Source organism: Armigeres subalbatus, chromosome 3, assembly GCF_024139115.2.
Source record: "Armigeres subalbatus isolate Guangzhou_Male chromosome 3, GZ_Asu_2, whole genome shotgun sequence".
NCBI classification, from domain to species: Eukaryota; Metazoa; Arthropoda; class Insecta; order Diptera; family Culicidae; genus Armigeres; species Armigeres subalbatus.
Window position 1 is genome coordinate 134203732 of NC_085141.1, and position 71125 is coordinate 134274856.

The 71125-nt window shown below is 43.5% G+C and overlaps 5 protein-coding genes across 7 annotated transcripts; 1 reads left to right on the forward strand and 4 right to left on the reverse strand.

The window, feature by feature from the left end:
- Positions 1-576: 576 nt before the first annotated feature.
- On the reverse strand, positions 577-2372 carry LOC134219908 (uncharacterized). 2 transcript variants are annotated; one of them, XM_062698806.1, is made up of 5 exons: positions 1976-2371; positions 1829-1899; positions 1304-1457; positions 903-1036; positions 577-849 (listed from the first exon to the last, which is right to left on the reverse strand). In XM_062698806.1, the coding sequence occupies exons 1-4, from the start codon at positions 2109-2111 to the stop codon at positions 942-944; spliced, it is 456 nt and encodes a 151-aa protein (XP_062554790.1). In that variant the 5' UTR covers positions 2112-2371; the 3' UTR covers positions 577-849; positions 903-941. The 2 variants fall into 2 exon arrangements, with proteins under 2 accessions (XP_062554790.1, XP_062554789.1); XM_062698805.1 differs by having other exon boundaries at positions 577-1036; positions 1976-2372.
- A 16678-nt stretch (positions 2373-19050) lies between these two features.
- Positions 19051-20217, reverse strand: LOC134219525 (uncharacterized). Its single transcript, XM_062698268.1, has 2 exons — positions 19562-20217; positions 19051-19496 (listed from the first exon to the last, which is right to left on the reverse strand). The coding sequence occupies exons 1-2, from the start codon at positions 20195-20197 to the stop codon at positions 19317-19319; spliced, it is 816 nt and encodes a 271-aa protein (XP_062554252.1). The 5' UTR covers positions 20198-20217; the 3' UTR covers positions 19051-19316.
- Positions 20218-27263: 7046 nt separating this feature from the next.
- LOC134227370 (uncharacterized) lies at positions 27264-28566 on the forward strand. 2 transcript variants are annotated; one of them, XM_062708785.1, is made up of 3 exons: positions 27264-28095; positions 28157-28356; positions 28426-28566. In XM_062708785.1, the coding sequence occupies exons 1-2, from the start codon at positions 27448-27450 to the stop codon at positions 28334-28336; spliced, it is 828 nt and encodes a 275-aa protein (XP_062564769.1). In that variant the 5' UTR covers positions 27264-27447; the 3' UTR covers positions 28337-28356; positions 28426-28566. The 2 variants fall into 2 exon arrangements, with proteins under 2 accessions (XP_062564769.1, XP_062564768.1); XM_062708784.1 differs by lacking the exon at positions 28426-28566 and having other exon boundaries at positions 28157-28424.
- A 13731-nt stretch (positions 28567-42297) lies between these two features.
- Positions 42298-43413, reverse strand: LOC134220698 (uncharacterized). The gene is made up of 2 exons (XM_062699802.1): positions 42610-43413; positions 42298-42549 (listed from the first exon to the last, which is right to left on the reverse strand). The coding sequence occupies exons 1-2, from the start codon at positions 43255-43257 to the stop codon at positions 42391-42393; spliced, it is 807 nt and encodes a 268-aa protein (XP_062555786.1). The 5' UTR covers positions 43258-43413; the 3' UTR covers positions 42298-42390.
- A 9698-nt stretch (positions 43414-53111) lies between these two features.
- On the reverse strand, positions 53112-54051 carry LOC134221252 (uncharacterized). Its single transcript, XM_062700445.1, has 2 exons — positions 53395-54051; positions 53112-53327 (listed from the first exon to the last, which is right to left on the reverse strand). Exons 1-2 carry the CDS (start codon positions 54037-54039, stop codon positions 53136-53138), a joined length of 837 nt encoding a protein of 278 aa, XP_062556429.1. The 5' UTR covers positions 54040-54051; the 3' UTR covers positions 53112-53135.
- Positions 54052-71125: the final 17074 nt, after the last annotated feature.

Below are 71125 nucleotides of genomic sequence, written 5' to 3' on the forward strand. Positions count from 1 at the left end.
GATTCATGGGGCCCTATGTTCTTTTTCACTATCAAAGCAGTGTCCTTTCATAAGTATCTTCGACTACTTCTTATCCACATCGTACCAATTTCGGACTCAATGGAATGCGCGAATTGTTCGATCTGATTCGGAGAAACAACACTGCTTGTGGCAAGGCAGGTAGCTGCCTCAAGCAGTTCCAGTCTGCAAGATTGCTATCCGCACCTTTGGGGCTATAGAGGTACGAAAAAAAAAACCGAACCCAAATTTCATTCATTATTCGCGCGACCAGATTTGATCAGAAGTCAGCGGACACTAACGTGATGGAAGCTCCGGTTTCCTACCACTCGGAATTACTGCCGATTACAGTTGAGATAATGCCGAAACCATTAACGAACACAAATGGTCCGATTCATATCTGGGCAGGAGCGGACAATTGAACTGACGGGACGGCCGTCGCTTTGTTTGCACAGCCTGATTGAAAGCGTGTTAATGGTTTCGGATTTCCCGCGCGAGAATGATTAATAAATTGGTTACCGCTTTGGTACATCGGATCTCTGGTCGGATTGAAGAAGACAAAGCTTTCAGATTGTTACATGTTACTTTTTAGGGTATCGAATTCAAGCGTTCCTTTATTGAATTGGCAAAAACGGTTGAGCTGTTCCGTTGCGCGTACTACATCACTCAATCTACTGCAGTAATATACTGTTTACAAATCCTAAATTGACAGGAAAGCATTCTTTAAACTGTTTGCGCGTAAAAGGGATGAGAAACTCTTGTCGTATAAATGTGTTCATATATAAATATATATGTGTATATTGTCTGGACGAAAAAGGTTAATCTCAAGGAGCTTACTACCCTCGAGATCCACTGGATCCTCGCAGCTCACTGCAAACGCGCTGCTGCTTCATATTGACTCAAACCTGGCTTTCCGGTTCGTATCGATTTCCGTCATTTTTTATTCAGACAACATCGAAATAATACAGTGGCTCTTGCTTCTCACGGCGAATTTTCCTGCAGGCTCCAGCCACTACCAGGGCTTCCAAGGTGAAGATTACTAAAAATAATTGAATTATTATAAACATACGTTTTAAGATTATTGACTTTTATATTACCTTTACCATATGGAAAAATATAGCAAAGACATGTGTTTTTTTAAAGATGATTATTTATTTAAAAAAATCAATTTCCTATTGGTGGGAGTCGAACCAATGTCACCCAGTACAATAAACGGCTGTTCTACCACTATGCCACTGTTCTAAATATTCATCTTTTCAAAACAAATATGCTTGTTTACTTTCGTAATATGTGCATTTATACTCACAAGTCAGTAATATAACCAGCTTCATTTCCGTGGCCGTCTTTTCCATGTTGTTCTGGTTGTACTCCGTAGCTGAAAGGACGGCTTTTCTAACGATAGCCGAAACTTTCAAGGTAATGGTGCAGGTCTGGTATATTTGCAACAGTTTTTCCATTCGCTGGAATTATAGAAAACATTTTAAAATTTACTAAATGAGAAATTTTTTGAAGTTGATTAAATAAAATCTTGTTAGTCCTGCTCATAATCCGGAGATTCCTCTCGGAATCCAGTAATTTCACTCGGAATCCAAGAATTTTATTCAGAACCCGGGGATTTTATTCAACATCTTGGGATATCTGGGATTTTATTTGGGGTATTTCATAATTATTCAAGTTCAAATACTGTAATTTCATTCCTGAGCCATAAATTCACTTATTTATACAAATGTTCCGAATTTGCTGGAAGGCCCTCGGGAATATTCATCACATAATCAGATATATTTGAATTAATTTCCTTATCCATATGATTAAAGGGAGCTAAGAAACTTACTTTAAACACTCCGATGATTAGCGTCAGCGATAGGAAGTTGTACAACACCAACATCACAACGACTGGTTCGACTGGAAGGACATCGAGTGATTCATTATTTAATTCGTCAACCTCAAACTTCCTCCCCCATAAAAAAAAGTCACTCACCATCATAACAAGTAATATCACGATTCAGCTCACGGGAACATTGCAGCAGTGCCGATGCCACTTCAAATGAAACGAAAATCTCCGCAAAAGCGATAAAATAGCTCCAGGTGTAATAATTGCACACAGCACAACGCATCCTGTATCTTTGGTTTATGTCTGGCACACTTATCTAGTAATGATGGACGTACTCCTCGTATCTAAGGCTAACGCATACGAAATATTCTTGAATGCTGGTTGAGATTGCTTTTTCTTGAATGTCGAAGGCAAATCATTCAGACTGGTTTCCTTTGAGTTTCCCGACTATACATACGTTGCACTGCAGCCGCACAAAGATTTTCAGCCATTCCAACTACGGACTCCCAATGCTGATGGTGAAGGTGAAAACATGCCAATTTGACAACATTTCGCGGCTGCGCATAATTCACCTTCAATCAACCGACCGGTCGGTCGCCGCAGTCCTTGCAGCAGATCCTGATTTCGTCGCTGTGGTTCCGTCCGCGACGAGTAGAGTGCTCTGCCTACTCGCGGTTTATCTCCACGCAAGGCGGCGTACCTCGTGTAATCGTTCGGAATCAGACGGAAGTGGTAATTTATGGCGTCGTAGATGTCTTTTTGGAGATAGCGCGTAAACCCACCTCCGTTGCAGTGCGACGAAGATGCGGTCGACCACTGATCTGCGACCAGGCGTTATGGATGTTTGTTGGTAATTGGAATTTATACCGTCGGGATCAGGTTCCACGGATGGGCTACCGATTGTGCTGCCGCGACAAAATCGCCATGGAAGCATATCGGTACAAGGCCAACCGAAGGACATCATAATTTGAAGTGTCGGCTATCGATAAGATCTGTCTCGAATGCAAAATGGATGGTGAACATTAGTAAGGATTTATGTTCTTGTTTCGTTTATAAGGGCATTTTTTTAAATGTTATCCCTTTTCATATTTGTTTCCCAAGCTCCGCATTTTACAATTGTTAAGGGGTTAGGCCCTCCTTAGTCGTGCGGTAAAACGCGCGGCTACAAAGCAAGACCATGCTGAAGGTGGCTGGGGAACGGCGATTTCCGGTGCCGTTCTAGGCAATTTTCGGATTGGAAACTGTCTCGACTTCCCTGGGCATAAAAGTATCATCGTGTTAGCCTCATGATATACGAATGTGAAAATGGTAACCTGGCTTAGAAACCTTGCAGTTAATAACTGTGGAAGTGCTTAATGAACATTAAGCCGCGAGGCGGCTCTGTCCCAGTGTATACGACATACGAATGGATGTAATGCCAATAAGAAGAAGAAGAAGAAGGGGTTAGGCCACGGTATGGGATTCGATTAATCGATTTTTGGTATTAAATGCTTAGCTTAGACTGACTGTACATATCAATGGTTGCTATTCCGTGAATGATCAGAACAGATGTAAATTGCACTACGATTAAAGTGAATAAAGGTCGGGATTTTTCACCTATTCTCGAAGTACACGTTTCAGCAGCTCACAAATATAGATCAATAACAGCGCCGGCCAAGTCCTTATTTATTTATTTATTATAAGTATATCAACAGGCATCCTACAGCCTAATTTATGTTAAATAAGGTTACAATAACTAATACTAAAGCGGTTTAACATGTTACAAAAATAAACAGAATCGTAGAACTATGCACGAGAAGCAAACAAACTGGAAAACCGACGTCTTAGGTTTAGGCGACTAACACTAAAGTCGAACGCAGAAGCGACTCTATTAAATATCCTTTGCAGTCCAGTAATCGCACTTTTTTTTCTTCCTAAACAATGGAGGGGGAATCTGCTCAACAGACATCCTAGGTGGACTAGTAAGTGCGGGGTTAGGGATCACCGAGGGAGGCAGGACTACATCCCCGACCCGCTAAACCGTTTCCATTGCCGCCAAGCCCATAGCCCCTTCGGTACAACCAGAAAGTAATGCTTCAAAGGGGGGCCAGTGCACAACGCACCCTCGATGTTAGCTGCGTGTCCTTGCAGCACCGAACATCGTAACTCGCTTTTTTAGAAGAACACCATGGTATCGTGCCAGCGCGTTGCCGCCTTTCCAGGTGGCCTTACCACGCCCTATGTCCTCGGAAGGTGGGAAGGGTCGACTTCGCGCCTGCTTCCCTCTGCACGACTGGTATCAAGAATGATGATGTCGCGTGCACCCCAAATTGACCTTTCTGCGATAGGGCCTATTCGCCAGCACACAGAGGGACTTGCCGACGCGAGGCCTACGCCTGCCCCAGCCTTGACGAGGACCCCTTTCCGTCCTCGGGCTCGGAACCCGCCCGGTTGACCGACGCCGCGAAAGCGACGATACCATGTTGTTCTTCGCGCGGCCACTTGTTTGATAAAAGGACCGAGTTCGACCACAAAGCATGACCACCGGTATGACCCATGAAGCCGACTCCGATCCCTTCGACCACCTCTTATTTGCGCCTGAACTAGCCATCCTTGAGTCCACGCGCCACCTTCTGTGTAGCTCCGAGACGATTTGGGCGATAGCCGATAAAACGGCGTCCAGCCAACTTCATCTTTACACATCCTCCGAACTAGGTTGTCCGGGGTAGTGTCCAGACCACATGTGGCAAGCATGTGGTCACGCATTGCGCGAAAACGTGAGCACACGAACAACACGTGTTCCGCCGTTCCTCTAAACCTGCGCACACCAAACACTCGGGCGAGGCCGAGCAAGCCAGCTGCGTTACCTGCATTTTGATTTTGCAGCACGCTTAAACGCCGGGCGCATCGAACCCCCCATGGGGTGCTTGCTGTTCACAGCTTTGCTGTAACAAATCAAACAATTGGGAGGGTTCGTGCAGCATTGTGCCTTATGTCCCTCCAATCCGCAGCATCGGCAGAGATTGCTTCTGTCAGGGCCTTTGCAGTCCCATTGCTTGTGTCCCGGTTCCAGGCACTTGAAGCAAACTTCGGGTTGCTCGTATATGCCCACAGGGCATACCGACCATCCCACCTTGAAGCTCCCTAACTTAACTACCTTGGAGGCGTCCGCTACAGATAGTCGAATCAATGCTATCTGCGTCCCTGCCGGACCTTTCTGTAGCCGAACGGCTGCGGTGGGCGTCTCCACTTCACACTGTCGCCGCAGTGCCGTGACGAGCTCTTCGACTTCAGTGATCTCGTCCAGGTCTTTAACCCTTAGATTCACCTCCGTCGTGAGTGCCCTCACCTTGACCGTCTCGCCTAGGACCTCCTCCGCCAACTTCTTGTAGGCGGCGCCCTTTTGCGAGACGCCCCGCTTCAGCTCGAGTATCATCTCGCCCATCCGGGTACGTCTTATTCGACGTACGTCGGCGCCGAGTTCACCGAGCTTGACGTCACTCCTCATCGCCTTCAAAACATCCGAGTACTTAGCCTCGTCCGCCGTGATGGCTAGGGCATCGCCTCTGGAGCGATTGGCGCCTACCCTAGACTTCTTGCTACCCTCATTCGCTTGGGCCTTCTTGTCGGCCCTTGACTTCTTCGGTTTCCTCTTGTTCTTGACCAGGGTCCAGGAGGCGACATCCCCCTCTATTTCCCTGGTCTGGTGCGGCTGAAAACTTTCAGCCTGCCGTAACCCCTTACCACCGTCTTTCATGAGTGGACGGACCTTTCCAGGTCCTTCCTCCCCCGGTTTTGGAGGTACCTGACCGGGGTTCAGCTTCCCAGCCCCACTACCCTTGTTCGGGGTAGTAACCCTCCGCGTTTTGGAGCGGCCCCCAGGGAGCTCATCCCCTGGAGACTGTATCCCCCGCAAATACTTGAACTTAATCTGAGTAGACTTTGGCACCACCGTCTTCGCTGGCACGCCCTCGGTCGATTCGACCTTGCCCGAGTCCGCGAATCCTTGGGCCTCAGTCTGGGTAGACCTCGACTCCACCGAATTCACGGGTTTACACTTGGCCGTCCCGACCGCCCTCTCCAGCTTGGCGTCCAGCATCGACTTTCGAAGTTTCTGCAAGCTCCTCTTGAGGTCCTTGCTGATATTATGCTTCGATGACGCAAAGTCGATGATGGCGTCCAGCTGTTCCGTCGCCACCTCGAAGGCCGAAAGCCCATCGCGTTTGCGGTTCATCGCCTCCACAAGCCATGGGCCGTCAATAACCCCTACCGGCGTTTTTCTAGCCGAGAGGAAGGTTGAGTGGCCCACGCTGGCGCTGCGCACTGAGCTGCCGACTATTGCCTCTGGCCTCCTAGGCGGAGACCTGAACAACCCACCTCTTGCGAAGGGGTTGTCGCCTCCACTACTACCACTAATTGAAGAATTGACTTGGTTTTCCATTTTGGTCCCACGAGTTGCTCGGGAAAAGAGGTCCACCACGCCAGAGCCCAGCATGACGCGGTAAGGGACAATTACTGTGGAGGGTGCCCAGGTACCCCACAGGCTCCGTTAAAGGCCTAGCTTATTATTTCACCCCCCTGTCCATGCATCCCCTCGGCACGGGTCGCTTGACGCCTTGGGATTAGGGGTTAGGGACGATGGTCCCGGTCTAACTCGCAGTGGCCATGGGGAGGGGTCGCCCTTGGACAAAGTCCCTGCTGCCCCCAGTAATCGCACTGTACATGCTGTAATTGGTACGTTGCAACGGTAAACGAAGCAAGGAGTTATTTCTCAAAGACCGAGGGGCAACGGTGATGTTCACTTGCCCAAGAAGCGATGGGCAATCTAAGCGTCCTTGAAGAGCGTCAGCAATAAGCAAAGCCCTCGCCGTATTCCACTTTTAAGCAATAGATGTCAGTAATTTTTTTTTGTGATTCTGAAAATGCATCCGAGAGATCGAGAAGCATTGTCCACAACATACGATACATGCTGCTTAAATGCGAGTTGGGAATCCATGATTACTCCCAAATTCTTGATATGGTCAATGCGTTCGATTTCTGCATTCAGTAAACGATAATTAAAGCAAATCGGAATTTTTTTCCGTGAAAAAGAAATTACTGAACATGTCTTTAGGTGTACCATCATACGGATGAGCCTGCACCAATCAGCGAACAGACAATGAGACAAAACATTTTCAGGTCGTCTGCAAATGAGAGCCGTGGAGCCTATAGAGCTAGATGCATGTCGTTGAAGTACAGTAGAAACAGGAACGGACCCAAGTGGCTACCTTGAGGTATACCTGATGTTGAAATAAAACTGGGTGCCTGGCAATCTCATACACTTGGTCGGAGCAGTGTTCACAGCGTTCTCAACTTTCACGGCTGATAATACCTCATTTGAGAACACGCTCGAGAACTTTTCGGAGAAAAGCGAACAGCTGTCCTGGGTCGTAGATGCCGTGTTGTCGTTGAGCGTCATGGACGAAGGTAATCCAGATTCCTTACGTTGCTCGTTGACATATTGCCAGAAGCGTTTAGGATGTGTTGGATATTAAAAACAACCATTACGAACGACATAGAAGATAATACGACTCGATACAATCGGCAACGACCTAGGCGACGAATAAAGGATCACGATTGGAAGCTTGGAACATGGCACTGCAAGTCGCTAGGCTTCGCAGGTTGCGACAGGATAATCTACGATGAATTACATCCCCGCAACTTCGACGTCGTAGCGTTGCAGGAAATCTGCTGGACAGGACAGAAAGTGTGGAATAGCGGGCATCGAGCGGCTACCGTTTACCAAAGCTGTGTCACCACCAACGAGCTGGGAACCGGCTTCATAGTGCTGGGAAAAATGTGCCAACGCGTGATTGGGTGGCAGCCAATCAACGCAAGGATCATCAACGTTCACTACCCACACGAAGGGAGACCAACGACGAGAAAGAAGCGTTCTATGCACAGCTGGAGCATACATACGATGGATGCACACTGCGGGACGTCAAAATCGTCATCGGTGACATGAACGCTCAGGTAGGAAGTGAGCAAATGTGTAGACCGGTCATCGGGCCGGATAGTCTGCATACCGTATCGAACGACAACGGTCAACGATCACCTAATCAAGTAACGGAAAACCAAATCGACCACGTTCTAATCGACGGTAAATTCTTCTCCGACACGCAGTTACCGCAGTGTGAATATCGAATCCGATCACTATTTCATTGCAGTATGTCTGCACTCAAAACTCTCGGCGATATACAACACGCGTCGGAGCCGTCCGCCGCGGCTATTTAAACATTGGGCGGCTACAAGACGGTAGACTAGCCCAAGAATACGCGCAGCAGCTTGAAGTGGCACTCCCAACGGAAGAGTAGCTAGGCGCAGCGTCCCCTGAAGATGGCTGGAGAGATATTCGATCCGCCATTGGAAGCACCGCAACCGCTGCACTAGGCACGGTAGCTCCGGATCAGAGGAACGACTGGTATGACGGCGAATGTGAGCAGTTAGTTGAGGAGAAGAATGCAGCATGGGCGAGATTGCTGCAACACCGCACGAGGGCGAACGAGGCACGGTACAAACGGGCGCGGAACAGACAAAACTCGATTTTTTGGAGGAAAAAGCGCCAGCAGTAAGATCGAGACCGTGAAGAGACGGAGGAACTGTACCGCGCTAATAACACACGAAAGTTCTATGAGAAGTTGAACCGTTCATGTGAGGGCCACGTGCCACAGCCCGATATGTGTAATGACATAAACGGGAACCTTCTTACAAACGAGCGTGAGGTGATCCAAAGGTGGCAGCAGCACTACGAAGAGCACCTGAATGGCGATATGGCAGACAACGGTGGCGGTATGGTAATGAACCTAGGAGCACGCGCGCAGGACATGCGACTTCCGGTTCCGAATCTCCAGGGAATCCAGGAGGAGATCGGCCGGCTGAAAAACAACAAAGCCCCTGGAGTTGACCATCTACCAGGAGAGCTGTTTAAACACGGTGGTGAGGCACTGGCTAGAGCGCTGCACTGGGTGATTACCAAGGTTTGGGAGGATGAGGTTCTGCCGCAGGAGTGGATGGAAGGTGTCGTGTGTCCCATCTACAAAAAGGGCGATAAGCTGGATTGTAGCAACTACCGCGCAATCACATTGCTAAGCGCCGCCTACAAGGTACTCTCCCAAATTTTATGCCGCCGACTAACACCAATTGCAAGAGAGTTCGTGGGGCAGTACCAGGCGGGATTTATTGGTGAACGCTCTACCACAGACCAGGTGTTCGCCATACGTCAGGTATTGCAGAAATGCAGCGAACACAACGTGCCCACACATCATCTATTTATCGACTTCGAAGCCGCATATGATACAATCGATCGGGACCAGCTATGGCAGCTAATGCACGAAAACGGATTTCCGGATAAACTGATACGGTTGATCAAGGCGACGATGGATCGGGTGATGTGCGTAGTTCGAGTTTCAGGGGCATTCTCGAGTCCCTTCGAAACGCGTAGAGGGTTACGGCAAGATAATGGTCTTTCGTGTCTGCTATTCAACATCGCTTTTGAGGGAGTAATACGAAGGGCAGGGATTGACACGAGTGATACGATTTTCACGAAGTCCGTACAGTTATTTGGTTTCGCCGACGACATTGATATCATGGCACGGAACTTTGAGAGGATGGAGGAAGCCTACATCAGACTGAAAAGCGAAGCTAAACGGATTGGACTAGTCATCAACACGTCGAAGACGAAGTACATGATAGGAAGAGGCTCAAGAAAGGTCAATGTAAGCCATTCACCACGAGTTTGTATCGGTGTGACGCATTGGAGGTGGTTGAAAATTTGTGTACTTGGCCTAACTGGGGACCTCCAATAACGATACCAGCAGAGAGATATGGAGACGCATCGTGGCAGGAAATCGTACGTACTTTGGACTCCGCAAGGCGCTCCGATCAAATAGAGTTCGCCGCCGTACAAAACACTTATTAGACCGGTAGTTCTCTACGGACACGAGACCTGGACGATGCTCGTGGAGAACCAACGCGCACTGGGAGTTTTCGAAAGGAAAGTGTTGCGTACCATCTATGGTGGGGTGCAGATGGCGGACGGTACGTGGAGGAGGCGAATGAACCACGAGTTGCATCAGCTGTTGGGAGAACCATCCATCGTTCACACCGCGAAAATCGGAAGACTGCGGCGGGCCGGGCACGTAGCCAGAATGTCGAACAGCAATCCGGTGAAAATGGTTTTCGACAACGATCCGACGGGAACATGAAGGAGAGGTGCACAGCGGGCAAGGTGTATCGGTCAGGTGGAGGACGATTTGCGGACCCTCCGCAGACTTCGTGGTTGGCGAAGTGCAGCCATGGACCGAGCTGAAAGGAGAAGACTTTTATGTGCAGCACAGGCCACTCCGGCCTTAGTCTGTCGATGAAAAATAAAATAAAAAAGGCTAGTTTGTACAATTCCATTTTATCCCACTATTTGATTGTACCTTTGACAGATACGTATTTCGACCTCAACAGTAAGATCGTCTTCAGTGTCTCGTATTTGACTCAACTTGAGTCATGTCGTCATCGTCGAGACAAGTTCGAGACGCTGAAGACAGCTTTACTGTTGAGATCGAAATACGTATCTGTCAAAGGTACAACCGCATGGGTGGAATTAAATGGAATTGTATAAACTAGTTTTATGACTTCTTGACTTGTTTTCTCGCGACAAGAAGCAATATGCGTGTGGAAGCTTCGATATTGGCTCTGATTATCAAACTACAAGTGTGACATTGCTCAAATTTGTCGTATCAAGTGTCAACAATTATTGACGATGGCCCACAACCGGTGATATTCCCCTAGTGAATGTGAAAATTGTGAAGCGATTAATGCTAATTAAGAAGTGTGAAGAGAGATATTTTCGGCCAAATGCCCCTTTCATTTCGACTAAACGGCATTTACGGCCAAATTATCAGTTCAGCAAAATGACCAGTTCGGCAGAACTACACTTTTGGCCGTATGCCTCTTTCGGCCAATCTGGTTTTAGCATAATAACCGATTCGAAAAATTTCAATTGGCATTAAGCCAAATGGCTTTCTACCGAATGACATGTGGCCAAACGACCATCACCATGAAATTCAATGAGATTAATTCCGCATGAGATATAATTATCTTCCTGGAAGTATGCTTTGTTCAATATAGGTCAAAAAAGTATACGCTTCCTACTTCAAAGGATGCATTTGTTCGGCATAATGCAAAATCCATTGGTTTATCGTGTTGGTTAGACTGCCACCTTAGTTACAGTGTTGCGTTGATCAGCAACCCTTAGGTTCGCGGTCATTTGTCATTGGTCAATCCGTGGAACTGTGAGATGGGAATTTGTGGGGACCAGAGCTCTATTGGACGCTACTTCCTTGATATCATTGAAACCCAACAAATCTTATTCATGAATAATCTTGTTCATTCAGCAATTGTGCACTATTACGAAAGTTTTGGATCACACGATCTACCAATGTTTTAAACGTACATACAAAATAGAACTGTTCGGTAAAAAAAAAACAAATCTGAAACAACCCATTGGCGAAACATGTATTATTAATGTGAGATTTAAAATCATTATCACCACGCAATTACAATTACATCGGATCTGGCAATGATCCGAATCGGTGCGTTATAATTTGCGCCTTGTCTCCTTCCCATACCTGTTTTTACATCAAATATTAATTTCATAAACTTGAGTGGTTTTCATCAACGGTGGTAGATCTTGCATTCCATAAAGCACTGCATTCTTTCTGCGGCATCAGAAGAATGTTTCACCGCGTATTGCTCTCGGTAGTTGTGGTTGTATATATCACTTCCTGCTGCTGTTTCAAATTCTCCAACTATATGGAATGGGAATTAGCGCCAGAAACATTCATCGATCAAACAAGCAATTTCATTGCGTCAATCTTGACGCCAATATGCAATTCCCATGACATATATCAGTTGAATCTAGTTCAGCTGTTCTTCGATCCGTACAGCAACGGGGTGATGAATCGAGTATTGCACTACATTTCCAACTCTTCATGCAGCAACAAAATTGTTATGAACTATGAGAGCTCCAAAATGGGATCCTCAAGTGGAACGCAATACTACGTCGTTTTTTGTAATGTTTTGCGGGAGGTAAGCCAACAACTGTTCTCATAATAAAACAATGCGAGCACTTTTTATCGTTGCAGAACTCCGAAAAACTTCTCAAATTCACTATGGAACGTCAGCTGAAACATGGAGATGCACGGTACATTTTCGTGACATTTTTGAACAATGGCGTACCCTACCAGTCCAAGTACTTCATTCGAGACAATGATAGATTCCGGCTGCATTATCTGTTCATGATAAAGTACGATGGTTACGGGTGGACTGCCGCATCTTTCTTTGACCCATTCACACGGCGAGAACGTCCTTTCAGGCACGGACAAGACATAGAGCAAACGTTCAAAGATCAACTGAGAAATGTTCATGGATACCACTTTGTATTGCAATATGAAAGACCGACGTATGGACGACCAGAAGTGTACTCTCAGTACAAATATTTTGTGCAAACCATGGCTGTAGTGCGAGGTGGAAACGCCAGTTTGATGTCAGCTGTGACAACGGGATACTTTCCCGATTTTTTACTTTTCGAAGATCTCTATTTCGATCCCGCTCAATTCAAATACGTCAAACTGCTTCCCATGAATCAGTTTCGATATTTGTGCGCAGTGACTCCTGCTCTGAATAAGGAGGTTCCATGGCTACGGGTATTCATCGATCCGTTCAATTGGACCGTTTGGACCGCAATTGTGGTAATCGTTGAATTATTGGTATTGTTTATCTACCACTTTGGCTACCGAAGAATCATTCGGAGAGGCATTCTGAACATTCACTTTGAGGTTTATCAGACATTCATTAACGGGCCACCGAAAAGGCAACGCACTCAGTTGGAAGAGTTTGTAATAGGAATCTTCGTGCTGCTGTGTATGGTTTTAATGGCAGTTTACGAATCTTCGTTGGTATCATCGATGTCAATGAAGCGATTCTATAAAGAAATCGATACGGTCGAAGGTGTGAATGAATCAAATTATCCGGTCGTGATAATCAAGCATGTTGCCGTACAGTTCAATCTACATTTTAAGAATTTGAGATATTTTGAGGATGATAAACGTTTCAAGGACCTTACCGCGTACAAATTACACGACTATCAGCATGTGATTCCCTGTGACGAGATTGATATGTTTCTCGATTTAGATACGGAGGGACGGTTGCATCCGGTGGCGGAGCATTTCGCTTGCAAGACGGACAATTTCGCTGTGGCAACGTTCTCACCATATGGAGAGATGCTCAACTTCTATTGGAACGTATTTGTGGAGGGAGATTTGCTGAGATATTGGCGGCTTATTGAGTTCGTTCCCAAATATTTTGAAAGAACTAGTGTTCACATAGTCAGACCTCTAGGATTGCGTGATATGAACATTGCGTGGTTTGTTATTATTCTGGGTTCTTTGCTTAGTTTGATATCTTACCTGGCAGAACTGGGTTACAGATTTTGCCTTCGTAAACCTATAATGAAATTCTGTTTGTAGTTCTGTGAAGCTGAACTTGCTTGAAAGACGCACATGCAAATTGAAATATAATTAGTTGTTAAACAGAGCTGAGATTTTATCATTTATTTTTTAGTATCAGGAGGCTCGAACGCTATTCTAGTAAACTGTATTTATATTTCGTACGATGTGCGTGTAGGATTAAGTTATCGCTTGGAACACTAGTTCGTTCAGAAGATTCGTACAGGACGGAAGAGTAATTTCTGCTTCAGTTGACTATTGAATCGGGAACATTAGCTCTGCTTAAGGTGATAAGTGGGTTCTATTTATAATCATGAGGTATCTATTTATAACTATTTTCGTTTTTAACTTCCGTTGAGCTAGGAAAATGACTCCTTCATCTCATTGAACAGGTTTATATTTGTTATGCCATGTGTAAGTAGAAATTGGCTACCTGCTTGTATAAGTCAACTAATCGGATATGTCTTCTTCTCTGTTCAAACTAAGGCTGGAGTAGCCAGAGGAGTACATAAAAATGTACATAGGACGTCAATCATCGTTATCCTGGTATAGAGGTGAGCGCCGGCGCCGGCAATTTCTGGCATCACTGCACATACAAGTAGGTGACCGAAAATTTGTTCCTTTTTTTTCTAGAGAAGCGGTTCTCAACCTGGGGTACATTATCCCCTGGGGGTACATTCACCGGGCACAGGAGGTACCTCGGACAAAAATACGTTATAGCGGATGAATAAATTTTTTAATCAAAACCTGGAAGGCTCCTTCCAAGTGATCCGAAAGCCTTATTCTAAGAGGTTCGGAAACTTTCTTCTAAGAGGCCCGGAAGCCTTCTCTTAAGATTTTTTTTAACTTTCTTTTTTCTTTTCTCCCTCTTTTAAACCCTCGGAAAGTTTTTTTTTTCAAAAGCCTCGAAAGGCTCCTTCGACAGGGTTCAAAGCCTCCTTTTAAGAGACTGGAAGGCCTGAAAGCCTGAAAGCCAGAGGCTCGGAAGCCTCCTTTCAAGAGGCTCGGAAGCCTCCTTTCAAGAGGCTCGGAAGCCTCCTTTCAAGAGGCTCGGAAGCCTCCTTTCAAGAGGCTCGGAAGCCTCCTTTCAAGAGGCTCGGAAGCCTCCTTTCAAGAGGCTCGGAAGCCTCCTTTCAAGAGGCTCGCAGGCCTCCTCTCATGAGGCTCGGACGCCTCCTTTCGAGAGGCTCGGAGGCCTCCTTTCAAGAGGCTCGGAAGCCTCCTTTCAAGAGGCTCAGAAGCCTCCTTTCAAGAGGCTCAGAAGCCTCCTTTCAAGAGGCTCAGAAGCCTCCTTTCAAGAGGCTCAGAAGCCTCCTTTCAAGAGGCTCAGAAGCCTCCTTTCAAGAGGCTCAGAAGCCTACTTTCAAGAGGCTCAGAAGCCTCCTTTCAAGAGGCTCAGAAGCCTCCTTTCAAGAGGCTCAGAAGCCTCCTTTCAAGAGGCTCGGAAGCCTCCTTTCAAGAGGCTCGAAAGCCTCCTTTCAAGAGGCTCAGAGCCTCCTTTCAAGAGGCTCAGAAGCCTCCTTTCAAGAGGCTCAGAGCCTCCTTTCAAGAGGCTCGGAAGCCTCCTTTCAAGAGGCTCAGAGCCTCCTTTCAAGAGGCCTGGAAGCCTCCTTTCAAGAGGCTCAGAGCCTCCTTTCAAGAGGCTCGGAAGCCTCCTTTCAAGAGGCTCAGAAGCCTCCTTTCAAGAGGCTCAGAGCCTCCTTTCAAGAGGCTCAGAGCCTCCTTTCAAGAGGCCTCGAAGCCTCCTTTCAAGAGGCTCAGAAGCCTCCTTTCAAGAGGCTCAGAAGCCTCCTTTCAAGAGGCTCAAGCCTCCTTTCAAGAGGCTCAAAGCCTCCTTTCAAGAGGCTCAGAAGCCTCCTTTCAAGAGGCTCAGAAGCCTCCTTTCAAGAGGCTCAGGAAGCCTCCTTTCAAGAGGCTCAGGAAGCCTCCTTTCAAGAGGCTCAGAAGCCTCCTTTCAAGAGGCTCGGAAGCCTCCTTTCAAGAGGCTCCGAAGGCTCCTTTCAAGAGGCTTGAAGCCTCCTTTAAGAGGCTCAGAAGCCTCCTTTCAAGAGGCTCAAAAGCCTCCTTTCAAGAGGCTCGGAAACCTCCTTTCAAGAGGCTCAGAAGCCTCCTTTCAAGAGGCTCAGAAGCCTCCTTTCAAGAGGCTCAGAAGCCTCCTTTCAAGAGGCTCGGAAGCCTCCTTTCAAGAGGCTCGGAAGCCTCCTTTCAAGAGGCTCGGAAGCCTCCTTTCAAGAGGCTCGGAAGCCTCCTTTCAAGAGGCTCGGAAGCCTCCTTTCAAGAGGCTCGGAAGCCTCCTTTCCAGAGGCTCGGAAGCCTCCTTTCCAGAGGCTCGGAAGCCTCCTTTCCAGAGGCTCGGAAGCCTCCTTTCCAGAGGCTCGGAAGCCTCCTTTCCAGAGGCTCGGAAGCCTCCTTTCCAGAGGCTCGGAAGCCTCCTTTCAAGAGGCTCGGAAGCCTCCTTTCAAGAGGCTCGGAAGCCTCCTTTCAAGAGGCTCGGAAGCCTCCTTTCAAGAGGCTCGGAAGCCTCCTTTCAAGAGGCTCAGAAGCCTCCTTTCAAGAGGCTCAGAAGCCTCCTTTCAAGAGGCTCGGAAGCCTCCTTTCAAGAGGCTCAGAAGCCTCCTTTCAAGAGGCTCAGAAGCCTCCTTTCAAGAGGCTCAGAAGCCTCCTTTCAAGAGGCTCAGAAGCCTCCTTTCAAGAGGCTCGGAAGCCTCCTTTCAAGAGGCTCGGAAGCCTCCTTTCAAGAGGCTCGGAAGCCTCCTTTCAAGAGGCTCGGAAGCCTCCTTTCAAGAGGCTCGGAAGCCTCCTTTCAAGAGGCTCGGAAGCCTCCTTGCAAGAGGCTCGGAAGCCTCCTTTTAAGAGGTTCGGAAGCCTCCTATCAAGAGGATAAGAATGATGAAAAGCGTTTGAAGTGAAATTTTATGAAATTATTCATACGCAAATTACTTTACTCTTACATATAAATGTTAGTTTCAGTAACAATCACTTTCGTGTAACACTGAAACCAATTATATTGTCGATTGATAGTGTTGCGAGCTTTATTTAGTTCTAGGTACGCAATCCTCATTTATGGTTAGACTGTCATCTCATGATACCCCTTGGTGGTTATGCAGTTCTAATTAAGAATACTGTAATATGTATAAAATATATAATATTTATATTATGTAAGTATGAAGTAAGTAAGTATGAGAGTGCCAACGCCTTCTGGGTGCAACTTACTCTAATTCTGATCGATTATGGAGTAGCAACAATTCCCATGTACATGTAACTCTGTAGTTCCGTAATTGTTTTGGGAATACTGTGATTTTTATATAATGTTGTAATTATGTTCCATGATGCTTCTATAACTAACAAACAAGCTTCAGAACCTATGAATCACTCTGTTGGTCTTTTAGACCTCCAATATCTGAACTCAATAATGTTATAATTTGTACATACTGGCGTCATGATGTCCCATGGGGTATCTCCATCTAACATACAGGCTCAGAAACCTGTGAATCACTCTGTTTGCCTAGTAGACCTTCAATATCTGAACTCAAGAATGGTTTGGAGTACCGTAGATATGCTGGGAATGTTGTAATTTTCATATACCGGTGTACTGATATCTCATGGGGTTTTTGCAACTAACAAATAAGCTCAGTAGCCTTTGAATCACTTTGTTGGTGGTTTAGTCCCCCAAGATTTGAATTCAAGAATGGTTTGGAGTACCGTAGATACTCTGGGGATATTGTATTTTGAATATACTGGTGTAAAGATGTCCCATGGGGTTGCTCCAACTAACACATAAGCTCAGCACCCTATGAATCACTCTGGTTGTGTTGTAGACCTTCAATATCTGAACTCAAGAATGGTTTGGAGTACCGTAGTTTTTCCCAGAATTGTTGATTTTTTTATATACTGATGTAATGATATCCCATGGGGTTTCTACAACTAACACACAAGCTCAGGAACCTATCTATCACTCTGTTGGTCTTGTAGACCTCCAAGATCTGAACTCGGGCATCCCCATATGAATTTGGCACTCATTATTTAAAAATGACAATGAATTTTAATACACTATTATTTTTCTTCTCTTTCGAATATCTGATGATGTATCTGATTTTTGTTATTATGTGGATAATGGATAATTGCCATGGTGTACATAACATGATATTTCCTGCATTAGATTCCGCCGACTAATGACAATAGTACAGTTGTATTGAATTCGTTCTTAATTTCGTCTAATTTAAACATAGGTAGATATTTCAACTGAGGAGCATCGGGCAAAACGGGCATATGACGGAGGTTGCACATTACTTGATCTTCTTTATTGGATTCAGAGACATTATTACAAAATACAACGCAGTTAAATTCAATCTTCTTATTTTTCATACCTGGATGTTTTGTCTAATTATTTCCCCATTTATGTGGGCAGAATCGGTCTAAATGAACAACTGCTGCACAATAAATATTAGGGTGGTTCAAAAAATCGATTTTGCTCCACAGTGCTCATCTGATTCTTTATCATGTTCTGAGTGTCCTCTGAAAATTTGAGCTCATTTGGATTAAAACTGATTTAGCACAAGCCGTTTCAAGTTTGCATGCAAATTAGTATGGGGAAATTTATTTTTTCATTATAATGTTAATAACGCTTCCCCATAAAGCGCAGGTTAAAAGAAAACCTACAAAGCTAAAAGGAATACTCAACAGCTTTCACCCAACGAAAACCGCATGTTGATTAATTGCCCCAATAATTAGTAATCGATTTAAATACAGGTTGCGAATCTTTAGTCATGATCGTTAAGCTTCTTTCAGGGCATCACTGAAATGTGCAGTGCAACATAGTAACCTGAATTTGTGTGTGCTATCTTTCGCGCAACGAGCAGCAATGTTGCCTGTTGAGGAGTTATGCAATTAGCTCCAGAAAATCACGGTATAGATTAAATTCGATTACTAATTATTGGAACGATTAATTAAGATGCGGTTTTCACTGAGTGAAAGCTTTTAAGTATTCCTTTTAGCTATGTAGGTTTTCTTTTCACCTGCGCTTAATGGGGAAGCGTTATTAACAGTATAATGGAAAAATAAATTTCTCCATACTAATTTGCATGCAAACTTAAAACGGTTTGTGCTAAATCAGTTTTAATCCAAATGAGCTCAAATTTTCAGAGGACAATCAGAACATGATAAAGAATCAGATGAGCACTGTGGAGCAAAATCGATTTTTTGAACCACCCTAATAAATATATCTATAAGAAGTTTGCGTAGACATTATTTGATTATGATAGTAGATTTGAATTCACTCTGTTTCCCCTCTGTTCGTAATATCAGATGATTAATCTATTTTTTGACATTATATGGTGAGAATCGGGCAAAATAAACAACACTGAAGTTCGAAAATGAGGATATATCTTCCATTCGGTAAAACAGACATAATATTATTATGCAAATTTGCTCGACATGATTAAAATAAGTGTGATTATTTTATGATTTCCAATATTTCCCATGAAATTAAGGGAGAGAAAGGTGAAATGGACCACTTGCCGAAGACTGACCAACACGAAACTATCACCATTCGATTCTACGCATTTTTTACGTTCGGAAACACTATTTTGCAGAGCTTTTGTGTAGCAGCCTTTAATTAAGTTGCCATTTGGGATCCCTTTTTCCCACTGTGACTGGGTGGAACCTCGTCTGACCGAAAGCTATTTGGTAGAAATGGACATACGGATCAAAATATCCAAAGAATTTATCGGTTTAATCAAATTTTTGAACGGGGAAAAGACATTTGAATTTGTTTTTGGAAATGACCAAATCGGCTAAACGACTTCTTCGGATAGTCAAAGAGTGTCAGTGGCACGTCGGTGCTTTTACTTTTACTTATTTAGTAGAGCTTTGAAGCCTATACATTTTTCTCATGTTGTCTTTGTTTGTGCGGAATGTCTTTTAGTTTATTTTCCACTGAAGAACTTCTCACTCTTACAGCCCTTATTTCATTGCTAGCAGGAAAGGATTCTATGGACCAGTTCTTTCACAGTTTGTTTTATGTCTTCTGTAATCAAAGACACGCATTCCTGGACGGCTAATTTTCCCGGCTTCATTGCAGTCAGCGGTATGACGTATAAAACTGAAATGGCATTGACCACGTTGTTCAACAGATCTGGCAGCTCGTCCATAAACTGATGCGTAGAAAGTTATGTTAGAAAAATAACAGCAAAAATACCTACAATTGATTCCAACCTACCTTCGAGACACAACTGGTCGAACCCGGTGAGCATGATCCCAAAAGACTGATTAAAGTTGTGACGGTGTTCTTACCATGGTCGAACAGCGACAAAGTGGTGTTTGTTACTGTCTCAAAATAAGGAACAGCCAAAAGGACGCAGTACTGTAGCCGCCCGATTGCAGTCCGCGGTTGCACCAGTTGCGAAGCGTAGGAGCTGCATTTTTGCTGTTTATCATAGATAGTCGTCATGGCGCTTAGAATGCTCTGTACAATCGCTTGGGCCGGAATCATGACGTTACTGGTGACGCTCCGTTTGTAGCCATCAGCAGTGTCGGAAACATATGTTTTGAATCTGTTTGCTTTATGTATCGAGCTCATCATTCTCTGCATCTGATCTGCAGAGAATTTCAAATTCGGATATTGTGACCACGTAGCAAGCAATGATTGCCGAACGAAGCTATCTATAGAGTCCATTCCATGTTCAACGCGATTCTGCTGCTGGATGATGGAATTATTCATTTGCTTGGCCGCATCGTTTAGCTGCGCCAGTCCGTGCTGGATTGCGGCGTAGTTTGCTTGCGTCCACGCGTACCAGTCGACTGCCAGAGTGGGTGAAATGAATGCTGTTGTAACAAGTGATAAGATGGGAATCATAGTTATTAAGGTACCTAATCCCTCGCAAACTAGATATGGATGATTGACATTCTGAAGCTTATATAAACTTATATCGTTTGTTTGAATTTACACATCGCTGAAGAATAAATTATTAGATAACTATTTTGAATATTTACTGCAGTTGAATGGCGAAGTGATGGGCAAGAATGAGCAGCTTAGTATTGGTATTGTGGCTTAAGACTTCTTCAACTATGCGCTAATTTTTAATTATTGGATTTCCTTAAACTTTTCCAATGGCGGTAAATCAATCATCTCTCGTCATCTGGACTTCTGTCCGTCCATCCTATTCTTGGCTAACGGGACACAAATATCGAGATTACAGTGTTTGCAAAATAAGATAATACGCTTGATTTTGAGATGCAATAGGTTCACTTCCTTAACATTTTTATTAGACGCTTTGCAGTGGCACTTGACTATGGTGCTTATTTTTAACGTAATAAATGTTTGCTGCTGGTAACATTAGATATATTACAAGAAACGCGGTTAATGCAAGGTGCATCACAAAAACTATTGTTCAAAGATGGCTGCCCGATCTCCAGACCTCAACCCCTTTAAAAATATGTTTGGTTCTTGTATAGAAAGTTCGGGAACACACGATACAGAACTTAAACCAACTGAAGAAGGTTCTCGTGGAGGATGACAATATATCCCCGGAAACAACCCAAAAACTAGCAAAAATCAATGCAAAAGGCATCTCTAGAGCGTAATTGTTGCAAAAAATTAGCCAACGAAGGGTTAATATAAATTTTTGGACACTCGAAACAATGTTTTGAGCATTCTACGGACAATTTTCTGGCCTTTATTTTTGTACCATTTTTCTGTCGATGAGCTAATGAACAATTTGCACTGTTTATATATAGCATTCAACGCCGCACATCTCACGATGCGTCAAGCCATAACGGCCATCCGTTGCTCGACACTTCAGCTAGCAGAGTAGTAGTAAAAATCTTCTTTATTTAATAATTTTCTGTTCTACAATTATTTTTTACATGTACAGTGCTCGGCCGGCTTGGCCCTCCAACTTCAATTTGAATTTTTTGTTTATATTGTTATTTGAGTTTTAAGATATGATATATCATGACGGCCTTTAGGAGGCACTAGTGTGTTTTTAAAATTTGATAACCTAACTACTATGTACACTAATATTTACAATAAAAATTTGATAACCTAGATTGGAACTAGCGCCCTAATTGGAGCCTGATCCGAATGCAAGCAACGGACCCTAAACTTTTCTTTACACTCACCAAAGCGTTCATGTAAGGTTTTTATTCCGGCCAGACGGTGGACCTCGGATGTTCTTGTCCTGGGAGGGGTGTTGAGGATCATCCTCAGGAATTTGTTTTGAACCCGTTGAAGTTTGAGGTGGTGGGTTTTAGCGCAGCTCTCCCAGACCGGCATGTCGTATTTGATCAAAGAGAGGATGATTTGCTTGACGACCGGCGGTTGACCAAAGGGACAATGACGACCGGCGGTTGACCAAAGGGTACAGTAGTTTCCACAAAACGTTACACTTTGTCACCGTTTTGTCAACCTGTTGCCTGAAAATAAGCTTGTTGTCGAGGGTCAAGCCAAGGTAGTCGGCCTCATTGGCCCATTCCACAGTCGTGCCATTGAGGATGATTTTACAGTCCCCAGGCGGAACAAGTTTAGGGGATTTGGAGTGGGGGAAAATGATGACCGGGGTCTTCGCCGCGTTTATACAGATCTTCCAACTGGTGAGGTACTCTGTCAGGGCATCCAGGCCTCGTTGGAGTTTTGCCACTAGCGCTCTGATCACTCTACCGTTGTAGACGATGGAGGTGTCATCTGCGAACAGAGACAGAATGCCGCCTTCTGGATGTTCTGGCATATCTGAGGTGAACAGATTGAAAAGCAGGGGCCCGAGGATTAGAGGTGGGCAGAACGGATCACTTCGTTGAACGGATCCGATCTGGTTCATTCATTCTTATGATCCGGATCTTTCTTACGGATCGGATCTTAAGATCAAAACGTTAGGAGAATGCAAAGTGGAGAAACGGTTGTCATTCAGAACCTCATTTTTTGACTCGTATAAACGATAATTTGACCCCTCTCTCGCTCTCAAACGTACATGAAGTTTATGTAGAATCTACAATAAACTTTAAATATTGGCATTTCCTTACAAATGGTTAGATCATTTGCTGATCTGGTTAACCGGATCTTTCAAAAAGTGAGCTTCGAATCATTCACTCACTTCAAAGATCCGGATCATTTAAACGGTTCCGGTTCTAAAGGCCCATCTCTACCGAGGATATTGCCCTGAGGGACGCCTGCGACGATATTGTGCGCAATAGAACTCGCTCCGCTGATTGAGACCCGGAATGTCCTTACCGACAGGTAATTGTTGATGATTTTCACCAGGTAGCTGGGAGATTGTAGCGATGTAGTTTGTACACCAGGCCATCATGCCATACATTGTCAAATGCCTTCTCGACATCGAGTAAGGCCATGGCAGATGTTTTTGAGACAAACTTGTTCCGTCTGAGGACGTTGGTAACTCGAGTCAGTTGGTGTACAGTTGACCGACCGCGTCGGGAACCAAACTGTTCCTCGAGCAAGATGTTGAGATTTTTGGCAGACTTAAGTAACCGGTGATGAATAGCTTTTTCGAATAGCTTGTATAATCCTGAGAGAAGGCTGATGGGACGATAACTTTTGGGGGAGGAAGGATCCTTCCCAGGCTTCCGGATGGGGATGACTTTCGCTGACTTCCACGACGATGGGAAGTAGCTGAGCCGGAGACACTGATTAAAGATAAGCGAGAGGTGCTCAAAGAACGGAGCACTCATGTGTTTGAGCTCGAGATTCAGGATGCTGTCGAAGCCTTGGTTCTTCATGTTCTTCGATGATTTGATATAGGCCGTCAATTCGCCAGCTGAGATCTACAACTCCTACGAGAAGTCGTTGGGAATCAAATAGATGTTGTTAGCATGCTCGTTGACAGCTGCTTCGTGTAGACTGACGATGTTCTGCCCAAGATTGTATGAGCTGACAAAGTGACGACCTATTTCAGCGACCTTTTCTGCAGGAGTTAACAAGGGATCCTTAGAGCCATTATTGTCTAGTTGGATCAAGGGTGGAATGGGCCGAGGCTTGGATATTCGTATTTTGGTCATTTTCCAGAACGGCTTAGCATAATCTGGGAGAGTGCGGATCTTATTCGAGAAATCGTTATTTTTGAGGTCCACCATTCTGGCCTGGATAATTTTTGTGATTCGATTGCAGCGTGCCTCAAGCTCAGGCAGTCCAGTACGCTGAAACTGCCTGCGAGTGACATTCCGCAATCGAATCAAATCTTTGGTGAGTGTATCGATGTTTAGGGAGTTGCTTACCTGCCGAGCCGTCGGTACATGTTGCTCTCGGGCCACCGAGATCGCCTCCTCGATGGAACGCAGCTGCCGATCATTGTTGTCCACGCATCTTTGGAACCGGCTCCAGTCGACTCGGTGGACACCGGACCGACTCAACCGAGTGGGGGAATCCGGGCTCAGGATCGTGTAGTGGCCTTTCTTCATATCGTTGCTCCACAGTGTGCCGTTTCGATTGCCGCGACTGTTGCCCCAGGCTTGATGTTGGCATTCAGGTCGCCGGCAATTTTATAATGGCCTTGCCTCCTCGTAAGCTTGACGATGTCCCTCCGAAGGGCAGGCGATGATGCATCGCCGGCTCTGGCTTGCGTTGGACAGTACGCCGCGATGAGCGTGATTGTGCCGACGGAAGTGGTCACCTCGACACCGATGGCCTCGATTACATTAAGCTGGAAGCTCGGAAACAGGCGACAGTGTATGTTATATCGAAGTGCGATGGCCACACCACCTCCCCTGGACGGCCGGTCGAGTCGCACAATGCGGATGCTCGGGATGTTGACCTCCAGTTTTAGGTGCGTTTCGGTAATGAGCCCCCGTATATTTCCTTCGCCTCAAGGAAATCCTTCAGCTCAATTATTTTGCTCTTTAGCGAGCAAGCGTTCCAGTTGACCAGGCCCACCCTAGCAGCCATTTTCAATGATGAATTTCCGCATGTCAAGTCTTACGCGCTGTTTATTTTTCATTATTTTTTTCTGTGATGTTCCGGCAGTGATGGATGAGTAAGCTTATGAATGACGTTTATGCTTTGTTGCCATATTTTATAATCATACGATCATAGCGTTGCGCACAACTAATTACCTACTTTAAGGCTTATTCCCAAGCTTTTCAAGGTCTCACGCATTTAATAGGGTATATCACTTTTTTGAATCAAATTGATTTTTACTCACGAAATGAATTTGTCCTAAAGGCCTATCAATTTGTTTTACATACTTCCTCGCTTACACTACAAAAGGGTTAATCGATGTATTTTTTCACATAGATAAAGTAGATCGAGGTTACGTTCTGATAAATTTAGACTGATGGAAGACATTTTTCGAAAGGACGGATAAACGAAACGGCATAACTACTTCAAGAAGAGATCACATTCATCATTGACTTATTCCAAGCAAACGGACACTTCCAAAAAAGGAATCTTAATTCACGATGCTTGATACCGGACAAACACCTTCTTTTGTTGAGGGTGTCAAATGCACCACTGCCATCTCAATCTGGGCAAACGCCAATGTCCAAAGAACAAATCACATCCACTATTGCCTTATTCTGGACAAACTCCTAATTTTAAAGAAGGCACATCATTATTGCCTTAATTTTTATTATCTTAATCCAGGCTTTTAAAGCAAGGATCACATCCATCATTGTCTAATTTTGGGCAAACATTCACATTCAAAGAAGAGTCAAATCCGCCATTGCATTATTCTGAGCAAACGCCTACTTCTAAGAAGGGATCACATCCACCATTGCCTTAATCCGGGCCAGCGCCTACTTCTAAGAAGGGATCACATCCTCTATTGTCTTAATCCGACAAAGGCCTACTTTTAAAGAAGAGATCCCATCCATCATTGCCTTACACCGAGCAAACGCCTACTTTTCAAGAAGGAATCACATCCACCATTGCCTCAACCCGAGCCAGCGACTACTTTTAAAGAAGTGATCACATTCACCATTACCGTAACCCGGGCCAGCGCCAACTTGGATCAAACTGGATCACATCTACCATTGCCTTAATTCGGGCGAGCGCCTACTTTAAAAGAAAAGATCACAATCGCCATTGCCTTAATCTGAGCAAACGCTTAATCTGGGCAACCGTTTGCTTTAAAAGAAGGGATAGCATCCACCATTACCTCAATCCGGGCAAACGTCTACTTTTCAAGAAGGGTTCACATCCACCATGGCCTTATTCCGAGCAAACGCCTACTTTTAAAGCAGGAATCACATCCACCGTTTCCTTAATCCGGGCAAGTGCCTACTTTCATAAAAGAGGTCACATCCACCATTGCCTTGAATAATAAACATTGCTTTTCACTGGGAAAATCATGAACCCAATGAAGGAATAACGATTATCATTGCTTTATACTCGGATAATGCAAGCTTTCTACGAAATGATTATGTTTTTGCCTTTCTTGTGTACTAAGTAAAGTATACGTAAAGACTGTATGATCACTCCAAAACCGAACTTTTAATAGAAGGCTCGAAGACCCATAGTGTTATTATACCAATAGACACAGCCCGACGAATTGAGGTGATATCTGTTATATATGTGCCGAATTACTCGCAACAAGTTCCATTCGACGCAACATGTTCCTTTATTTGCTATAAAAAAAATGGCCAGATTAGACTATGAGACATTTGACCGAATAGGACCTTTGATCGAATAGGACATTTGACCGAATACGACAAAAGGTTATTTTGCCGAACAGATCGTTTGGCTGAATAGACCGAAAATGTCATTTGGCCGAACATGAATGGCTGAATTGGTCTTTGGGCCGAACATGTCTTTTGGCCGAGTAGGTCATTTGAAAAGTGAGAAATGAGGTGTGAAAAGTGAGACGTCTCACTCATTTCCCACTTCTAACTGTGAGAAGTGAGTAGTGCGAAGTGAGTAGTGAAACGTCCAACTTCTCACTTCGTACTTCTCACTTTTCGAAGCGAGAAGTATCAAATGATGAGTGAGACGTCAGTGAGATGTGAGAAATTCGGAGTGAGATACAAGTAGTGAGACGTCTCACTATTCGCTTCTCACTCCACTTCTCTCAATTCTCACTGTAAAAAGTGAGTAGTGCAAAGTGAGAAGATGGCGCACTTTTCACATTGAGAAGTATGAGATAAGCTGAGACGTCAAATGACACATTAGGCCTATTGATGATGACCTATTAAGCCAAATAACCTATTCGGCTAAATAATCTTTCGGCCAAATAACTTCTTCTTCTTCTTCTTCTTATTGGCATTACAGCCCCACACTGGGACAGAACCGCCTCGCAGCTTAGTGTTCAATGAGCACTTCCACAGTTATTAACTGCGAGGTTTCTAAGCCAGGTTAATATTTTTGAATTCGTATATCATGAGGCTAGCACGATGATACTTTTATGCCCAGGGAAGTCGAGACAATTTCCAATCCGAAAATTGCCTAGACCGGCACCGGGAATCGAACCCAGCCAAATAACATATACTGATAAATCCTGATACTGATACTGATATATTTTGAACAAATCCCCATTTGTGAAACTTAATAAATGATTAACGTCTTGTTTACAACCGGATTAAATTTTGTACAAACGTTTACATATTCTGAAGTGCTGAGATGTATGCATTTTGGTGCTCACGTGAGGAGAAAAACGAAATCTCACAGATCATTATATAACTATAATTTTCACTTGGGCATGGTATTGATTTTTAGAGAACTTTTGTAGTCAATATAGTTCCATGTTCTAAACACATCAAATCCGTTTGATACAGTATATAGACCTATAATAGGAAATGTCGTAGAACGCAAAGATGCATACAGATTAAATGGAACGCAAACAAGAACTCAATTTCATCGTATAATGAAAATTTGTTTGTTTTGTAGTCACTATCACAGCTCGTGAGAATGATATCGAAGGAAGGTATCATGCATAAGATAGTTCAGTCATACATCCATTCGGAAAAGAACAGCCGTTGATAATAAACAATTTAGAAAGTCGAAGAATATTAGTATGCAGTACATATTTGGATATAATTATGAATAATTCAATTGATTGTCAGTTTAACAATTGAACAGTTGAATAAACCAAAACAAGTTTTATCTACAGTATATATAACCTTAGAATTTCCGTAGAAATTCAGTGCGGAGATATTAATAACATCATGGCGAGATTCCTAGTTTCAGTGCTAACTGTAACGATCTTAGCATCGACAAGCTTCGCCTTGGATTGGTATGCACTTACGCAGGCCAATTACGCTGCCATCCAGACGGGACTGGCCCAAATAAACGATGCGGCTTCACAGATGAATCAATCCATCATCGAACAGCAGAATCGGGTTCAGGCTGCCATGGATGAGGTTGATGGCTTCGTGCGACAATCGTTGTTCGGAATGCTGTATCAGTATCAGAGCCTGAACTTAACTCTTCCAGCAGTGCAAAGGGTAATATCGTCGGTTTCCAAAGTGAGCGATTTCAAATGGTACGCGGCATACCTGGCAGACGACTATAAGAAGAGTGTCACGAACAATGTGATGATTCCGGCTCAATCGACCGTGCAGAATATTCTCAACGCTATGACGTCCTTCTTCGCCAACCAGTGGAATAGCTGTTCGCAGAGGTACGCTCCGCAGCTGGTGCAACCACAGCTTTCTGTGGGTAGATTGCAGCACTGCATTACCGTGGCTATTCCATACTTTAAGGCTTTGGCCGATACCACATTGTCCATGTTTGGATACGGTAAGACAGGAATAACAACGATTCTTGGTTTTCTGGATCAATGTTCACCCAATTCAACATCCTGTGTAGACAAGGTAAGTTCAACATTGAACATTGATTCTTTAAAATGTACTTTTCATACTGTATCATTTGCAGTTTTTGAATGACATTCCAAATCTTTTGAATACCATGGTGATGTCTGTTATGAATCTGCAATCATTACCCAACGCTTTCATACAGCCCGGAGTACCCGCAGTGAAGGAGTGTACCGATCTGATAATGACGGATATTCAGCAGCTTCTGCAAGGTCTCGTGAACAAGACGACGTCTTGCTGATGAGATCTTTGCATCACAAAGTACAACACTAAATAGATTTTGTATTTGACAGATGTGAGAAAATAAACACATTTTCTTATGCATTTTAGCACTGTTGCTCGATCTCGTGGAGCTCTGCAATATACTGGAGGTTGTGTTTATCACCCTCAATTTTCTTTTATTTTCCCGGAACAACCTTGAATTTTGATTTTGATGCTTCCTGTAGTCAACCGTTGAAAAATAACCACCAGTTTAGAGATTGGGTACAACGCTAGTGCACGCAAAAAAAAGCGTTCCCGAATTCGTGAACCAGCAGAAATACATCGTGATTTAATTCATGTATTCGGGAACACCAGTCACGTTTTCCAGAACGTTCCAGAAAACGTGACTGTGTTCCCGAATCCGTGGCTGTTGTTCACGAAAAAAACACTGGTTTCTGTTTTTTTTCATTACATTTCCGGGCATGTCGAACGAAGTCGACGGAACAATTGGTTCGACGAAGAATGCAGACAGATTCTGGAAGAGAAGGAAGCAGCGCGGGCGGTCGCACTGCAGCATGGGACTCGGCAGAACGTGGAGCGCTATAGACGGAAACGGAAGCAGCAGACCCGTCTTTCTCAGGAGAAGAAACGCCGCCTGGAAGAAGCGGAGTGCGAGGAGATGGAACAGCTGTACCGTTCTCAAGAAACACGCAGAAGCTCAACGCATCCCGCAAAGGCTTCATGTCGCGAGCCAAGATGTGCAGGGATAAGGATGGGAGCTTCTTGACGGATGAACGTGTGAGCAGACAGCGGATGTTTGGCGGACAGAACGATCGAGTGCTTGTTTGCGATGGATAGTGCGGCGTTACGTAAGCGACCGCCAACGCGAAGAGTACCGTCTTCATCCACGATCGGTTTCAGCCACTTCAGCGATGATGACTTGGCGACACGTTCGCCATGCCACAATCGGTGCTTTGCGCCCTTCTTTGGACGCTGTGGGGGAGTTCTCCTGGTCGATGACGGTCTTGGGCCAATATTCCGGTGACAGTACGAGCCAGTAAGGGCCATACCACCAACGGGAACAGTTGATAATGTCCGTAGGATTGAGGCCACGCGAAATGTCGTCGGCGGGATTTTCGGACTCAGCTATGCGCCTCCAGTGGTCTATACTTGTGGTGGCCTGGATCTTCGACACGCGGTTAGCGACGAATGTTTTCCAGCGGGTTGGAATGGCGGGCAGTAGTACGTTGAAGTACGGTGCTGGAATCGGACCAGAAATAGGCGATGGTGGTGGTTTTCAGCGAGGCATCCACCTTCTTGAAGAGCTGAGTTGCCAGATGTGCTGCACAGAGCTCTAGTCTTGCGATGGAATGATGCGTGGACAGCGGCGCGACTTTTGACTTCTATGTCAACAGGTGGACTATCTTCCGCCGATTCCGTGCGGATGAAGCAACAAGCTCCATATGCAACGGAGGATGCATTGGCGAAGAAATGGAGCTGGATAGTAGCACCGACTGACCAAAACATGAAGCGAGGAACTTAAACTGTATCTAGAATGTGAAGCGTGGTATGGAATTGCTTCCACTCGTGTTGCAGCTGATTCGGTAATGAAGAATCTCACTCGCAGAGAACACCGTCATGCTTCAATGCCCATTGATGCTGCATGAAAAGCTTTGCCTTTGCGATGACTGGACCCAATAGACCCAGTGGGTCGAAAATCTTGGCGATGTACGACATTACCTTCCGTTTGGTAAGGATGGCCGCCGGGAGAGGTACTTCTACCTTGAATCGAAGGATGTCGGCCTTTGGATCCCACAATAGATTATCTGCTCATCCTGCAGATCGTGGAGAGGTTGAATGGCCAGATCTTCTGGCGGAATATCATTGGGGACTTCTGGAGCGTTCGACGCCCATTCTTTCAACGAAAATTCAGCGGAACCGAGCATGGCAGTGATTTGAAGGCGAAGTGTTTTAGCGGATTCCACGTCAGATGCGCCGGACAACAGATCATCGACGTAAAAATATTCCACCACTGGGTCGTCAGCAGCAGGATAGAACTCCACCTGGTCGATGGCAATCTGCTGGGGTGTCTTCGTGGCATGGTGCGCTAGCCGTACCGTATGTCACGGTCTGCAGTTCGAACGTAGCGATCGGATCGGGCGGAGATCTGCGATAGCGGATACGAAGGAGACGGCGATCATCGGGATGATGCAATACCTGCCTGTACATCTTCTCGACGTCTGCTACTATGACAATGCGTTTTGTCCGGAATCTTGAGTAGGGCTCGTGCCCTCCTCGATTCGGCATCCATGCCGAATTTCATTTCGAAACCGTTGGCGAAGATCCTCTTCAGCCGCTGGTCTACAGTGGTCGTCGGCATCGGCTCCTCCACACAGAAGATTAGTAGTGCTATTACAGCAACCATCGAGTCGGTGGACCGAACGATCTAGATGAAATTGCAGTTTTTGGTACTGAAGCAGCCATCGTCGGAGCTGCCAACTACGCAGATCAACATTTCGGCGTGGAAAATTCCAAGCGTCGAGCTAGCAGATCCACAGTTCAATGTTCCCGGAAACGTAGACCTCGTCATCGGTAGCGAAACGTGCTGGGAACTCCACACGGGACGGAAGATTTCTCTGGGTGAAGGTTTTCCGTGGGTAGTCGAATCAATCTTTCGTTAGGTGGTCACGGGTCCCGCATCTTGCTCGGCTACCTGCATTCCTCGGTTCTACTACCTGGAAGCCGCTCTACGCTATGGGACATGAAAACTATTCCATCAGCTCCAGTTCGATCTACCGAAGAAATTCTATGCGAAAAACACTATGTTGCTGCTACGATGCGCAATTCGGCAGGGCGGTACATCGTGCGTCTTCCGAGAACTGAAGATTCCGAAAAGTTTCTCGGAGAATCAAGGTCGATTGCCGATGGTCGCTTCCTGAGCTTGGAACGGCGATTAGATAGAGACCCTGCTACCAAGGACTCTACCACCTATTCATGGAGGAGTATCTACAACTTGGTCACATGCAGAAGATACCAGAGCCTATAGATGATCGAATTGAACACTCCTATATCCCCCACCACATCATCCTCAAGGAATCTAGCACTACCACGAAGGTCAGGGTAGTTTTCGACGCGTCATGCAAGACCTCGTCCGGCTATTCTTTTAACGACACGCTTCTTGTTGGACCAGTCGGAAAGCAAGACCTCTACTGGCAAAACTGTACACCCACCTGAAACGTGAGGTAACAAAAGTTGGACTGGTGGTGAATGCATCGAAGACAAAGTACATGCTTGTGGGCGGAATCAAGCGTGACAGGGCTTGCCTGGGAAACAGTGTTACGATAGACGGGGTTACTTTCGAGGTGGTCGATAAATTCGTCTACTTGGACCATGCTCGAGGTTGACTTGCAAGCACTTGCGGTATTTGAGAGACGGGTGCTTAGGAATATCTCAGGCGATGTGCAAGATGACGGTGTGTGCAGAATAAACGAAATAATATCATCTTTCACGTAAGTAATATGGGGATCAACATGGCTATCATTCAAAATTTCTATAAAAGTTGGAAAATACTAAAAAAAATATTTTAGGTTCCCCTATACTGCCGTTATACGCATAACTGTCCCATGTATATAAGGAATCCCAGCAAACATGGGACAAATATACGTATGACGGCAGTATAGAACATGATGATTTACCCATGACATGAAAAAGAAGGATGTTTCAGAAATACTGAGTTCAGTAAAATAATAGTTCTTCACAGAGACATGGTGAAAAATGTTATTCCGATATAAATCACATCAACATTTTTGAAATTGAAGAGCTTACTCCAAAGCAACTCCAAGGATGTCTTGGATGATCAAGAAAATTGTACATGAGAAAGGGAATACCACCTCTGGGTGAATTAATTTGTTCCCTTTTTTTGCAACATCATGCAACAATTGTCCTTCAATCAAGGTCCGAGAGAAAACTTTCCTCTTGATTCTAAAAAAACTAAAATCGAAAACCTGTTGGTCGACCCTGCACAAATCCGGTTCTCGTCACCCGAAATGAGGGATTCAACCTGTCCGCAATACTGATAGATCATTTCAACAAATTAACCGCTGCTGACCCAGATCTCTCACCCTCCATGTATTCATAGTACTTTGGACAAATGATCGCCACGGGTAGGTTATTACCGCCGTCGAACGACTGTTTGTACGATTCGGAATAGGATTTGTGAGACCCTCCCCTCGGCCCTCCGACCAATCGTTGCTGCTACCGGTATCACCGCCAGGTTTGATGGGTTCAAATGTAATTTAAATCTGTGTATAGTATATGTATAATATCTTGTTTAGGAAGGTACGCAAACAAAACGCGAAACTCGAATAAACGAAACGGTTTCAACACGTCTTTGGCTGCTCGCACACTGGACGGGCGTGGAATCGAGGCGTACCTTCAAATGTGCTGTTGCGCTGTGAGCGGAGGACCTCCTGCTGGGTCCGGAGCAAATTTTGGGGCCGTCGAATGATTGAGTGGGATACGGTCAAGATGAATAGCTTCTGGTGTTCCATCGGATCCTATAGTGTCATGTCGTTTGTCCGTTTATTTTACATTTGCCCAAAGCAAGGTGAAATGTTTCGATTGACGTGATCCAAGGCTTCGCACATTGATATCAGAGCAGGTGAAACAAAGCAATATTCAACAAAAAATTATAATTATTAAATAATTAAATGTGATATCTGTTTCTAGTATTATTGTTTTATTATTAATGCTAGATTACTAATCTTCAACATTTGACAATAATACTCCTAAAGTTAAATCAATTTCTTCTCTATTGGATACAATTACTCGTAATTCTGGTGGTTGTACGTGTATCTCCTGTTTGCAAATTGCAATCTTAGGGTATAAAATGCGAACTCGCTGCTTGATATCCAAAAATTTAACATATTGCATCATATTGAATTATGTATGTTGAAACAATGTTGCACTTTGAAGAACAATTTTGAATTTAAACTGGAAGTTCATTTCTTAAAAGGCTCATTTGATTTCAAGGCTCATACTATTCGCAGAGATATGAATCACTGTGCTGCGGTATAAAACCTTCCAGTATTTTATTGGTTCGCCATTTAATTACGGATTACGGCTGCTTATTGCACTGCATCTGGTGGTTAGGAAGACCGAACAGAACGGTGTGCGCTGAAAACTTCATTGAATTTGGGGGAAAAAGCAGCTCCGCGCGCAGGATGAACATATGGGAGCCACCCAGAAGACTCAGCATGGGATCCTTCATGGCGCAACACTTCCCGATCAGGTGAAAATATGCTTCAGAATGCTGGCTCCTTATGTGAGGAATAATTCATTAATATCAAGATATGCTTGTAATAGCAGAAATTAGCATCCCGAAGGTAGGGATCAGTTATTGTTTGCTCCTCGGGTCGGTTGGAGAATTCGGGCTTGGAGACTTATGCGTGCAGTCCGACGGAGAATAATTACTCGGCACCGCACTTGAGGGCAAAGTCCTCACCATCCAACGACAGTGGCGGATTCAATGAGTGCTGGTTTGCCCTACCTGGCGGCTAATTGATTTATTTGCTACAGTTTGTGGAATGGCAAATTATACGCTTTCCGGAGGAGTAATTGACGATTGGCTAGGCACTTAAGTTTTATGACGCTTTATCGAGAGCTGGAAATTACTGGCTATGAAGACATTAGTCCGATATAAAGGCAATATCCATTCGGTTTTATGGGTAATGCGAAATGGAATTTTATCGCCACCGTAGGGTCTTGAATCGGGCCACACTCGTTGACGAACTTTCGGACAGGGGTTATTGAATATTATTCGCTCGATGATGGATGACAAAATTGAATGGGCTTTCGGAAGCTTATTATTGAAATTTTAATAAATTGAATAAATGGCGTCTGTTTGCGAAATTGAAGGAGGCAGGAATTTGTATAAAATATGTGTCTTTTGTTCGGAAAGTTCCATCATATGATATTTACCAATTTTCATCATTTCCACAATACGAAGCTAAGGGATTGCTACCCCTTTGAATTCGATGACAGTCGTGAGTGAACTCATGTCTATTTTTGTCTATTTTGACCATTTCGAATTATTGGACCATTCCGACCATTCCAACAGATTTTTGTAAACTAAAAAACTCAAAGGTGCAGCCCAATCGGGTTGTACAGAAAGGTGACGTAGGACTACGAAGCTATTCGAAATTGATGGTATTTGCCATAATAATTTGTGTCGTTTTATTAACATTGAGCAAACTGCTCGGAGGTCAACTGAATAAAGAAGTCGAATAGTTGCTCCCAGTTGGATGGACTTTGAGTCTCTAACCGTGGAATTAACATGACTCATCGGCCGCTGAAGCCACTCGACTGGCTTGCAGTGGGGGACATCACAATCCTTACTTTGCCACGAACGCTTTCATCGCGGGCGAAAACCAAATGTTGCAAATAAATATATTTCTCCTTTGTTTCGGACATTTTTGAGGACACCTCCTCAGCCGTGCGGTAAGACGCGCACGGAAGCGTACGTGACAAAGTAAGGAGAACTTCAAGAATTAATTACACACAGTCCTTTTCGGGACCTAAACTATCTATCCAAGAAGTGGTGTTAGCGTCTTCATCGATTTGGCTGTCATCGGCGGATTTTCAGGCAAGATTATTTGATTTTCTTTCTGTAAGTCATTGAAATTGAAATCGATTTTTTCCGGGCTTCACCGATGCCACCGAAACAGTCCATTTTTGCAATCAACCCTGAGAAGAACCAATTTTCATTTTCCAATGCGCCTTTCCAATAACTAACTGCATCCAAAGGCTTGTCCGAACTTTGCGTTGAAATTGTCCGACAGTCACTCGATGATTTTTCGCTAAGCCTCCAGCCTTTGGAATAAATTTTCAGCATTGCCACTGGTGCTACGCACGCCTTCGTGCTGCTGTGTCCGCTTCGCTGTATCAAATCTTGTTGAACCGCTCTTTGTGGAATCCCGATCAAAAAGGGCGCGCCCGCGTCGAAAAGCAGCTTTCTTGTATTCAATAAATTAAGCCCGTTAGCCCCGCCCCTTTGTGATCTGATATGGGTGTTAATATAATGTGCACTCATAACGATTGATGAAGGGGCGTGACTAATGGAATCACTTCATTAGATACAAGAGATACGCATTAGATACGCAGAGAGCATCATTCCAGTTCGAGACAGCAACACGTACGGACGTGTTTTTTGCTCGCGCATTTTTTCGAAGTGTTTTTCCTCGTTCGTTCGCTGTTTACGTTTTCGCTTGTCGCGTTGGCGTTATTTTCTCCCGGACCCGTCATGGGAGACTCGGTGGCCGATTCGGTCGCTGGAAAAGTGCCTAAGCGCACTGCTCTTGGAGGCGCGGGTAACCCCTCCAATCAGCTTTTGCAGAGCAACGTGTTCTCTCCGTTGCCACTTGATGACGCCGGCAATCCGCCGAAAAAGAGGAAGAAGCAGCAATCGCAGCTGCCGCAGATGCAACCGGAGCGGAAGGAGAAGTGCCCGCCCGTGTTTGTCAAGGGCGATCCACCGGATTTGCGCCCAAAAATTCGCCAGCTGATCGCTAAAGGGCTGAAATGTACTTTTCGGCTCTGCAGCGAGGGCGTGAAAGTGATGCCGGCAAACAAGGACCATCATCAATCCGTCGTGGAGTTCCTCGAGGTCCACAAGTATGAGTACTACACTCATGACCACCCCGGCACAAAGCCGCTAAAGGCTTTGCTGCGAGGACACCACGACATGAAGGAAGAGGAGTTGAAAGCTGAGCTCGAAAGTTGCGGATTGAAACCGGTGGCCGTGCACAAGATCGCTCGTCACGACAAGACGAGGAGATATCGCGACCAGCTTTACCTGGTCCACCTGGAGCACGGCTCCACCACGTGGAAGGACCTGAAGCTGATCGGCGTCATAAATTACACCGTCGTTGATTGGGAGCGATAGCGGCCAGTGCACCGCGACGTCACGCAGTGCTCCAACTGCCGCATGAAGCCGCGCTGCAACAAGTGTGGCGAACCCCATCTGACTGATGAGTGCGACAAAATGGAGGTGGCCGATCCCAAGTGCGCCAACTGTGGCGACAAACATCGGGCCACCACAAAGGGCTGCCCAAAGCGAGCCGAGTTCCTGGAAATCCGGAAGAAGGATTCCACCAGGACCATGCCGAAGAAGAACCGTGTTCCTGTAATCAACGAGGTGAACTTTCCAGCCATCCCGGCTCCCGGTCGTGTGATTCCAATACTCCCACCGCTACAGCCGCACAAGCGACTGGCAGCGGCAGCTGCATCGGTCCAAGCTCCAACATCGTCGGCACCATCCACCAGCGAATGGCCCCCGCTCCCTCCTCCTGGGTTCCATTGGCAGTCGGAGAACGAAGCCGTCCCACCGGAAGAATCTGCTCCGCTGTACACTCCGGAGCAACTGATGCCGATCTTCGCGCGGCTGCAAAACCCGCTTCGACCAGGTCTTCACTCTTGGCATGTTCATCATCGAAAATGGCTGCTAGGATGGGCCTGGTCAACTGGAACGCTTGCTCGCTCAAGAGCAAAATAATTGAGCTGAAGGATTTCCTTGAGGAGAAGGAAATAGACGTGGCGTTCATCACCGAAACGCACCTAAAACCGGAGGTGAACGTCAACATCCCGGACTTCCGCATCGTGCGACTCGACCGGCCGACCAGTGGAGGCGGTGTGGCCATCGCTCTTCGCTACAACATCATCTGTCGTCTGCTTCCAAGCTTCCAGCTCAGTGTCATCGAGGCCATCGGTGTCGAAATCACCACTTCGGTCGGCACAATCGCGCTCATCGCGGCGTACTGTCCAACGCAAGCTAAAGCCGGCGATGGATCATCGACTGCCCTTCGGAGGGACATCGTCAAGCTTACGCGGAGGCAAGGCCAGTATATCATTGCCGGCGACTTGAATGCCAGGGGCAACAGTAGCGGCAATCGAAACGGCATCATGTGGAGCAACGATATGGAGGAAGGTCACTACACGATCTTGAGCCCGGATTCCTCCACTCGGCTGAGTCGGTCCGGTACCATGCAACCCTCGACCTATACATCACGAACATGAATGATCACGTCTCGCTGCCGGTCGTCCACCAGGAGCTCAGTTCGGATCACTACCCGGTAGTGGCGGAAGTGGGCTCCTCGGTCAATCGGCACCAGCAGTTACGGCGAAACTACCATCGAGTGAACTGGCAGCGGTTCCATCAGTGCGTCAACAACACCATCAGTTACGAGGTGCGTCCGGAGACGCCGGAAAGTATCGACCGCCAGCTGTGCGCCGTCGAAGAGGCAATCTCGGTGGCCAGAGAGCAGCATGTCTCGACGGCTCGGCAGGTAAGCAACTCCTTAAACATCGATACACTCACCAAAGATTTGATTCGATTGCGGAATGTCACTCGCAGGCAGTTTCAGCGTACTGGACTGACTGAGCTTAAGGCACGCTGCAATCGAATCACAAAAATTATCAAGGCCAGAATGGTGGACCTCACAAATAACGACTTCTCGAATAAGATCCGCACTCTCCCAGATTATGCTAAGCTGTTCTGGAAAATGACCAAAATACTAAAATCCAAGCCTCGGCCCATTCCACCTTTGATCCCACTAGACAATAATGGCTCTAAGGATCGCTTAATAACTCCTGCAGAGAAGGTCGCTGAAATAGGTCGTCACTTCGTCAGCTCACACAATCTTGGGCAGAACATCGTCAGTCCACACGAAGCAGCTGTCAACGAGCATGCTAAATTGCTAACAACATCCATTTGATTCCCAACGACTTCTCGGAGGAGTTGGAGATTTCAGCTGGCGAATTGACGGCCTATATCAAATCATCGAAGAACATGAAGGCCCCAGGCTTCGACAGCATCCTGAATCTCGAGCTCAAACACATGAGTGCCGGTTCTTTGAGCACTTCTCACTGATCTTTAATCAGTGTCTCCGGCTCAGCTACTTCCCATCGTCCTGGAAGTCAGCGAAAGTCATCCCCATCCGGAAGCCTGGGAAGGATCCTTCCTCCCCTAAAGTTATCGTCCCATCAGCCTTCTCTCAGGGTTATCCAAGCTATTCGAAAAAGCTATTTATCACCGGTTACTTAAGTCTGCCGAAAATCTCAACATCTTGTTCGAGGAACAGTTTGGTTTCCGACGCGGTCGGTCAACTGTACACCTACTGACTTGAGTTACCAACGTCCTCAGACGGATCAAGTTTGTCTCAAAAACATCCGCCATGGCCTTACTCGATGTCGAGAAGGCATTTAACAATGTATGGCATGATGGCCTGGTGTACAAACTACAACGCTACAATCTTCCCAGCTTCCTGGTGAAAATCATCAACAATTACCTGTCGGCAAGGACATTCCGGGTCTCAATCAGCGGAGCGAGTTCCAATGCGCACAACATCGTCGCAGGCGTCCCCCAGGGCAGTATCCTCGGGCCCCTGCTTTTCAATCTGTTCACCTCCGACATGCCAGAACCTCCAGAAGGCGGCATTCTGTCTCTGTTCGCAGATGACACCTCCATCGTCTACAACGGTAGAGTGGTCAGAGCGCTAGTGGCAAAACTCCAACGAGGCCTGGATGCCCTGACAGAGTACCTCATCAGCTGGAAGATCTGTATCAACGCGGCAAAGACCCAGGTCATCATTTTCCCCCACTCTAAGTTCCCTAAACTTGCTCCGCCTGGGGACTGTAAAATCATCCTCAATGGCACGACTGTGGAATGGGCCAATGAGGCCGACTACCTTGGCTTGACCCTCGACAGCAAGCTTATTTTCAGGCAACAGGTTGACAAAGCAGTGACAAAGTGTAACGTTTTGTTGAAACTACTGTACCCTCTGATCAACCGCCGGTCGTCATTGTCCCTGAAAAATAAGCTTGCTGTCTACAAGCAAATCATCCTCCCAGTGATCGAATACGGCATGCCGGTCTGGGAGAGCTGCGCTAAAACCCACCACCTCAAACTTCAACGGGTCCAAAACAAATTCCTGAGGATGATCCTCAACACCCCTCCCAGAACAAGAACATCCGGGGTCCACCGTCTGGCCGGTATAAAAACCTTACATGAACGCTTTGGTGAGTGTAAAGAAAAGTTTAGGGTCCGTTGCTTGCACTCGGATCAGGATGCTATTAGGGCGCTAGTTCCAATTTAGGTTATCAAATTCTTTTGTATATATTAGTGTATATAGTAGTTAGGTTATCAAATTTTCAAGTTAATTAATGCCTCCTAAAGGCAAACATGATAAATTAGACCAACTATAAAAAAAATTCCTTGACAAATAATTAAAACAAAAGGAAGGGCCAAAAGGCCAAACACTTAAACTGTAAGAAAATTGTTACACACTAAAGAAATTAAAATAAATTAAATTTAGTTAAAAAAAACGCAGAGAGCAGACTGCTTTTTCGAAGCATCGGAGAGAATGATAAATTCTAAGCATCCTGTGAAATTTTCTCGCAAGATTCTTAATTTGGTTATGAGATGTTAGTTATCTAAGATGCGTATAGTTGCTAGGAATAACAACAGAAATTTGACTCAAGACGGAGTTTCTTCATATTATAAAACATTATCTCTTGGCATCTGTTTGTCCGAGCGACGTTCATCGATGGGTGGTTGCTGTAGATAGTTTCAACTGAGGTGGCGTCTTCATTTATTTTATACAAAAGAAGGTTGATCCGACTATCCGAAATAAACTTTCTTCAAAGTGCAAAACTCAATCGTAAAAAGCGAATTTGATAGCGCGTCGGAGGGAGATGATGCAATAAATTTGAATGGATGGAATCACTAACAGAAACCAAGCTTCCACGCCAAAAACCGTTTCCAACGAAACAGCCCATTTTCGCAATTAAACCTTTCTTTTCAGAAAATTCTGGTCCTGAGAAGAACCAATTGTCTTTACCCAATGCGCCTTTCCAACAACTAACTGACACCATAATTTATAATAAGTCTTCAGTATCGCCGCTGACGGCACGGGATCGCAACAGTGCTATTTTTGTAGTCAACTCTTTCTTCATATAAAATGTTGGTTCGTTGAGGTTGAATGATCTGCTGCAACACACCGAGGACCACCACCAATGCGATGAATTTCCGTTGAAAATGTTACCAGCGCCTCCGTAATGCTGTGTCCGCTCCGCTACGATCGCTTTGAAGCGTCCGCTCTGCGTGAAATCTTGTTCAATGTGAGGATTAGATCCAAAACCCGCAAGTGATTGATTTTTGATGTCTGTGCTAGTGATGGATGTACGTGATTGGTTGGTTGACCTATTTCTAAGCTTTTTATCAATTTTCGATAATAAATAGTTGAAAATCAGTATTTTCATATAAATACAAAGAAGCGATGACCTGCATCGAATGGTCCAAAATAATTGAAAATCCATCGAGAAACGGCGGAGATATTAAAGTTTAAAGTCTATCATATTTTCGTGACGGGCCCTGATTTTCGCAATCGTAAAGTGTACCGAAAGGACAGACGTAGTCCTACGTCAAAAAATAGTATTTTGGCTATAGCTTCTGATCCCATCGTTCAATCTAGCCAATTTTCAATAGCAAGCAATGGGACAGGATTTCCCGTCGAATGCGAGTAATTCGAAAAATGCTAAGTTCCAAAAAGTGTGTCTACAAAATTTTGTATACACACGCATACACACATAATAGACATCACCTCAGTTCGTCGAATTGAGTCGATGGGTATATAACACTATGAGTCTCCGAGCCTTCAATCAAAAGTTTGGTTGAGCGACCATATAGCCTTTATGTAATATACGAGAAAGGCAAAGAGGTGCTGGATGCGTCTGACAGTTCGTCACAATGGTTGCCTGAATACAGATGGCGTTGTTCGTTATAGACGATTGCACTTGAAAATTCTTCAAATGACAGATCAAAAACATTCAAACAGTACACCAATCTTTCGACACTTGGTTGACTTTTTAGCTTCCGTGCACATACATACACAGTACACACACATGCACACACACACATACGCACACAAATACTGACGGACAGACAGACATTTGCACAGCTCGTCGAGCTGAGTCGATTTATATAAAACAGTGTTGTTCTCCGAGACTTCCAAAAAAAGTGTATTTACGGAGTGAAATGATAGCCTTTCGGTACAACTTTGTGTTACAAGAAGAGCAAAAAAAAACATTTAATCGAAATATTGCTAGTTACATAATTCGCCGAATCCATCTATTCCATTCCACTAAAGTTACATAGATCCAAAGCATAGAAAACACTGAAAAAATTTGTTTTGAAAAAAAAAACAACACTAAAATATTATAACAATAAGCTTAAAAAAATAAAAATTTGTGTGGAAAATAAAGTGTGTAAGTTGAGAATCACGGAACAGTTCGCTCGCTGGATAATTCTAGATTTGGTTACTTCCTAACGAAAAACATTGCTATATTTTTATATGTTTTTCTTTCAATTTGATAATTAAATCGCACTTCTATTTATATGTCCTGACTTGAACTGGATCGTATCGCCTTAACCGACAACGCAGGAAAATAGTTGCGAATTTGGTCATTGCCTTTTACCACGTGTTTGGCATAATTCATCAACAAACAAATGAAATTGGCGGGATCGGATATAAGAACTACTCCATATAGCATCTCGGCAGGTTCGTCAAAAGTGCAATAATGCTGCATTGCTTGCACTCGCGACTCCACCTCTTGAGGGAGCTGGTAATCAGGACTCCTGAGTGCGTGACGTTATTGAAACTCATTGAATGTTTTCTGACTGCCTGGTAAAACTTATTTAAATTTTATATTCACTGGATTGGAATTGTTTCTTTATTGGAATTGCTATACAGACCCCATTCGATTTTGGCAACACGTTTTCCATGAACTTTTTTTTTCATCAGTCTTTAAAGGGTTCTTCGTTTTTATACGCGGTTTACAAAAAAATTCAAAAATAAAAGAATGAAAAGAATTGTGTTGTTGAACGGAATCTGTACGTAAATTTGTGGAAAGATGAGTATTGTATATGCTTTAGCAGACCTCCAACCATTTCAAATAGACTACGAATTTTATTCAAATGTTCCATGAACAAATATTTATACAAAAATAAATTGATATTACACATATAAGTACTGAAGCTCTTTAACAAGTATGCTCACTGGAGAAAAGATTACTCAGTGTGTTTTGAATGTCTACATATATTAACGATACACAGTCGAACCAGGTATCCTTCCAAGGCATTGTGTACATTTGGGGCATGTACTGAAAGGCGTCTAATAGTAGTGAGTTACGATTCAAAACCTGAAAGGAAGTTTTAATAATTCAATTAAGTATTTTAACAACATTTCGAACAAAACTTACTTTCCGTACACAAGCCGTCGAGTTCGGCGAACAAAGATCCATAAAGCGGAAGATATCAGCGGCCATATTTCTGCCAAAGTTCAACATCCTGATGGTAGTGTTGACTGTTGCTTCAAAGTGAGGACCCACCGATCCGGAGCAATGTTGCATTCTATCAAATGATGCCAAAGGTCCTATAAATTGTAAAGCGTACTGATCGGAGCAGTTTTTCGGTAAGGCGGCGATCTGTGCCATGGTATATGAATGAAGTTGCATTATCCAATTCGACGCGGTCATAGTGAGGCGGACGAAACTGTTTTTCGATTTATTAGCGAAGTCCGTCACCACTGATTTGTAACTGGATACCTTGGAAATCTGATCCGTATCTAGTGATAAATTCATCTGACTCAGGACCATACTGTGCTGTGGGTATTGATAAGTTAATCCGTAGAAAGTTTGCTCTATGAACTTATTCACTCCATCTAGAGCAGCTACGGCACGTTGCTCCTGTTCACTGATGGTACAATTAAACTGCCTTGTGGCCTCTCCCAGCTGGCTAAGTCCCGATTGAATGATTGCATAGTTGATCTGTGTAATGGTGAACAAATCCAAGGCATGAGATGTGAAGGCGAGTTGGGCAGCGACAAACACAAATAGTTGAAATTTCATCTCGTTGCGAATGATTTCGCTTACAGAAGTCCGAGTGATTCGACCTCGCACTCTACACTCATTACAAGGCTGATTCGCTCATCCTGATACTGAGCGACTTCCCTCTATTTGTATTTGCACATCTGTCATAAATGATTAAATATGTGTTGCTGTATTTACCAGGATATCACATGCATTATTGGCCATTTTGTTTCACGAGCTAAGGTTCTCCCAGTAAGTACAATATTTTCTGACGTAGGACTTACGTCTTTCTTTACTATACTGGGTGTCATTTAGATTTTTGGAAATCAAGAGCGTTACGCTGGAAGGGGAGATTTTGAACGTTACTAGCGCCTTTATCTTTCGATGGATTTTTAAGATTTATATGTCAATCGACTCGGACACTCTCCACCATTTTGTCTATTTCATTGAAACTTAAGATTATTAACGATAAGCTATTGAAAATTTCAATTCTTGTCAAAGCCAGTAAAAATTTCATATTCAACCAATCCCGTGCATTCCTAACACGGATATCAGAATGCAGTATCCCACGGGCCTTCAGGTCCACCGCAATATTTTCTTTGTGTATTAAAGAAGCTGTGCCTGCCGTGTGCGAGTCATTACAGTTTGTGATAGCAGCGCGTACTGACGTGCTTTTTGCTCGCGCATTTTTCGTTTCGTTCGTTCGTTCGCTGTTTACCTACACAGCGACAGCATGCAGTCACCAGCGGTAGAACTGCCAGTGGCGAATATGCATGAAAGAAGTGGGCGCATTTTTTTTTTGCCATTCTGTGCTTGATGATGGTCGGATGCAGTGGAGTCGGTTGCGATGGATGCAATCACCCATCGCATCGCTCGGAGTTCACGGCTAAAGGCCGATGATGGGTGAGGCAGCGGTGGTGGATGAAGAAGAACAAAATTAGAGAGATTTGGTCTGCTCATCCAGGTGATTGGTTTCATAATGCACATGATCCCGGGATGGGTACGAGTCATGTCATATGACTGACCATATGTTACGTTGTGCTTGGTACTAAACGACACGTACATTATAACATGGTTATACTATTCAGTTCTGATTTCCCAGCAAAAAAAAATCAACTACACTGATGAAAATTAACATTTGAATAAAATAATTACTTTCAATCATTTGCAGAACGCATTAGCAATTAAAGATGCACAATCAGCAATAGTGGTCATATCCATTTTAGATTAGAAAATGTCGCTGTATTACATGTAAATGTTTTAAAAAAGTCCGCAAAAATTAATTTCCAGAAGAATATTTAAATAAACTATCTTATTCTTTGTTTTCATTTTCTGAGAAATTGTTTTATTAAACTTGACTTAGACTCGGAGTTTGGAATCAAAACATTAAATAATTTTTCGTAGATGTTTAAGCAGTACCTCCTCTATTTTAGTAGGGTTATTGCTCCTTGACTTGTTTCTTTTTGTTGTGATTTTTTTTGGTGCTGTATTTCTTTGTTTGGAGAACGGGACAGTTCCCCTAAAATAGCACATTTTGCCCAAGTTTGAAAATTTTATAAATAGAATTTTTAAACTTCAAATACTACATATCATCAATAAGAAATCTATAAATGCCCTACATTTGCTTGAGTAAATAAGGGCTTAATAGTAAGAAACAAAGCAATTCTAATTATGTATATAAATCATAGTTTCATTAACAGAAGTTTTGAATAAACAAATTGCTGATAATTTTTCACAGCATGGAAGTTGTCGTTTCCAATATCAATAGTATAATCAAACTCCATAGATCCAAAAGTTAAAAGTAAGATGTAAATACGTTACGTTCATACAAGTCCTACTTCTACTCGCGGTTATGTTGAAAACATTACCCATTGCTCGTTTTTTTGTTTTGTAAACTCCCACATGTATGTAGAGCTAATATAACATGTATATATACCGTGCGGGACCGAAATCCGTACAGCACCAAAATCCATCCACCTCATGAGATATCAATAAATTAAAGGGGGTTAAAGGTTATTAATGTAGAAATAATTAATCTTATCCTTTTCAGATTCTTGGCAGTAAGCTTTTAGGGCAAAGAATTGGAAAGAAGGCTTTGAAATTAAAACAACAAAAATCAAAAACAAATCTTCACCCACCAAACGCCGAGTTTGTGCCGCCATTTTGTTTTCGGGTAGAGCATAATTGTACCAAAAGTAACTGTGTTTTTATTGCTTATTGCGAATTATTACATAAGATCAGCGGAATACAAATCAAAGGGATCCCTTCTCAAGGTGTGTATCGAACTATTTACAGTGGTAGTTCGGTCAATCAGACTGTTTCAATTTAAATATTTAGTTAACAAATAGCTGTACGGATTTTGATCTCACGGTGGACGGATTTCGAGTCAGGAGTAGTTGATTTAGTTCATTATTTTATGATGTTTTTCGTAGTTTTTAATGAGTAAATGTGAAACAGTTCAAAAGTAGAAGCCTTCATGCTCCTGTATCGATGACAAATGTTTTATTTACATTCGATTCCTATTTTCTAATGACTTTTTCATATACTAAGGTGCTTAAGTGTACGGATTTCGATGCCCCACGGTACTTACCGGAATTCAATAAAGCTTATATATATATAAATAAAAAAATAAAAATGGCGCTATATGTAAAATTCACTTAATATTAAGTGAAATATACTTAATTTTAATTAGAAACTTACCAAAAGTTAAGTAAATTTCACTCAACTTTTGTAAACATGAGATTACTTAACGTTGGGTTCCCACGATTTACTGCACTTGTTGAATTGTTTTGCTCTTCATTTTATGACAACAAAGGGAAGAGGGAGGGAGATGCAAGAGAAAAAAAAGGACCTAAAATTAAGTACTTTTTTTTCTAACCGTGCAGAAACATAGAATAATGTCCTCGCAACAATATAGACTACAAAACTTGGCCAGAAAATTCATTTTTCGTGACCTCATGGCTTCTGCCATTTAGGTGGCCGGTTTGGGAACATTCTCCCCTATTTGAAGTTCTTAAATTACAATGCAGACACGGTACAGCACAGTGTGCTTAGTGTCTCTTACTGACAGCCGCCCCGAATATGGGGAACATACGCTACTAACATGGAGAACAGATTCTTACTCTTCAGAGAAGAGTAAACTCTGTCAGCGTATGGCAATAGACGAATCCAAGTAAAAATAAGAAGAAGACACACGACGGTGTTAACTTTGACAGATCCTACAGCACAGCATAGGGAGATCATTTTAAAATGCTTAAAATAAATTCTAGACAAATTGTAATTAAAATCTGATTGATGTACGGTACGGAAAAAGTTCTGAATTACGTATTCGGAAGCTTATCTCGATTTTTTGAATATTTTCCAAAAATGTATCTATCATACAGTTCGGAACTTTTTCCGTTCCATACATCAATCAGATTTTAATTACATTTTGTCTAGAATTTATTATAAGCATTTCTAAATGATCTTCCTATGCTGTGCTGTAGGATCTGTCAAAGTTAACACCGTCGTGTGTCTTCTTCTTATTTTTACTTGGATTCGTCTATAGTTTCCACCAGGTTTCCACTATGGTTGCTCGTACCGGCATCACGGAGAGGTAGGGATAAAAGTTGCTGGGTGAGAAGGTAAGCCGAAAGACCAAAAAGAAAATGTCCTTTTTCAACTCGTCCTTCTCTCAATGCTAACTCCCGAGTAGCACATTTTAAAGCAACTTAGTTGCAGCAACTCATGTATGACTAGATTGTGGTCGTACATAGGTTACATTAACTCGTTTTCGACAAGTGTGCTGCTTGGGCTTTTCTATATGAAACACCTCACCGTCATTTATGGACGTTACAAAAGTACACATCTCATGAGAATACATTGTGGGGTGTGTGTAAGTTACCATCAGCGTGTGATTATATATTACCACCTCAGCGTGTCAATCGGTAAGCAGCAAGCCATGACTCGGCCTCTTCTTGTCAGATCTCCGTGGCGTGCACACGCACCGACGGAGAGCTGCTGTCATCGCATTTCGCTCCAGCCATTTGGAGCCACACATTTTGGCGATCCTGCCAGGTTGTTTTTTTGTATCCTGACGCTGATTTCAAAAGATGAGTTTAATTCAAGTGTTCAATGTTCGAAAAATACGAAATAATGGTTATTTCGAAATAATGGTTTGAAAGAAGTTATAACCAAAGTAGTTCGTATTACAACAAAGCGCGTCGGGATGACCGCTGGAAATAGATTGTGGTTTGGAAAACCCGGAAAACCACAACGCGCGTCGGAACGACCGCTGGAAAATGGATTGTTGTTTGGAAAATCGCAAAGCGCGTCGGGATGACCGCTGGAAAATGGATTGTGGTTTGGAAAATCACAAAGCGCGTCGGGACGACCGCTGGAAAATGGATTGTGGTTTGGAAAATCACAAAGCGCGTCGGAACGGCCGTTGGATAATGAATTGTGGTTTGTAAAATCACAAAGCGCTTCGTGATGACCGCTGGAAAATGGATTGTGGTTTGGAAAATCACAAAGCGCCGCGGAACGACTGCTGGAAAATGGATTGTGGTTTGGAAAATCACAAAGCGTGTCGGAACGGCCGCCGGAAAATGGATTGTGGTTTGGAAAATCTCAAAGCGCGTCTGGATGACCGCTGGAAAATGGATTGTAGTTTGGAAAATCACAAAGCGCGTCTGGATGAAAATGGATTGTGGTTTGGAAAATCACAAAGCGTGTCGGAACGGCCGCCGGAAAATGGATTGTGGTTTGGAAAATCTCAAAGCGCGTCTGGATGACCGCTGGAAAATGGATTGTGGTTTGTAAAATCACAAAGCGCGTCGGGATGACCGCTGGAAAATGGATTGTAGTTTGGAAAATCACAAAGCGCGTCTGGATGGCCGCTGGAAAATGGATCGTGGTTTGGAAAATCACAAAGCGCGTCGGAACGGCCGCCGGAAAATGGATTGTGGTTTGAAAAATCATAAAGCGTGTTTGGATGACGCTAGAAAATGGATTGTGGTTTGGAAAATCACAAAGCGCGTCTGGATGGCCGCTGGAAAATGGATTGTGGTTTGGAAAATCCGGATGGCCGTTGGAAAATGGATTGTGGTTTGGAAAATCACAAAGCGCGTCTGGATGGCCGCTGGAAAATGGATTGTGGTTTGGAAAATCACAAAGCGCGTCTGGATGGCCGCTGGAAAATGGATTGTGGTTTGTAAAATCACAAAGCGCGTCGGGATGACCGCTGGAAAACGGATTGTGGTTTGGAAAATCACAAAGCGCGTCTGGATGGCCGCTGGAAAATGGATTGTGGTTTGGAAAATCACAAAGCGCGTCGGGATGACCGCTGGAAAACGGATTGTGGTTTGGAAAATCTCAAAGCGCGTCGGGATGACCGCTGGAAAATGGATTGTGGTTTGGAAAATCACAAAGCGCGTCTGGAAGACCGCTGTAAAATGGATTGTGGTTTGAAAAATCACAAAGCGCGTCGGAATGACCGTTGGAAAATGAATTCTGGTTTGGAAAATTTGAAAGCGCGTCGGGGTGATCACTGGAAAATGGATTGTGGTTTGGAAAATCACAAAGCGCGTCGGGACGACCGCTGGAAAATGGATTGTGGTCTGGAAAATCACAAATCGCGTCCAGAAGCCTGCTGAAAAATGGATTGTGGTTTGGAAAATCACAAAGCGCGTCGGAACGGCCGCCGGAAAATGGATTGTGGTTTGAAAAATCACAATGCGCGTCTGGATGACGCTAGAAAATGGATTGTGGTTTGGAAAATCACAAAGCGCGTCTGGATGGCCGCTGGGAAATGGATTGTGGTTTGTAAAATCACAAAGCGCGTCGGGATGACCGCTGGAAAACGGATTGTGGTTTGGAAAATCACAATGCGCGTCTGGATGGCCGCTGGAAAATGGATTGTGGTTTGGAAAATCACAAAGCGCGTCGGAACGGCCGCCGGAAAATGGATTGTGGTTTAGAAAATCTCAAAGCGCGTCTGGATGACCGCTGGAAAATGGATTGTGGTTTGTAAAATCACAAAGCGCGTCGGGATGACCGCTGGAAAATGGATTGTGGTTTGGAAAATCACAAAGCGCGTCTGGGTGGCCGCTGGAAAATGGATCGTGGTTTGGAAAATCACAAAACGCGTCGGAACGGCCGCCGGAAAATGGATTGTGGTTTGAAAAATCATAAAGCGTGTTTGGATGACCGCTGGAAAATGGATTGTGGTTTGGAAAATCACAAAGCGCGTCTGGATGGCCGCTGGAAAATGGATTGTGGTTTGGAAAATCACAAAGCGCGTCTGGATGGCCGCTGGAAAATGGATTAGGTTTGGAAAATCACAAAGCGCGTCTGGATGGCCGCTGGAAAATGGATTATGGTTTGTAAAATCACAAAGCGCGTCGGGATGACCGCTGGAAAATGGATTGTGGTTTGGAAAATCACAAAGCGCGCCTGGATGACCGCTGGAAAATGGATTGTGGTTTGGAAAATCACAAAGCGCGTCGGAACGGCCGCCGGAAAATGTATTGTGGTTTGGAAAATCTCAAAGGGCGTCTGGATGACCGCTGGAAAATGGATTGTGGTTTGTAAAATCACAAAGCGTGTCGGGACGACCGCTGGAAAATGGATTGTGGTTTAGAAAATTACAAAGCGCGTCGGGATAACCACTGGAACATGGATATGGCTTGGAAAATCACAAAGCGCGTCTGGGAGATCGCTGAAAAATGGATTATGGTTTGGAAAATCACAAAGCGCGTCTGGGAGACCGCTGGAAAATGGATTGTGGTTTGGAAAATCACAAAGCGCGTCGGGACGACCGCTGGAAAATGGTTCGTGGTTTGGAAAATCACAAAGCGCGTCGGAACGGCCGCCGGAAAATGGATTGTGGTTTGAAAATCATAAAGCGTGTTTGGATGACGCCAGAAAATGGATTGTGGTTTGGAAAATCACAAAGCGCGTCTGGATGGCCGCTGGAAAATGGATTGTGGTTTGGAAAATCCGGATGGCCGCTGGAAAATGGATTGTGGTTTGGAAAATCACAAAGCGCATCTGGATGGCCGCTGGAAAATGGATTGTGGTTTGGAAAATCACAAAGCGCGTCTGGATGGCCGCTGGAAAATGGATTGTGGTTTGTAAAATCACAAAGCGCGTCGGGATGACCGCTGGAAAATGGATTGTGGTTTGGAAAATCACAAAGCGCGTCTGGATGGCCGCTGGAAAATGGATTGTGGTTTGGAAAATCATAAAGCGTGTTTGGATGACGCCAGAAAATGGATTGTGGTTTGGAAAATCACAAAGCGCGTCGGGATGACTGCTGGAAAATGGATTGTGGTTTGTAAAATCACAAAGCGCGTCGGGATGACTGCTGGAAAATGGATTGTGGTTTGTAAAATCACAAAGCGTGTCGGGATGACCGCTGAAAAATGGATTGTGGTTTGGAAAATCACAAAGCGCGTCTGAATGGCCGCTGGAAAATGGATTGTGGTTTGGAAAATCTCAAAGCGCGTCTGAATGGCCGCTGGAAAATGGATTGTGGTTTGGAAAATCACAAAGCGCGTCTGGTAGACCGCTGGAAAATGGATTGTGGTTTGGAAAATCACAAAGCGCGTCGGGATGACCGCTGGAAAATGGATTGTGATTTGGAAAATCACAAAGCGCGTCGGAACGACCGCCGGAAAATGGATTGTGGTTTGGAAAATCTCAAAGCGCGTCTGGATGACCGCTGGAAAATGGATTGAGGTTTGTAAAATCACAAAGCGCGTCGGGATGACCGCTGGAAAATGGATTGTGGTTTGGAAAATCACAAAGCGCGTCTGGATGGCTGCTGGGAAATGGATCGTGGTTTGGAAAATCGCAAAGCGCGTCGGAACGGCCGCCGGAAAATGGATTGTGGTTTGAAAAATCATAAAGCGTGTTTGGATGACGCCAGAAAATGGATTGTGGTTTGGAAAATCACAAAGCGCGTCTGGATGGCCGCTGGAAAATGGATTGTGGTTTGGAAAATCCGGATGGCCGCTGGAAAATGGATTGTGGTTTGGAAAATCACAAAGCGCGTCTGGATGACCGCTAGAAAATGGATTGTGGTTTGGAAAATCACAAAGCGCGTCGGGACGACCGCTGGAAAATGGTTTGTGGTTTGGAAAATCACAAAAAGCGTGTTAGAAAGACCGTTGGAAAATGGATTGTGGTTTAGAAAATCACAAACCGCGTCTGGGAGACCGCTGGAAAATGGATTGTGGTTTGGAAAATCACAAAGCGTGTTTGGATGACGCCAGAAAATGGATTGTGGTTTGGAAAATCACAAAGCGCATCTGGATGGCCGTTGGAAAATGGATTGTGGTTTGGAAAATCACAAAGCGCGTCTGGATGGCCGCTGGAAAATGGATTGTGGTTTGTAAAATCACAAAGCGCGTCGGGATGACCGCTGGAAAATGGATTGTGGTTTGGAAAATCACAAAGCGCGTCGGGATGACCGCTGGAAAATGGATTGTGGTTTGTAAAATCACAAAGCGCGTCGGGATGACCGCTGGAAAATGGATTGTGGTTTGGAAAATCACAAAGCGCGTCTGGATGGCCGCTGGAAAATGGATTGTGGTTTGGAAAATCACAAAGCGCGTCGGAACGGCCGCCGGAAAATGGATTGTGGTTTAGAAAATCTCAAAGCGCGTCTGGATGACCGCTGGAAAATGGATTGTGGTTTGTAAAATCACAAAGCGCGTCGGGATGACCGCTGGAAAATGGATTGTGGTTTGGAAAATCACAAAGCGCGTCTGGATGGCCGCTGGAAAATGGATTGTGGTTTGGAAAATCACAAAGCGCGTCGGAACGGCCGCCGGAAAATGGATTGTGGTTTGGAAAATCACAAAGCGCGTCTGGATGACCGCTGGAAAATGGATTGTGGTTTGTAAAATCACAAAGCGCGTCGGGATGACCGCTGGAAAATGGATTGTGGTTTGGAAAATCACAAAGCGCGTCTGGATGGCCGCTGGAAAATGGATCGTGGTTTGGAAAATCACAAAACGCGTCGGAACGGCCGCCGGAAAATGGATTGTGGTTTGAAAAATCATAAAGCCTGCGTCCTATGCTAGAGGATTTTGGTTGTTGCTTTTTTTTGTGAAAGAGGAAGGGAAATGTGGGGTTTAAGTAAGTTACCATAAGCGTGTGATTATATATTACCACCTCAGCGTGTCAATCGGAGAGCAGCAAGCCATGACTCGGCCTCTTCTTGTCAGATCTCCATGGCGTGCACACGCACCGACGGAAAGCTGCTGTCATCGCATTTCGCTCCAGCCATTTGGAGCCACACATACATGAATTCGGAGAAGGATCGTAACCCAGAAAATATTTTCAAATATGGCACGATTTGCTTCGCACAATCATACAACATCGACTCAAGCAGATTCCATTGTATGGTCAAAAATGTCGTTTGGCGGCATAGTAATGAATGTGGAAAGTGATTAATGATATTTTAGTGAGAATTAAAAAATGAAAGGTAAAAAATGATGCGAGAGAACTTAATCTCATTACCTACTGCTCATTTCTAGCTGCTTACTATGAAAAGAGAGAACTAAGAAGTGAGACTACTTCTCAAATCTCAACTTCGTTCTTCTCAAATCTCGGTGAAAAATATAAAGTGACTAAAGTGAGGAATGAAACTCACTTCTCGATTAACCTTCCTCTTTTCTCACACTTACTTTTAACTGTGAGCTGGACACGTTGTTCGTACGTCAAGCGAAGATAATATTTAGTAGAGAACCTGGAAGAGGCCGCAGGCTTCGTGGAAGACCGCGTACACGATGGCTTTTGCAGTTGAAGAGGACCTGAGGGCGCTCAATGTTCAGGGCGACTGGAAGCGATCGAAGAGCTGTAGCTCATCAAGTATCAAGTAAGTATTATAGACTTGAATGTTCGCTTAAATTTATTATTTATCATTTATTTTAACATGAAATAGTTTTATTTACAAGATCATGGAGGATCTCTTTAATATCATCTTCAATAATATTAGCACAATCTCCCATGGTAGACCACACTGACATAATAAATCGAGCAAGATTTTTCCCAAACTGCCCCCATGACGTTAGATACAGGTCGTTAATTCGGTGTACAGAAAATCCTATTTCGAAGCCCATCTGAAATATACGTATTGATAGTTTACTCACTCCAAAAAATTATATAACGGGGATTGCTTGACATTACAATGGTCATACAATATGTAGAATTCGGCGAGCAGATATTGAAAAGCTTCAACAGTTCCGATCCAGCATTTTTGCTATAATTGACCAATCCGAGGAAAGTATCAGCCAAGTCTCCAATATAGGGCACAGCAAAATCTATGCATCGTCGTAGCCTTCCAACTGAAAGCTGAGGTTGCGTCAGTCGTGCAGCGTACTGTTGAGAACATCTTTTCGATTGATGACCGTAGACAATGTTCGTGGCATTCAGTATACTCCGAATAATCGATTGAGCGGATACCATCACGTCGAATACGATTTTTTGCCGAAAATATTCGGCCATATCTGACACTTCCACGATACTGCTAGCATTAGGAATGCTTTGCAAAGCATTGTTCGTTAGTTCCAATGAAATATTGTATTGTGGATATTGGTACATTAAACTACGGATGGTCTTCTGAGCAAAATCATCCAAGTCGTTTAATGCAGCAATACATCGTTTTTCTTGTGTGGTGATGGATTGATTGATCTGTCTTGCTGCCTCGTTCAACTGGGCCAGTCCCGACTGGATAGCTGCGTAGTTGGCCTGCGTGAGAGCGTACCAATCGAGAGCGCGGGATGTCCCAACAGCACCGACTACAACTAAGACTAGGACGTGAAATTTCTTCATTGTGCAATGGATTTTTTCCGACTGTAGGTCGAATGAAACGATGTTTAATAACGAACAGTAGTGCGGCGGTACACTATCTGTTATTTTTGTTTACACATCTGTCAAGCAAATTTTATATTTAATGCGATAAACATCATTTGAATTAGATTATTGCTTTTAAATACTTTCCACACTGCTTATATTCACAATGTGTTACATCATCATGTATTGTATTTTCATCTATTTTTTTTGTGTCTTGTAGCTATCTGTGTGAAGAATTATTTTCCTGTAAAATGCAATATGCGCGCAAATAATGTTATGCTTGCCGAAAATGTGAGGTAACTAAGGGCCGAAAAAAAGTAACGTGGGCATCGAGTCTAGTAGCACGTGTTTTGCGGTCAAAAATAAGCGTTCGAATGTGTCCATGCTGAACTACAGCTTGAACCCCATTTGGGGCGGTTTGTATGCAGCATACAAGAAGATGTTCTATGTTAATTTTCATTCGACCAAATGCCCCACGATATGTCCCGTTGAAATTGGTTTGGACTCTCTCAATGAAATGTCTAAGAATTAAAGACCTTTGTTTTCTTTTCCATGTACACTGTCCAGTCGGTCACATTATACTTGTTATGAAGTTAGAATAGGCAACAGCGCATATTTACAACATCTCAATCTGACAATGTTCCACGATCGTGTTGAACCCATTGCGAACCTTAATCCATCACGAGCTCCAATCAACTAGAACAGCAAACCATTCAGCTGTATTCCAAATCAGCAAGAAGAAAAGTCCAAACGATACCTATAGCGATGGCTGGTGAGCACCTCACGACTTAATTGCTTGTGACTTAATTTAATCGAACGTGTAAACGCCTTTGGCCGAACAAGCGCAGGGGTCCGGGCCAAAGATTTGTTACCATTTATTTTGTGCTTGTTGCAGCGGATTGAATTTGGAACACACAAGCGACAGACAACCAACCGTCGGGCTTTGGGCCAGCCAACCAACAAACATCGTCGTTATCTACCAGTCAGTCGGTCGTTTCTATTTTCACGCTATCGTTTTGGTTGCCTTTTCTCTCTAAATTTGGCTTTAAAAGAGACCACCTAATGGCATTTCACACACATTGTGTGACCACTCCCGTGGTCTTCTGTGGTCAGGTTCTCACATTTGACCGCTTGTTAGCACAGTGATCGAGTGGGTAATTCATTTTCCGGTTCTATTTTTGGATTTGAGGTATTGTTAAAATGCCACCCAATGCCTCGGTTTTGCATTTCGTCATTGAACGACAAGGGGGATATATCTGTGGAGGAAGCACGATGCTTTGGGGATTGTGTCAGGAATCGTTCAAGCAGCCGTGGGAATGGCTGAGTACACATAGTAGGTAGAGCAAGTACGCACACAATTTGATAAAAGTCTGGTGCAGCGCAAAATTAACTCAAGACAAAATTTTCAAAACGACTTATCTGCTTTTGTAAACAAAGTTTCAAACGACGATTTGACGAATCTGATAGCTCTCCCACGCAAACTAACACCATCAATAGGTAGGTGAAGGTTTCCGCTACATGTTGATGGTGTTGGTTTACGTGGGAGAGCTATCAGATTCGTCAAATCGTCGTTTGTATCTTTGTTTACAGAAGCAGATAAGTCGTTTTGAAAATTTTGTCTTGAACTGATAATTTGGTAAAAATGAGGTTTGTTCGTGGGCCCTCCTTAGCCGTGCGGTAAGACGCACGGCTACAAAGCAAGACCATGCTGAGGGTGGCTGGGTTCGATTCCCGGTGCCGGTCTAGGCAATTTTCGGATTGGAAATTGTCTCAACTTCCCTGGGCATAAAAGTATCATCGTGTTAGCCTCATGATATACGAATGCAAAAATGGTAACTTGGCTTAGAAACCTCGCAGTTAATAACTGTGGAAGTGCTTAAGTGAAAACTAAGCTGCGAGGCGGCTCAGTACCAGTGTGGGGATGTAATGCCAATAAAAAGAAAAAAAGAAGTAGGTTTGTTAGCTGATTTTCAGCGCATTGCAATGCAATGTTTGTTAATTTTTAGTAATGAAACGTTCCGTAGATAGAGATTTTGTATGCTAAATATTTCGGATCGGCTATTCTGGACAAAAGATCTAAATATTACTGAGATCCCGGTCTCTGGGCATGTCGTTGGTAGACACTTTGCTTAGTTTTATTGCCTGTCCCCTTCGTAGTTGCTAGTCGTGATTGGTCGAGAAACAACAAATATGCACAGCTCACCAATTGATTGGTCTTCTTGGGATATGAGAATTATTTTCACTGTGCATGTTTTGGAGTTTTAATATTTAATCAAGACCATTAACCATGTCCTCACAGCCAATTTAGGATTAGAAGAGAAAAATTAGCACTAAGCATATGCGGTAGGGAGCGGGACTATTTGGGCAGCACCCCCTATTCCCGTCCGCAACGTTAATAACTCGACCTCGTTCCAACCAAATGGCTTGATTTTCTGTACATCACTAGATATCGACAAAAACTAACCATGTACTAAGAAACAAGTAATTTTGTTGTAATGCGCTCGAGTAATTAACGTTGTGAACGGGAATAGGGGGTGCTGCCCAAATGGTTCTGTACCCTATTTCGAAAAACTTCGTTTTAGAGCATTCGAAACGAAATTCCGCGGAATTTCACGGAATTTGAGTATGGCGAAATCTGATTTTCTGATTTCGTTTCGTATCGTTAAATTACAAAAATTTCGACAGAAAAATCATACTTTTAATGAGTTTTTAATATTTCAAATTTTTATTTCATAAAAAAATTTGGCTGCCCCGCTGAATAAAGCCTTTCAAACTCTACTCAAAATTTTATTCCTTCACTAAATCTCACTACAAAATTACTTTCATCCTATAACTTCAGTGAACCCTCAAGGCCCTCAACTTCGGTAGCCCCAAGTTCCCTTAATTATTCAGGTCTGTTACACGTTTATTTATATTTCATTTCCAATGGATTAAATTTCCAGGCTTTACAGATTCATCGTGGAATGCGGAACGTTTTCCGGGGCGCCAGGCAATACGAGGTAAGTAGGCTGAACCTGAGACTGTCCCGCATAATCCGGAACGTTTGGCCACTGTAACCTAATGCCTACATGCAGATAGCGTGATGGTGTTGCTAGAAAAAGCGCCTCCCACGGTTATTATTGTTATGGTTCGACTCCCACTGCAGCACACCACAGAATTTTTAAAATTGTTCTTGCAAGTGAGTGAGAGGTGAAGTTATGAAACGTAAAAAGGGTTTTCATCTAGCAGTCACGATTTTCTTTATCTTCCAAGGGTAACTCCATACAAACAAAAATGATGGATTAAAAATGCCTCTCACCATAACCAACGTAAAAACATTGCTCGCTTAATATTTCCAACAGACCTTAGTAAAAAATTATAAAAAGTCGAGTTTTGTACTGCAATCAACTGCTTTCATACTGCTTAGATCTGTTGAGAAGACTATTTTGGAAAGCATAGCAGATTCAATAAATCTTTATGAATTTGGTTAAAAATTTACCTGCAGACTTTATGCAAGATGTTAATTGAAATAGAGGGTGGCACTTTGAATCTGTAATATTTTTCAAAATGGTGAACACTTCTAACCAATATGAAATCTGTTGATTGCAGTTAAAAAAAATGGGTTTTAAAATTTTTACTGAGGTCTGTTGAAAATTTTGAGCTATGAATATTTTTACGTTGTTTATAGTGAGGGGCATACATAAATGGAAATAAGGTCCAAAACTGATGTGTTACTTCTGTTCATTTGTAAAATTCAGCTATATTCTTTCAATGGCATTTGGGTAACAATATTTGACTCTAAAAATAATAAACAAAATTAATTTACCTCGCGGATTTTCTTTATTCGTTTTTTGCATTATGTATATTTTTTTCGCTCGTATTTATAATCGTGCGACTTCAAATTACCACCAAATCTTTGCAACATGTTTAAAAAAATCCTGAATAAATCAAAGAAAAATCACATGATAATTAATATGCGTTAAATATTTAGGATGAGCGCAAAATTGAGAAAATGTTAATCGTGTAAAAACAAAATCCAGTGTAATGAGCATGAGCATGATTGACCGCCCACGGTTGCTACTCCGTTATTGCCAGGTCAGCTGTAATTACACAGAGAACCAACAGACGTTTGGGACTAACATCATCTTCAATGTGTAAGAACTGGTGACCCAAATATAAGCAATACCAGCGCCGGCCGTGTCCGAATGCAGCTCAATTGAGGAGTAGGTAGGAAATTGTTGACGTGATACTCGCTTTGATAGAAGCCGACGAGTCATCTGCACTTCCACGAGAAATCACTGGGATGTTGGATATATGGGGTAGGGAGTGTGGCGGGGTTCGTTTTGGTAAACGGTATGCCGTGTATAGCGTGTAGTTTGATCGATGAAATAAAACTCATATTTTTTATTGAAGGCCGCACAAAGCAGAACAAAATTTCGGTGATTGGCTGATCGTTCTGCGTTCCGCACAAAGCAGAACAAAACTTTGATGACCGGCCGATCGTTCTGCTTACTGAAGAAACATGTCTAGACGCGTTTTCAACTTTAACTTTCTAATTAATTTACTCACACGCACCAAGCAGAATAAAATTTCGGTTACCGGCCGATCGTTCTGGTTACCGCACAAAGCAGAATAAAATTTCGATGACCGGCCGATCATTCTGCTTACTGAAAAAACACGTCTGGACGCGATCTCCGTTCTACGTCCAATACAAAACACGATCTGTACTGAACGGATTGTTTCACTATTCACTATCACTATCACTTACAACCAATAACAAAAAATCAAAGTTTGGGTCGTTTAATAATGACGCCACATGTTTTATGGGGAGAGGAGGGCTACTATTTTGTGACAGTACATATTCTAGGCATACAAGAAAGCATTAAGGGGGTTAGAAATCTCAAAAAGTAGCGGACGGCATATTTGAATCGCCCCTGACGTTCGGACTTAACAAAAATCATTAATTGAAGACAAATGTCAGCTAGGTATTCGAAAGCCCTGAAATTAGATAGAAACATGGGAAGTCGAATTATTATCGTTTCTACATGGTGACTCATTTAGCTCTCCGTGCCGTGATATTATTCACTGATAAAATCGTTCATCTCGTCAAATTTTTAAAAGCTATTTAGGTGGTTAGATTAAGACATAGGGGAACTAGGAGTAGGACGCCCACGTTAAGGAAAATGCCATTTTTATCAATGAAAACCACCATTTCAGCCAGTTTTCATCAGCGCATACTGAAGAACAGCATATCTGCGACTGACTACCGATAACAGATATCTAATTGTCCATTTTATTGCACAGAAATTTGATTTTTAAAAAGCACCCGAAAAAAAATGATTTTGAAACCATGCGGGTGAGATGCGCCAGTGGATGGGTTAAAACGCGCATGTGCTTATCGTACTGATTTTCATTTTAATTGCCTACATTAAGGCAATTAACCGAATGTTTCAGCTGTTTCGGTCATACGAAATGAGCATGGGCGTAATGCCCCACACCGACCTCAGAAGTTTGAAGGCCCATAAAATCGTTTTAAAACCATTTTTGACGACGATTTCGTGTGGAACATAAAGAACACGAGTAAGCAGCATGGCTCATAGCTCAATTATTAATTTATCAATGTATAACAGCGACAGAAAGACTAAATTCCACCGAGCTAGAATTGCATCAAAACACGCAAAAATCGTTTTTTCGAGTTTTTCATGTATAACTAGAGAAAAATCATGAAATATATGTATCCAATGGCAATATTTTTCATTGCTTTATCGTATAGACTATTGAAAATAATCAAAATGGGGATATTTAACCTTATTCAGGGGTGGCGCGTTTTAACCCCTATGGGCGTGCTACCCCCACTTCCCCTATTAACACACACGGATTGTGTAAAAACAGAATCCAGTGTAATGTAAAAAAACTATTCAATAAAAATTCCGAGGAAAAAAAAAATTCGTTTCGTTTCGTAAAATTTCGAAACAAATGGACCTCGATTTCGTTTCGTTTTGAAGTTTCGGAAGTAAATCTGAATTTCATTTCGTTCCAGTGGTCTGCCGAAGGTCGTCCGTCAACAAACGACCCCAACGTAAAGTCCTCCAGGCGGAGGTGAAAGTAAAACCTTCCCGAATTAGTGGAACAGTGAAGCCGATGAGCAGCATTTCCCCGGCAGTTCTAGTGCCGAAAGTCGTTTCCGGCCGGTTATAAAACCGGCGTCATTGCCAACCAAGTGGACCTCGTGGTGGCGATATCACGTGCAGCAGCGTCAACGAGCAAATTGAGTCCGTTCCCTATTAACAGTGCCTACAATTCCCAAATAAAAATAACCTAGTAGGGGAAATGACGGGTTTGGCAGGTTTTTTTCTATTATTGTCAGGGGGTTTTTCATGACTGATCATGCTCAAATTTTGCCTAAACATTCTTTGCATATCAAAGAATATTGTGGCCATATTTCATAAAATTTGGTCGACAAAAAAAAACCTCACAATAATAGAACAAAACCTGCCAAAGCCGCTATCAAATAAATAAATTTCTAGTTCATAATTCAATTCTTATTTGCGAACTTCTTGTGTGCACCGGAAAATTAAATTTCAGTGCATTTACTTCACTGTGGTTGCAAAGTGGTACAGGTAAGTCTCCGCTAGTGCGATTGTTCGACCCTGAGATAAGGAAAAGAGGTGAGCTAGCTCGGGACGTGCGACTGCGGATGTCCATGCCAAAGACGTATGGGCGTCATCGGTAGTAATAATATCATTATCACCAACAGTTAGTAAGGAAAAGGACATATATCAAGATACTCGTGGCGACTCAAGGTAAGATTACGTAATTTCAGGACGGTAGGGCTTGGGATTTAAGAGCCCCGCACATAGGATACGTTTGCGTTGCATTTGACACATTTCCCATGGAAAAACTGTCAAACGCAACGCAAACGTATTCTATGTGCGCGGCTCTTTAGGTTTGAGGTATTTCAGCTGCACATCCGGGTATTTGACGTTTTTTTTTTTTTTTAACAAATTTTATTTGCTTATTATTTAATACATGCATTCATCTCTTAGACTAGGTGTTCCGTGTTTTCTTAACACTATCATCCTTATTTGCTATGTTACAGTTTTAGTTATTATTAATACATTTCAATTGCCTCTGGCAGTTAGAATTTTTCTTCTGGTTGAATTGAACCATGTAGGAATTACAATGTTTTCAACTTAAACTAAACTTAACCTAATTAATACTAAGGGTACAAGGAGTTAATCGTTGCAATAGAAGATTGCAACGATTTTTGTCTAAAATTGGAAATTATTTGGTTGGACATTTGTTGCAATGTCTCAATATTAGAAATTCTATGAAGTTCATTGGTACTATACCACGGAGGCAACTTCAGAATCATTTTTAAAATTTTATTTTGAATCCTCTGGAGTGCCTTCTTTCTGGTATTGCAGCAACTAGTCCATATTGGCACAGCATACAACATGGCAGGTCTAAAAATTTGTTTGTAAATCAAAAGTTTGTTCTTAAGACAAAGTTTTGATTTTCTGTTTATAAGTGGATATAGACACTTAATATATTTGTTACATTTGGCTTGAAGGCCTTCAATGTGATTTTTAAAAGTTAATTTTTGATCTAGCAGAAGTCCTAAATATTTAGCTTCGCTAGACCAATTAATTGAAACCCCATTCATAGTGACAATACTATATATAATAGCCCTGTTTGTCTGTCCGGTGACTAGCCAACCAGACGCAGCAAGCGGGGAAATTCTCACAAAAAATAAAATATATGACACTTCAATTCTTTTTTACTATCAGAATCAGATGCAGAAAACAAAACCAGTGACAACCTTAGATAACCAGATACAGTATTTGATGAAAAAAATCACAGACAACAGACGTTGAAAATTTTTATTTTTTTTTAATGCATGAATTATTGAACCGTTTATATTGAAAAAAAAAAAAAACACACACACACTTGCCACGGGCGCTACTGCGTCCACAAATAAACTAGTATATCATAGTGACAATATGTCTGCTAGAAGGTTCCAAATAAGAAGCTCTCGGCTTATGTGGGAAAATTATAAGCTGAGTTTTGGAAGCATTCGGGGAAATTTTCCATTTTTGCAAGTAAGTGGAGAAAATATCTAAACTTTTTTGCAATCTACTACAAATGACACGAAGGCTTCGCCCTTTGGCTGAGAGACCTGTGTCATCTGCAAACAAAGATTTTTGACACCCTGGTGGTAAATCAGGTAAGTCAGAAGTAAAAATGTTATACAATATGGGCCCAGTATGCTGCCTTGGGGAACACCAGCTCTTACAGGTAATCTATCAGATTTAGAATTCTGATAGTTTACCTGTAGTGAGCGATCTGATAAATAATTTTGGATCAGTTTAATGATGTACAGAGGAAAATTAAAATTCATCAATTTTACAATCAAACCTTCATGCCAAACAAATGCTTTCTCTATATCAAGAAGAGCAACTCCAGTCGAATATCCTTCAGATTTGTTGAGCCGAATTAAATTCGTTACTCTTAACTTAATAACTGATGGGTGGTTGAATGCCCATGGCGAAAACCAAATTGCTCATCAGCAAAAATAGAATTGTCATTAATATGAAGAAATAATATTAATAATATTAATATTGAAGAAAGCAAACTGATTGGGCGATAACTAGAAGCCTCAGCTGGATTTTTATCCGGCTTCAAAATAGGAACAACTTTGGCGTATTTCCATTTATCTGGGAGGTATACCAATTGGAAACATTGGTCAATATATTAACCAAAAAGGATAAAGTGCTCTCAGGAAGTTATTTTTGATAAGCATGTAGAAAATACCATCACCACCCGAGGCTTTCATATTTTTAAATTTTCTAGTATCTCACTTCATCCAAATTAGTTCCCAACGAAGGGTCAAAAACATTCTCTTGATTGAGAATGTCTTCGAAGCTCCGGACTAGTGAGACCTAGACTAAAATTATGGGCACTCTCGAACTGCTGAGCAAGTTTTTGAGCCTTTTCGCCATTTGTTAATAAAATTTTATTTCCCTCTTTAAGCGCTGGAATTGGCTTTTGAGGTTTTTTTAAAAGAATTTTCGTTAATTTCCAAAAGGGAACTGGGAACTGGGATCCAACTTCGAGACATTATTCTCAAAGTTGGTATTTCTCAGAATAGCGAAACGTTTTTTAATTTCATTTTGCAAATCTCGCCAAATAACTTTCAACGCGGGATCGCGAGTTCTTTGGTATTGCCTTCTTCTCACATTTTTAAGACGGATCAGTAGCTGAAGATCGTCGTCAATAATAATGGAGTTGAATTTAACTTCACATTTCGGAATTGCAATGCCTCTGGCTTCGACAATTAAATTTGTCAAAGATACGAGAGCATTATCAATATCACTTTTGGTATCGAGAGGAATATCAACATCAAAATTCCTATCGATATACGTTTTATATAAATCCCAATCAGCTCTATGATAATTAAAAGCAGAGCTGATTGGATTGTTAATGGCTTCTTGTGGTGAAACGTCACAGGAAGGTGAAAAGAGTCAGTCAGCATGTGTTACCAATTGGCCACACAGCTGACTTGAATCCGTAAAAACTAAATCAATTTTAGAAGCATTTCGACTGGAAGAATCACAAGTTGGTCCATTGGGATATTGAATAGTATAATATCCCGCAGAAAAATCTTAAAATAAAATTTTACCATTGGAATTGATTTGAGCATTATTCCATGAACGGTGTTTGGCATTTGTTGCGAGTCAGAATTTGAAGATCAGCTTTCAACAAATTCTTTTGCTGCCCATTATTGCATTGAAAAGGCAAGTAGGCTGCAATGAAGGAAAAGGTTTCAAAAACTTTGGTTTCAAACGAAGAAAATAATTTATGTTTGATACGTCTATTGATGACAATGGCGACCCCACCACAGGCGCTGTCAAGACGATCATTTCTGTAGATAAAATAATTTGGATCCCTTTTAATGGAAAGTCCTGGTTTTAAATAAGTTTCTGTTATAATGGCAATATGCACATTATGAGCTGTTAGGAAGTTGAATAATTCATCTTCCTTACCCTTTAGAGAGCGGGCATTCCAATTTAGAACTTTCACACAATTATTTGGATCCATTGAAACGGAGACAATTTTTTGTGTGTACTTTATACCAACCTGAACAGCTTCAGGTATGGTATTTGCTTTGAACATTGCATCAATCATGTGATGCAGTTGTTCAGTTAAAAAATCAAAATCGGAAGCAGTCATGCTACCTGAATCGGCAACATGACCGTTATTTTCCGTTGGGACATGGGTATAAACCTCATTTTGAGAAGAGAAATTTTGTCTACCAGCAGCGATGTTTGCATACGTAGGTACATTGGAAAAATGGAAATTTACTGAAATGCTTGCTACCCGTTGACGAGCGGCAAAATTTGTTTGTGAATTGTGGTGGGTATGAATTGCTCGACCGGTAACCGGTTTCGAAATTTGAGCGTTTGAAAAATTTCTACCCGTCGAATCTGGGATCCGATTGGAATTTCCCGTCATCAATTTTGCATGGGAATTCAAAACTTTTTTGCGTGAAGGGCATTCCCAGAAATTGGATTTATGATTGCCCCCACAATTTGCGCACTTAAATTTATTGGAATCTTCTCTCACATGACATGCGTCCTTGGCGTGAGAGGTTCCACCACAAATCATGCATTTAGCATCCATGTGACAATGTTTGGTTCCATGACCCCACTTTTGGCACTTACGGCACTGGGTGGGGTTATGGAAATTTCCAGGCCTGCGGAAATGTTCCCATGTAACACGGACATGAGACATAATACAGGCCTTTTCCAAACTTTTCATATTATTTAGTTCACTTTTGTTAAAATGAACTAAATAAAATTCTTGAGAAATGCCCCTCTGGGAAGTACCAGAATGGGATTTCTTTTCCATCTTAATTACTTGGACTGGTGAAAATCCAAGTAATTGAGAAATTTCAATTTTAATCTCATCCATGGGGAGACCTTTCAAGACGACTTTGAACAATCGCTCAGTTTTGTCGTCGTATGTGAAGAATTTATGGCGGCAGTCACCCTTCCTAGCAATCTGAAATGAAATCTTGATCCCTTGAAGGTTACTCAAGATTTCATTCCGAAAGCCAGAAAACTCGGCAACAGATACCACAATTGGCGGAATCCTTTGTTTCTTCGCATGAATCGAATCACCTGGGCTAAAGGTAGATTCGATTTGCTCAATTTCATCATTAATCAAATCGAACTGATTGCTCAGTTCGATAGGAGAAGAAACAATGTCAACATTAGATTTAGAAGGAATATCTGAAGTCTCCAGCTTCCTTCTATTTTTCCCGCGCTTGGGCAGGACGGTCTTGAAACCTTGTTTCTTTGAAGGAAGTGGAGAATTCAGAGACTCCCCCTTCCTCTTGTTTTTGTTAATACTCATTGCTGAGCGTGGAGACGTGACCTTCTAAGAGGTTTTTTCCCAGAACGGTGTCCCTGCAGGATTACCACCGCTTGTCGGAATTTGACTTCCGCAAACGGGGCCAACGTAAAACGAAGGTACGGGGCCTTGCAAAGATCGTAACGGGATCAGTGGGTACAAATAGCGCTGAGAAAGACTGTTGAAATTAAAATAGCTTCGGGTAGTATTAGAACCGCACAGCACGAAAGCACGATGCGGTCTGGGGTATTTGACGTCATGTCTGGTTTGGCGCAGCGTCGTGCGCGAGGGATGGTATGGCAGGGGGCCTCTGCCGGTGACAAGAAAAAAAAAACTGAGAAAGAAAAATAAAAAGCAGAATTAGACTTTGATGTCAGATGAGCAAAGAAAGGCATAGATGGCCTGAATATAAACCACATCGCGTTTTCCCAAAACATCTCTTACTTTCCTGTAGGGTTGTTTACCTCGGGCCACAAGGGTTTCGCCACAGGGCGTTGTTTTCCGAGCAATACCAATCTACGTGATCGATGTCATCGTAACCGGCTCCACACCTACATAAGTTGCTATCGACAAAGTTTATTCTGGAGAGATGTGCGTTTAGTGAATATAGTGATTGGACATAAGCCTTGACATCGTGTGAATGAAGCCTTGGCTTAAGTCCTCACCTCTGATCCACGCTCGCGCAAAATCTTTAGGAATTATAGAAAATAGCCACCGTCCAAGTTCGTTGTGTGACCAATTCATTTGCCAATTTTGAAGAGTTCACCTTCCTGTACGCCCACTTTTGCTAGCGAGTCCGCCTTCCCATTGCCATAGATTAGGCAATGGGATGGGACCCATTCAAAGGTAATCTTGAATGATCTTTCGACCAAAACACGCATCTGCTGCGTGCTTAACAGGTTTCATCGACTGGAGTGCCTCGATAGAACTAAGACTATCCGAGAAGATGAAATAATGGTCTACGGGCTGATCGGAAATTATCCCCAAAGCGGAGTTAATTGCTGCCAGCTCAGCAACATAAAACGAACACGGTTCCTGAAGTTTTCGGAAGGTGGTTGAAGTTACGTTGAAAACACCGAAGCCAGTGGATCCGTTGATGCGGGAACCATCAGTGAAATATCTTTTGTTGCAATTGACATGTTCATATTTTTCAGAAAAGATAGGGGGAATAGAAATATTTCGAAGATGATCTGGTATTCCTTGAATAGCATGTTTCATGGACAGATCGTATTCAATGGAGGAACTGTCGTTGGTGAAGTGAACTCGTGGTGGGTTATAACATGGAAGACAAAGATCTGACGATATGTAGTTGAAATAAACTCTTAGTAATCTTGACTGATGAACCAGGTCAAGCATATTATCGAAATTTTCTAAGACAAGTGTGTTACTTGTTCCACATTTGATCAGTATTCGAAGTGAGAGTTCCCAGTAACGGTGCTTTAAAGGAGTGACTCCAGCAAGCACCTCCAGGCTTATATTATGCGTTGAATGCATACAGCCAAGGGCAATACGCAAACAACGATATTGAATTCGTTCCAATTTTATTAGGTGGCAATCAGCTGCTGAGAGGAAGCAGAAAGAGCCGTACTCTAAAACAGAGAGAATAGTAGTTCTATATAGTTTGATGAGATCTTCCGGGTGAGCACCCCACCATGTTCCAGAAATAGAACGTAGAAAATTGATCCTTAGTCGACATTTTACAATCAAATAGTCAAAATGGGTTTTCCAGGCGCACTTGGAATCAAACCAGCCTCCAAGGTATTTATAACTCAAAGACTGATTTATGCTATCTTTCAACAGCTTTAGTTTCAGTTGAGCTGGGTACCGCTTCTTAGTAAACACAACTTAGTAACACAACACAAATTTACCACTCTCACGCTGCAGCAAGAAACAGTTAGTTGTACGGTGCATAAAATTTAACTGGATAAAATGTGGCTCCTGCATTCTGAGGAGGATCGCACTTCTTTCGATAGGATCGATGCGTACTACAGAAGCACGATACATCAAGCACCAAAGTAACTATCTTCGTGTGACAACGATAAAAAAAATAACGCTTACAATGCACGCCCGGTGGATTTTGTGTACTGAGGAGGATCGCGCTTACCTCGATCGAACCGACACGCACTACAGATAGTAGACTCACGAAACATCAAGCACTCACTCCTCTGGACAGAACGTTGGTAAGCACTATCATCAAACTCCAACTGAAAAACTAGAATTTATTCGCCTAGAAGTGGTTCTGTCGTAATCAGGGAAGAGTCGTTTGGCCGAAAGCCATTTGGCCGAATGCCACTAACCCGAACAAACCATTAGGCCGAAGCCCATCTGGCCGAAAGTCATTTGGCCGAAAGGGTCATCGGGCTGTTTGTAAGAAAGTAAGATGCGTGCTTAACAGGTTTCATCGACCGGAGTGTCTCGATAGAACTAAGACTATCCGAGAAGATGAAATAATGGTCTACGATCTGATTGGAAATTATTCCAAAGCGAAGTTAATTGCTGCCAGCTCAGCAACATAAACCGAACACGGTTCTTGAAGCTTTCGGAAGGTTGTCGAATTTTCGTTGAAAACACCGAAGCCAGTGGATCCGTTGATGCGGGAACCATCAGTGAAATATCTTTTGTTGCAATTGACATGTTCATATTTTTCAGAAAAGATAGGGGGAATAGAAATATTTCGAAGATGATCTGGTATTCCTTGAATAGCATGTTTCATGGACAGATAGTATTCAATGGAGGAACTGTCGTAGGTGAAGTGAACTCGTGGAGGGTTATAACATGGAAGACAAAGATCTGACGATATGTAGTTGAGATAAACTCTCAGAAACCTTGACCGACGATAGCTCAAGCATGTTATCGAAGTTTTCTAAGACAAGTGTGTTACTAGTTCCACATTTGAACAGTATTCGAAGTGAGAGTTCCCAGTAGCGGTGCTTTAGAGGAGTGACTCCAGCAAGCACCTCGAGGCTCATATTATGGGTCGAATGCATACAGCCAAGGGCCATACGCAAACAACGATATTGAATTCGTTCCAATTTTATTTTATGGCAATCAGCTGCTGAGAGCAGAAAGAGCCGTACTCTAAAACAGAGAGAATAGTAGTTCTGTATAGTTTTATGAGATCTTCCGGGTGAGCACCCCACCGTGTTCCAGAAATAGAACGTAGAAAATAGATCCTTAGTCGTAATTTTACAATCAAATAGTCGAAATGGGGTTTCCAGTTACATTTGGAATCAAACCAGACCCCAAGGTATTTATAAGTCAAAGACTGGTTGATGTCTTCTTTCAACAGCTTAGGTTTCAGTTGAGCTGGGTAACGCTTCTTAGTAAACACAACCAATTGAGTTTTTTTGTGGTGAGAACTCGATCCTTGAATCAAAAGCGCCCTTAATGTCCAAGAAAACTGAAGCCAGTTGCTCCTTGTGCACAAAGGCCAGTTGTATGAATCCTTTGCTTCTCCGTAAGCGCCACGGATAAGGAATTAGCCGGTTAGTAGCGCGAATTAACGCGCACTAAGTTAATCATCTCCTTTGTCCCGCAACAAAAGGAAAATAATCCACACAATGCACGCCCGGCGAATTTTTCAATCCAAGAAGAATCGTGCTTCTTTTGATGAATTCCTCCGGAAGTTCTTTCAGGAATTCCTCCGGGAGTTCTTTCGGGAATACCTCCAGAAGTTTCTTCAGGAATTCCTCCGGAAGTTCCTTCAGGAATTCCTACGGAATTTCCTCCAGGAATTCCTACGGAATTTCCTCCAGGAATTCCTACGGAATTTCCTCCAGGAATTCCTACGGAATTTCCTCCAGGAATTCCTACGGAAGTTCCTCCAGGAATTCCTTCGGAAGTTCCTACAGGAATTCCTTCGGAAGTTCCTACAGGAATTCCTCCGGAAGTTCCTACAGGAATTTCTCCGGAAGTTCCTCCAGGAATTCCTCCGGAAGTTCCTCCAGGAATTCCTCCGGAAGTTCCTCCAGGAATTCCTCCGGAAGTTCCTCCAGGAATTCCTCCGGAAGTTTCTCCAGGAATTCCTCCGGAAGTTCCTCCAGGAATTCCTCCGGAAGTTCCTCCAGGAATTCCTCCGGAAGTTCCTCCAGGAATTCCTCCGGAAGTTCCTCCAGGAATTCCTCCGGAAGTTCCTACAGGAATTCCTCCGGAAGTTCCTCCAGGAATTCCTCTGAAGATCCTCCAGGAATTCCTCCGGAAGTTCCTCCAGGAATTCCTCCGAAGTTCCTCCAGGAATTCCTCCGGAAGTTCCTCCAGGAATTGCTCCGGAAAGTTCCTCCAGGAATTCCTCCGGAAGTTCCTCCAGGAATTCCTCCAGAAGTTCTTCCAAGAATTCCGCCGGAAGTTCCTCCAGGAATTCCTCCGGAAATTCCTCCAGGAGTTCCTCCGGAAGTTCCTCCAGCAATTCCTCCTGAAGTTCCTCCAGGAATTCCTCCGGAAGTTCCTCCAGGAATTCCTCCGGAAATTTCTCCGGAAGTTCTTCCAGGAATTCCTCCGGAAGTTCTTCCAGGAATTCCTCCGGAAGTTCTTCCAAGAATTCCTCCGGAAGTTCGTCCAGTAATTCCTCTAGAAGTTCGTCAAGGAATTTCTCTGGAAGTTCTTCTAGGAATTCCTCCGGAAGTTCCTCCAGGAATTGCTCCGGAAGTTCCTCCAGGAATTCCTCCGGAAGTTCCTCCAGGAATTCCTCCGGAAGTTCCTCCAGGAATTCCTCCGGAAGTTCCTCCAGGAATTCCTCCGGAAGTTCCTCCAGGAATTGCTCCGGAAGTTCCTCCAGGAATTCCTCCGGAAGTTCCTCCAGGAATTCCTCCGGAAGTTCCTCCAGGAATTCCTCCGGAAGTTCCTCCAGGAATTCCTCCGGAAGTTCCTCCAGGAATTCCTCCGGAAGTTCCTCCAGGAATTCCTCCGGAAGTTCCTCCAGGAATTCCTCGGAAGTTCCTCCAGGAATTCCTCCGGAAGTTCCTCCAGGAATTCCTCCGGAAGTTCCTCCAGGAATTCCTCCGGAAGTTCCTCCAGGAATTCCTCCGGAAGTTCCTCCAGGAATTCCTCCGGAAGTTCGTCAAGGAATTCCTCCGGAAGTTCGTCAAGGAATTCCTCCGGAAGTTCGTCAAGGAATTCCTCCGGAAGTTCGTCAAGGAATTCCTCCGGAAGTTCCTCCAGGAATTCCTCCGGAAGTTCCTCCAGAAATTCCTCCGGAAGTTCCTACAGGAATTCCTCCGGAAGTTCCTACAGGAATTCCTCCGGAAGTTCCTCCAGGAATTCCTCTGGAAGATCCTCCAGGAATTCCTCCGGAAGTTCCTCCAGGAATTCCTCTGGAAGATCCTCCAGGAATTCCTCCGGAAGTTCCTCCAGAAATTCCTCCGGAAGTTCCTCTAGGAATTCCTCCGGAAGTTCCTCCAGGAATTCCTCCGAAAGTTCCTCCCGGAATTCTATTGTATTATCCACTCTTTCTTTTCCATAGAAAAACAATTCGTTTGACTAAAAACGCAATTCCTCTGGAAGTTCCTCCAGGAATTTCTCCGGAAGTTTCTCCAGGAATTCCTCCGGAAGTTTCTCCAGGAATCTCTCCGGAAGATCCTCCAGGAATTCCTCCGGAAGTTCCTCCAGGAATTCCTCCGGAGGTTCCTCCAGAAATTCCTCCGGAAGTTCCTCCAGAAATTCCTCCGGAAGTTCC

Coding starts and splice junctions, on each gene's coding strand:
- LOC134219908 (XM_062698805.1), bottom strand. CDS start 2,111: ATGCGTTGTGCTGTGTGCAATTATTACACCTGGAGCTATTTTATCGCT. Junction 1,900..1,975: donor TGATATTACTTGTTATGATG/GTGAGTGACTTT, acceptor ATGTCCTTCCAG/TCGAACCAGTCGTTGTGATG. Junction 1,458..1,828: donor TAATCATCGGAGTGTTTAAA/GTAAGTTTCTTA, acceptor CTATAATTCCAG/CGAATGGAAAAACTGTTGCA.
- LOC134221252 (XM_062700445.1), bottom strand. CDS start 54,039: ATGAAGAAATTTCACGTCCTAGTCTTAGTTGTAGTCGGTGCTGTTGGG. Junction 53,328..53,394: donor CTACATATTGTATGACCATT/GTAATGTCAAGC, acceptor CGTATATTTCAG/ATGGGCTTCGAAATAGGATT.
- LOC134227370 (XM_062708785.1), top strand. CDS start 27,448: ATGGCGAGATTCCTAGTTTCAGTGCTAACTGTAACGATCTTAGCATCG. Junction 28,096..28,156: donor CAACATCCTGTGTAGACAAG/GTAAGTTCAACA, acceptor TATCATTTGCAG/TTTTTGAATGACATTCCAAA.
- LOC134220698 (XM_062699802.1), bottom strand. CDS start 43,257: ATGAAATTTCAACTATTTGTGTTTGTCGCTGCCCAACTCGCCTTCACA. Junction 42,550..42,609: donor CGACGGCTTGTGTACGGAAA/GTAAGTTTTGTT, acceptor ACTTCCTTTCAG/GTTTTGAATCGTAACTCACT.
- LOC134219525 (XM_062698268.1), bottom strand. CDS start 20,197: ATGATTCCCATCTTATCACTTGTTACAACAGCATTCATTTCACCCACT. Junction 19,497..19,561: donor CGACCAGTTGTGTCTCGAAG/GTAGGTTGGAAT, acceptor TCTACGCATCAG/TTTATGGACGAGCTGCCAGA.